Genomic DNA, 71,804 nt, shown 5'->3' with positions numbered 1-71,804 from the left:
GCTGGGGTGGCTGGGCTAACAGGGGACATGCAGGAAGCGAGCAGACTCCGGGCAGAGAGGCACCGCTGTGACCTCAGGACGAGTTGGGGTCCCCCAGGGAGACACGTCCAGGTACCTCCAGGTATCTGAGAGGCCTGAACTGTGGCGGGGACATGACGATGGGCAGTGAGGTCTGGAGGAGCCAGTGCCAGGGCAGAGGGACAGAGGGGGGAGAGAACTGTTTCAGAGGCTGCAGGCGCTGATCCTGGGAAGGATTGAAAGCCCAGGGCTGGGTCGGGGACGGGGCTCAGCACAAGGGAGGAGAGTTGATCCGTGGGGGTCTCTAGGTTCTATCCCAGACCCCAGCAAAAATTATAACAATAGAAACTCCAGGCTGGAGAGATGGTATGGTGGGCAGGGCACTTGCCTCACACATGACTGATGTTGGTTCGATTCCTGGCACTGCATCGGGTCCCCCCAGCTCTGCCAGGAGTGATTTCTGAGCACACAGCCAGGAGTCAATCCTGAGAACTGCTGACTCAAAAATAAATAAACAAAAGAGAAAATCCTTCTGGGGGCTGGGATATGGCACAAAGAGATGGAAAACGTGCCTGGCCGCGGATGTGGTGAGAAAGGGACACTCCTTCACTGCTGGTGGGAATGCCGACTGGTTCAGCCCTTCTGGAAAACAGTATGGACCATTCTCAAAAAATTAGAAATTGAGCTCCCATTTGACCCAGCAATACCACTCCTGGGAATATATCCCAGAGAGGCAAAAAAGTATAGTCGAAGTGACACCTGCAATTGTCTGTTTATTGCAGCACTCTTTACAATAGCCAGAATCTGGAAAAAACCCAAGTGCCCGAGAACAGATGACTGGTTAAAGAAACTTTGGTACATCTACACAATGGAGTACTATGTACCTGTTAGAAAAGATGAAGTCATGAAATTTACATACGAGTGGTACTACATGGAAAGTATGATGCTAACTGAAATGAGTCAGAAAGAGAGGGACAGACATAGAAAGATTGCATTCATCTGGGGAACATAAAGTAACAAAATAGGAGACTAACACCCAAGAATGGCCGAGATTAGTGCCAGGAGGATTACTCCATAGCTTAGAGGCCAGCCGGGCATTCTAGGTGAAAGGGCAGCTCAGATAGAGAAGGGAGCACCAAATAAAGGGTGTTTGGAGGATCGTCCCAGGAGGGGAGATGCATGTCGAAAGTAGACTATGGACTGAACATGTTTGCCACTCAAAGCCTCTTTTGCAGACCACAACACCCAAAAGGAGAGAGAGAACACAAGGGATTACCCTGCCACAGAGGCAGGGTGGGATGGGAGGGATGGGGGTGGGAGTGATATTATCCATAGTGGTGGAAAATGGGCACTGGTGGAGGGATGGGTATCTGATCATTGTATAATCGAAACCCAAGCACAAAAAATTGTAAATCTACAACGGTACCTCATGGTGTTTCACTAATAATAATAAAAAAAAAAAAGAAAAAGAAAACGTGCCTGGCTTATGAGGCCAGAAGCTCCATCTCTGCACCCCTCAGCCCCTGAGTTTCTTAGAGGGGAACCTGGTGGCTCCCAGAAGCATCAGGCCTGAGCAAAGAAATCTTGTACACATACAGCCGTGCTGAGTATCTTGAAGCGTGGCCCCAGGCCCCGAGAACTGCCGAGGGTGGGCGCTACCAGACAGACAGCCAACAGAGGGGCTACCTCTGCGCTCCAGACTCATCACTCAAGGGCACCTGAGTGGCCCGTGGTTCAGGGTCTCTCCGGCCCCAGACCCGCTCCTCAGCTCAACCCCTGCTGAGGCTGCCTTGGACGCCACCGGCTGTGGGGTCTCTGTGTCCCATGCGTGTGCCCAGGGCAGGAACCCCAGGGAGGCCCAGACCCATCTCCTCTTCGTGACGAAGAGCCTCTCTGAAGGATGGTCCCGTGCTCAGAGCTGGGAGCTGCTCCTGGGTCCACTTTTCCAGGCTTCTCCCCTTTCTGCCCCTGGCCCACCTGTCCTCACACCCCGTCCTGGCTGCAGCTCTGGGGGTCGGGGTTCTCTGTGAGTCCGGGTGCTGGGTCTGGTTGTGCTCCTTCCTGGGGTCCTTCCTCTTGCTCCCACAGGCTCCCCAAACTTAGCCACTGCCCCTGTCTGTCCCTTTTGGCTCCTTGAGGCCGCTCAAGCCTCAAGCACTCCAGGAGTCCTGGAAAATAAACACGCATCGAGGTTCTGTGGAGTGTCTGGGGGGCGTCTGGGGGTGGCCCACCATGAATTGCAGTGGCGCTGGGGCCGGAGGAGAAGGAGGAGGAGTAGCCATTAGCTACCACCACAGCAGTGACAGCCAGCCAGCGCTGCTCCGGGAACCCATTAGGGGCATTAGTGAAAAGGCAGGGTGGGGTCCCCACGGCAGATAAAGCACCGCCCTCCCACGGGACCCTGGAGGCTGAAGCCCCGGGGAGGTCAACCTGAGACTTAGCAGGGAGCTGCCTCCCCAAGGGGAGAGCTGTTTTAAAAGGAGGGAGTGCCGTTTCCTGCAGCGGAAGCCCTGGAGTGAAGTGGGGTGCCCATCTGGTCCCTGGGAGTCCACTTGTAGAGTGACACCCAGGCAGCAGATAATGGCCTTAATGGGGCCTTCCAGGAGCACTTAACACGCCTGCCCAGAGCCATCCCGGCCATTAGCTCATTAGTTCCAGCCCTTCTCAGGTGGGGCAGTGGGGACAGATGAAATGACAAGTTAAAGGTTAAATACGGGGTCCTTATCCCAAATCAAGCTCATTCATGTCACCCCAGGGGACTCATTTCCCTTGCAGCCTGGCTTGGGATTTCTTCATCTCTCCTCTCCAGGAAGTGCTCAGAGGCAGGGACAGCAGCCCGACTAGCCGCCTTTGAGGGGGTTATTGAGGACGAGGCTGAGCCCGGCCACCACTGCGCCCAGTGGAGGGTGGAGATGGGCCTGTCCCTTGCTGTGTGGCCGGGATCAGAGTAACCACCTAGAGCCTCCGTTTCCTTGTGTAGGAAATGAGGTTAATGACAGGATTGAGGGGCCGGGGGAGGGCTGAGCACTTAGCACGGAAGTGTGCTGGGAGCCTGGGGGTGGCCCTGAGCTGGCGTCATTACCCACCTACACTGCGGTGGCACTTGGGGCACTCGGCCCCACGTGGGGTGGTGGCTTCCAGACGCGACCATGGGTGGGCTCGCAGAAGCAGCCGGAGACGGGCAGGGAGAGGCCTGAGGGAATGACCACGCCAGCTCCAGGGCTCCTCTCTGAGCCTGGGGCTTCTCTTCCAGGGCACCCTATAACCCATGTGGGCACCATGTGTGGCAAAGATGGGGCAGAAGTGGGGTGCAGGGGGTGCAAACCCTGGAAAGTAGGTTGTTGGTGGATACCTACCCTCTGACAGCCCCGTGGTCCGACTCACCGGCCCGTCCATTACTCAGTGGGGCAGCGGGAGTTCGAGGAGCATGGCACCCTGTGCAGAGAGGGGTCCTGCCCTGTTCTCGGCTGTGCTGCCCACGGTATGCGGGTGTGTTTGTCCTTGGGATGCCAGGAGAGCTCGGAGCCCACGCAGCTCTGGGGCAGGTCGGGAGGGCTCTGAGCTGAGAATGGGCCTCTCAACCTTCCTCCCCTCCAACCTCCCCTCTGCGCCCAGCACTGAGTACTGGCTGTGTCTGGAGAACTAGAGATGGGGATCAGGTGGGGAAACTGAGGCTGCATCCAGCAGGGCTTTCCTGCAGTTAGGTGGGAAGCTGGGAAGGCAGGGCCTGCGGGTGGAGGAGAGAGGCCTCCAGGGTGGAGGTGAGGAGTGGGCAGCCCACTCCCTCCACACTAGTTGGCTCCACAAATCTCTCCTGTCCCTCCTTCAGCAAACCGGGGGAGAGGCAGGAAGGGGCTATGGGCCGAGCCCACTTCACACTCCGACCGTGCTCAGCTCAGGTGTCTGCTCGCTACCTGGAAGGTTTGGGACCCCCAAACACAAATTTTCCAACAGCGTGGGATGCCTCCGTGTCCCTGTGTCATGTTCTGCTTGCGGAATCTCCAACTGCTGATCATCAGCCTTATTCTCCATCACGGGGATCTGTGGCGACATTCTCTATTGTCATCGTCGGGGAGGGCGAACCCTGTGGATGACTCTCTGCGTTCTGGTGCCTCCTGCATGGCTGTTGCTGCTGCTGGCTCCTTTTCTGCTGCCCCTGGCACAGTATTGAAAGGAGGCCAAATGTTAAGCAGTGAAAGGAACAGTCAGTCTCTCCCTTTAAAGCAAAAGTTGTAAATGACGAGGCTTGGCAAGGGAGGCCAAGAGCTGGGCCTCCTGCTTCTGTCAGGGCAGTTATGAACACAAAGGGAAGGTTTCTGACAGAAATGAAAGGCACTGCTCAGGGCCCAAATCCATAGCAGACCACAGGGCATTGGCCTTGCCTCTGGCCGGCCCGCATTTCATCCCCAACACCCGAGTGGTTTCCTGAGCCCTGCCAAAAGTGGTTCCCAAATGGTTTAACACTCGGAAATCAATCAACATAATCCATCATATCAACAAAAGTAAAGATAAAAACCATATGATCCTATCAATAGATGCAGAGAAGGCATTTGACAAGATCCAACACCCGTTTGTGATGAAAACTCTCACCAAAATGGGCTTAGAAGGAACTTTCCTCAAGATAGTCAAAGTCATCTACGACAAACCTATGGCAAGCATTATCCTCACTGGGGAAAAACTAAGAGCCTTCCCTTCAAGATCAGGGACAAGACAAGGATGTCCACAAATCTCACCACTTCTGTTCAATATAGTACTGGAAGTGCTAGCAATAGTGGTTAGGCAAGAAAAAGATATTAAGGGCATTCAGACAGGAAAGGAAGAAATCAAGCTCTCACTATTCACAGATGATATGATACTATATCTAGAGAATCCTAAAGCTCCTACCAAGAAACTCCTAGGAATAATGGACTTGTACAGTAAAGTCACAGGCTATAAAATTGATACCCAAAAATCCATGGCCTTCCTGTACGCAAATAATGAGACAGAGGAAAGAGACATGGAAAAAGTAATCCCGTTCACAATCGTGCCCCAGAAAATCAAGTACCTCAGAATCAGCCTAACGAAGGAGGTAAAGGACCTCTACAAAGAAAACTACAAAATGCTACTCCACAAAATCAAAGAGGACACGAGGAAATGGAAACAAATTCCCTGCTCATGGATAGGAAGAATTAACATTGTCAAAATGGCAATACTCCCCAAGGGACTATACAGATTCAATGCGATCCCTATAAGGATACCCATGAAATTCTTCAAAGAAATGCATCAAGCACTCCTAAAATTCATTTGAAGCAACAAATGCCCATGAATAGCTAAAGCAATTCTTGGTAAAAAAAGATGACGGGAGGCATCACCCTCCCCAACCTCAAATTCTACTACAAAGTAGTAACAACTAAAACAACATGGTACTGGAACAAAAGCAGAGCCACAGACCAATGGAACAGGGTGGAATATCCCTACACACAACCCCAAATGTATGAACATCTAATCTTTGATAAGAGAGCAAGAAATGTGAAGTGGAGCAAGGAAAGCCTCTTTAACAAATGGTGCTGGCATAACTGGAAAACCACATGCAAAAAAATGGGCTTAGACTTTGGCTTAACACCATGCACAACAGTCAGATCAAAATGGATTAAAGACCTCAACATCAGACCAGAATCCGTAAGGTACATTAAAGACAAGGTCGGAAAAACCCTCTACAAAATTGAGGCTAACGGTATCTTCAAGGACGACATGCCACTGACCAACCAAGTGGAAACAGAGATAAACAAATGGGACTATATTTTTTTTTGACTTTTTTTTTCCATTTAAAAAAAAATTTTTTTTTACAGTTGTAGATTTACAATTTTTTGTGCTTGGGTTTCAATTATACAATGATCAGATACCCATCCCTCCACCAGTGCCCGTTTTTCACCACCATGGATAATATCCCTCCCACCCCCATCCCCCCATCCCCCCCTGCCTCTGTGGCAGGGCAATCCCCTGTGTTCTCTCTCTCCGTTTGGGTGTTGTGGTCTGCAAAAGAGGCATTGAGTGGCAAACATGTTCAGTCCATAGTCTACTTTCGACATGCATCTCCCCTCCTGGGAGGATCCTCCAAACATCCTTTATTTGGTGCTCCCTTCTCTATCTGAACTGCCCTTTCCTCTAGGATACCCGGCTGGCCTCTAAGTTATGGAGTAATCATCCTGGTGCTGATCTCAGCTATTCTTGGGTATTAATCTCATACTTTGTTACTTTATATCCCCCAGATGAATGCAATCTTTCTATGTCTATCCCTCTCTTTCTGACTCATTTCGCTTAGCATGATACTTTCCATATTGTACCACTTGTATGTAAATTTCATGACTTCATCTTTTCTAACAGGTACATAGTACTCCATTGTGTAGATGTACCAAAGTTTCTTTAACCAGTCATCTGTTGTTGGGCATTCAGGTTTCTTCCAGTTTCTGGCTATTGTAAAGAGTGCTGCAATGAACAAACAAGTGCAGATGTTCACTTCGACTGTACATTTTTGCCTCTCTGGGATATATTCCCAGGAGTGGTATTGCTGGGTCAAATGGGAGCTCAATTTCTAATTTTTTGAGAATCGTCCATACTGTTGTCCAGAAGGGCTGAACCAGTGGACATTCCCACCAACAGTGAAGGAGTGTCACAAATGGGACTATATTAAACTCAGAAGCTTCTGCACCACAAAAGATACAGTGACCAAAATTCAAAGACAATCTATAGAATGGGAAAGGATATTCACCCAATACCCATCTGATAAGGGGTTGATATCAAGGATATACAAAGCACTGGTTGAACTCCACAAGAAGAAAACTTCCAACCCTGTCAAAAAATGGGGTGATGAAATGAACAGAAACTTTGTCAAAGAAGAAATCTGAATGGCTAAAAGGCACGTGAGAAAATGCTCTACATCACTAATCATCAGGAAGATGCAGATCAAAACAACAATGAGATATCACCTCACACCACAGAGACTGGCCCACATCCAAAAGAACAAAAGCAACCGGTGTTGGCGCGGATGTGATGAGAAAGGGACCCTCCTTCACTGCTGGTGGGAATGCCGACTGGTTCAGCCCTTTTGGAAAACAGTATGGACGATTCTCAAAAAATTATAAATTGAGCTCCCATTTGACCTAGCAATACCACTCCTGGGAATATATCCCAGAGAGGCAAAAAAGTGTAGTAGAAATGACATCTGCACTTGTATGTTCATTGCTGCACTTTCACAATAGCCAAAATCTGGGAAAAACCCGAATGTCCAAGAACAGATGACTGGTTAAAGAAACTTTGGTACATCTACACAATGGAATACTATGCAGCTGTCAGGAGAGATGAAGTCATGAACTTTGCTTATAAATGGATAGACATGGAGAGTATCATGCTAAGTGAAATGAGTCAGAAAGAGAGGAACAGACATAGAAGGACTGCACTCATTTGGGGAATATAAAGTAATAGAATGGGAGATGAACACCCAAGAATAGCTGAGATAAGTACCAGGAGGTCTGCTCCATGGCTTGGAAGCTGGCAGCAGATGCTGGGGGGATAATCAGCTCAGATAGAGAAGGGAACACTAAGTAAAGGATGTTTGGAGGACTCACTCAGGATGCGAGATGCATGCTGAAAGTAGACTATAGACTGAACATGAGGGCCACTCAATAACTCTATTGCAAACCACAACACCCCAAAGGAAAGAGAGAGCAAAAGGGAATGCCCTGCCATAGAGGAGGGGCAGGGTGGGAGGGGATGAGGTGGGGGGGGTGGGGGGGAGAGCTACTGGGATCATCGGTGGTGGAGAATGGGCACTGGTGGAGGGATGGGTACTCGATCACTGTATAACTGAAACCCAAGCACGAAAGTTTGTAAGTCTACAACTGTACTTCATGGTGTTTTACTAACAAATTAAAAAAAAGTGGTCCCCGTGCAGAGCCAGAAGTAAGCCCTGAGCATTGCTGGGTGTTACCCCAAAACAAAACGAAAAGAAAAGAAAAGCACTGCCCTGGAAGACAGCAATGACAAGAAGACAAAGCAGCCCACTGCGGACATGGACAAAGTCAAACGGTCGGAACAGAAGATCAAACCAACCACCACACCCCCTTAAGCCAGAGCCTAAGCCAGAGCAAGGGCCCAGTTCTCTTCAACTCTGTGGAGACTGGGAGAGGTAAGGAAGCTGCAAAAGAAAAGTGTGAAGTTCAGAGGGGATTTAAGGAAACCGACTCTGTAACGTCAAAGGACGAGAAGAAGTGAGGGCTGATGGGGAAGCCACATCAAGTTTCCCAGATGATCCAAGGTCATTAACAGAGGAGGGACACAGATTTTTCAGTGCAGAGGGAACAGCCTCATAGAGGAAGAAGACATCAAGTAGGCCCTTTCTAGCTAGAGACGGGTAGGCTGTGCCTCGCTCCCAAGCTCCAAAGTCGAGCCACCCCCTTATTAAGAGCTAGAGGCTCTGACATATGGGCACTGGTGGAGGGACGGGTATTTGATTGTTGTGATAGCACAGCGGTAGGGCGTTTGCCTTACAAGCAGCCAACATGGCCGACCCGAGTTTGATTCCTCCACCCCTGTCGGAGACCCCGGCAAGCTACCGAGAGTATCTCGCCCGCACGGCAGAGCCTGGCAAGCTGCCCGTGATGTATTCAGTCTGCCAAACACAGTAACAACTAGTCTCATGATGGAGACGTTACTGGGCCCGCTTGAGCAAATCGATGAACAATGGGAGGACCATGGCCGTGATAATTGAAACCCGAGCACAAAAACTTGTAAGTCTACAACTGTACCTCATGGTGCCTCACTAATAAGTAAAGTAGTAAAGTAAAGTAAAGGCCCTCCCGTTGATCGTCGATTTGCTCGAGCGGGCCCAGTAACGTCTCCATTGGAGACTTTGTTGTTACTGTGTCTGGCATATCGAATACTCTCAGTAGCTTGCCAGGCTCTCCAAGAGGGGCGGAGGAATCGAACTCGGGTCGGCCATGTTGGCTGCGTGCAAGGCAGACGCCCTACCCGCTGTGCTATCGCTCCCCAACCAGAACTCACTAATAAAAATTTTTTAAAAATCTGACATATATAAAAGCAATCCTACCTCACTTACCATGCTGAAAATCCCAAGGCCTTAAAGAAGAACGCTAAACCCACTTTGTCTGTGCTCTGTAAACGGAACAAGAGTTGCACGGTAGCATATTGGTTTATTAATATGGTTATTGAGAATTTTAAAATCCACTGTTGAGACCTATTGCTCAGGGGAAAAAAGTCTCTCAAAATCTTCCTGCTTGTTGACAAGGCGCCTGGTTGCCTAAGAGACCGGATGGAGATGTACAGGGACACATCGTTTCCAGGTCTCTAAGAAGCATCCGCTCTGCAGGCCGTAGATCAAGGAGTCATTTCAACATTCAGGTCTCATTATTTCTTCCAGCCCTCCAATGGATCTAGTTAAAGTTGATTGAAAACCCTCTAGAAAGGATTTGCCATTAGGAATGCTTGTAATTCGCGGGAGGAGGCTCAAATAGCCACTTACCAGGAGATCAGAGGACGCTGAGTCCAGCCCTCACGGATGACTTAGAGGGTTCAAGACTTTTGTGGAGGAAGTAACTGCGGCTGTCGTGGAAACTGCAAGAGGTGCAGAATCAGACATGGGGCCTAGAGCTGTGTCTGAAGGGCAGGAGGCTCTGAGAAGTGGTCCCTCCAAGATGCGCCAAGGAAGTGTTTCCTCGAGATGGCATCTACTCCTGATAAAGCGGCAGGGAAGTGTGGCCATGCCTGAAGAGGATTTAGAACAGGATGGAACTTGGTGGATAGAGCGAGGCAGGGATGGAGAGGCCTGACTTCAATTTTGAAAGAAGCCCCGCTGTGGAGAAAAGGTTATCAAACAGCATCATCGCAAGGGGCGAGGAAACCTTTCATCAAGGAAGGACCAATCGATGCGGCAAACTTCATTGTCTGATTCTCAGGAGCTGCCGAAACAATAAAGCAAAAGTACCAACAAAATGAGAGAGAGAAAGAAAGAAAGAAAGAAAGAAAGAAAGAAAGAAAGAAAGAGAGAGAAAGAAAGAGAGAGAAAGAAAGAGAGAGAAAGAAAGAGAGGGGGAAGGAGGGAGGGAGGAAGAAAGAAAAGAAGGAAGGAAGGAAGGAAGGGAGGGAGGGAGGGAGGAGGGAGAGAGGAGGGAGGGACGGAAGGAGAGAGGAAGGAAGGAAGTCACCATAGCTGATCCAGCTCTTAGCAACCACCTCACTGACCAGCTATTTGTAATCAACTCTTGCAACTCATGGCAGACACAAATACTGTTTAGTCTCTTTATTTTTTCAAGCTACCCGCTGCGATAGCACAGCGGTAGGGCGTTTGCCTTGTGTGCAGCCAGCCCAGCCGAGCCGGGTTCGATTCCTCCACCCCTCTTGGAGAGCCTGGCAAGCTACTGAGAGTATCTCGCCCGCACGGCAAAGCCTGGCAAGCTCCCCGTGACGTATTCGATATGCCAGACACAGTAACAACAAGTCTCACGATGGAGACATTACTGGGCCCACTCGAGCAAATCAATGAACAAACGGGAGGACAGTGACAGTGACAATTTTTTCAAGCAATGAAGTATTAAGGCCGCACGTTGTTTTCTAAACAGAATGCTATTGCACACTCAGTAGGCAACAGCATAGTGAAATACAATTTTGATTTGTACTGGGAAACCAAAAACACAAGTTTTTTTTTTTTTTGTGGCAGCTTACAACCCAACCTACAGCCTCTCCAAGGTGGGTCTATAATGGGCCAGTTTGCAGGTGAGGACACAGAGGCCCGTGAAGGCACTGTCATGACTTGAAATAGTCTTTGTTGAGTACTGCTTATTTGTAATGACAAGCATGAATAGGAAGGCCCAAACTGAGCATCTCCAGGGCCCTGGAGCTATGGGGGGAGGCAGGGAAGGAGAGAGAAAGATGGAGAGAGAGCAGGGAGGAAGGGAGAGAGGGAAGAGGGAGAGAGAGGGAGAGGAGAGTAAGAGAGAGGGGGGATGGGGGTTGTTACTGCATTGGACCACTTACTTTCCAAGGCTGTTGTTTCCAGGTTGTCGGTGCACAGTGAGGCTCAGGGCTGTTCTCTGCGTCTGCTCTGTTCACACACACAGTTTAGGAGCCAAGAGCCAAGAGGCTAAGGGGTCTTGGCTGGGTTGGCTGCTCTGGACCCGCCATCCGGCTGACCCTGGAGGCCCGTGCTGGGCCTCCCTCTGCCATCCGCCCTGCGTGAGTCTCTCGGGCCTGCCAGCTGAGGTGGTCCTATGGGTCCCTCTAGGCTGGCAGAGCCTGTGAACGCCAAGGAGCCCTGCGGACGTGTGTGTGCCTGAGAGTAGCCTCCTGCCCGTGGACTTTCCCAGGACACACTGCTGGCCCTGGCCAGCCCTGGTCCCCACCTGGCCCAGCCCCTGGCTTGTCTGCCCAGCACGAGGACACTTCACTTTCCATCCAGGCCCATGAAGCAAATGAGATGCAAGAATATCAGGGTTGGAGGGTGTGTGCGTAATGCGTGGTTTCATGATGGGCCCCCAAGGAGGGGGTGTTGCAGGGGGAACCCACTCAGAAGCCCTCCCAGCACAGTGGGGTGTTGCTCGATGCCCCTTATTCTCACCCACCCGTGAGGTTGCTCCGGATTGCTCGCTCCCTCCCTGACGACGCCCATGAGCCCAGCCGGGTGGACTCGCAGCTGTTCCCAGCACACTGGCGCGAGCGTGGACGGAGGCCCTGGCGCCCGGCTCTCGTCCTCCTGCAGGTCCGGGCTGGGGGCGCTGCCCAGATGCTGGTACTCACCTGGCACGAGCTCTGCAGGAGAGGCCGCGTGTCTGCTTTGACGGGCACAGACATGAGCAAGCGAGTCACACGGCTGTCACTAGTCGGGCTCTAAGGGGAGGAAGGGCAGGGAAGGGGTGCAGGTTTCCGTGTGCGTCTCCCGGGGCTGCCCCCTCAGACAGAGGGCAGGGGTGCTATGCCCCTAGCCGCTGCTGCTCCTGCCAAGCCGAGGCCCAGACAGCCCTCGCGGCTAAGGGGGCTCGGGTCCGGGAGACGCGCACACCCCACAGGCTCTGCTCCAGGCCTCGCATCCCCTGGCACCAGGCTCTAAGGTGCCTGCTCTGACCCCCCTGCCCCCCACACCTACACTCCAGGCTCTGCCCGCCCCATCCCCCCAGGAGCAACCCTGGGCTGACCTTGTCTCTGCCGCCTCTCCACCTCAGGCTCTGGCCACCCCCGCCACGGTGGGAGCAAAGAGACTCCTTGACATCTGCTCCCCCCATGGCCCAGCACCCCACAAACCTCTCCTGAACCCCTGGTCCTGGGGGCCTCCTGTCAGTACTCCTCCGTCTCTCTCTCTCCCACTCTCTCTGTCTCTCCTTCTGTGTGTCTCTCTCTCTGTCTCTGCCCCTCTCTCTCTGTCTCTGTCTCTCCTTCTGTGTGTCTCTCTCTCTGTCTCTCTGTCTCTGCCCCTCTCTCTCTGTCTCCGTCTCTCCCTCTCCCTGTCTCTCACTCCTTCTCTCTCTCCCTTTTTGTCTGTCTCTGTCCCTCTCTCTCTGTTTCTGTCTTTCTCTCTGTGTGTCTCTGTCCCTGTCTTTGTCCCTGCCTCTGTCTCTGTCTCTGTCTGTCTCTGCCTCTTCCTCCCTGTGTGTGATTCTCTCTGTCTCTGTCCCTCTCTCTGTCTTTCTCTGTCTCTGTCTCTCCCTCTCCCTATATCTCTCTCTCCTTCTCTCTCTGTCCCTCTCTCTCTCTCCGTCTCTCTCTCTCTTTGTGTGTCTCTGTCCCTATCTCTGTCTCTGTCTGTCTGTCTGTCTGTCTGCCTCTGGTATTTGGGCCACACCCAGAGGTGCTCAGGGCTTACTCCTGGACCTGCACTCAGGAGTCACTCCTGCTGGGCGCGGGGACCCTCTGGGGTGTCGGGCACTGATCCAGGGTTGACTGCATACAAGGGCAGCTCCCCCTGGGCCAGCTCCCCACTCCTGCCTGCTCTGGCCCCCGGAGTCTCCCCTCTGTGACGTGGTCCCCACTCACTTCTGCCTGTGCCCTAGTTCTCCCCCCGGGTGGCAACCCTGTGGACATCGGGCGCCCCTTTGGCTACCTGAAGAGCAGAGAAGGCCCAGGACTGTGCGCCCAGCACGGCCGGCCGGAAGGTGGCTCCGGCCAGGCTCTGCGGGGCTCCCACCTGCAGCCTCATGCCAGCCTCTCTCCCTTGCTGTCCACGGGCGCTGCCCTGGGGAAGCTCTCCCTCCTCATTGACCCCTGCCCTGCTCCCTTCTGACCCCCTCGCACCTCCCAGGACTCCTCCCTGCCCTCTCCCACCCTACACCCCTATAACCCACCCTGGGATCTCAAGACAAAGCCCTTGCGGGTGGCCTCCATGTTTGTCATGGAGCCTGGGTCATGCCACTGTGTCCTGCACTCGTGTCTGTGACCCCTGCTTGGGAGCACTCAGGTGGCCGTGCAGGTGAGCGGGCACCTGGACCCCCACGGCCGACAGAAAGCTGCCCTCTGCCCCAGGGCTCCTCCTGAGCACCTGGGACCCTCACTGCCCCCCCAACCCTCTCCAGAACCCAGTCCCCTCCAGACTGTGACTCGGCTCTGGAAACAGCCCCACACTCTGCCTTTCTCCCCTCGGGACTGCCATCATCCCAGCCTCCCAGTGTCGGGGTAACCGCCGTCTCCTCCCCCCACCTGCCCCCGGGATCAGAGGAGTCTGGAAAACTTGAGTTCAGGCATGCCGGCCCCATCCGGACCCCTGCGTGGCTTCCCCTTGCTTCAGGAAAAAAGCCCCAACTCTTTGCTTATGCTCTGGGCCACTCCCGGCTGGACTCAGGGCTTACTCCTGGCTCTATGCCCAGGGTCACTTCTGGTGGTGGGGTTTGGGGGACCAGTGGAATTCCAGGGACTGGACCCAGGTGGGCTCTGTGCCATCTCTCCAGCCCCAAGTCCTCTAACTCTCTGCTGCCTCCGCAGGGCTCCCTGGATCTGGTATGGGGGTCCACCTTCTGCAACGTCCTGGTTGCTTCAGCCCTGGGCCCCTCAAAGACCCTGCGACCCTCAATGTGCTCGTTCCTCCTCACCCCTCTGCCACCAGTGCTCTGGCCCCTTCCTCGGGGCTGGGCCGGGGCCCCCACTTTCAGGAGCTGACCCCTCCTTATTGATGCATTTATTTTTGATCCGGGGCCCAGAGCCCGCAGTGCGCAGGGGACCCTCCCGACCCCTGGTGGTGTTCAGGGCACCCTACGTGGTACTGGGCACTCAGGGCAAGCACCTCCCACTGTGTTGTCCCTCCCCTGCCTCCTCTTTATCTGTTATAGATACACCCCAATCGTGCAGGGGGGTCACTGGGATCACACTGGTGGTGCTCGAAGACCAGGCTGTGTTCAGTACTGAGCTCAGAGCCTCCCACCTGCTGAGCGCAGGGGCCGCCTCCGCCCAGAGGACAGAGTCCACTTCCCACAGGCACCCCCGCCCACCCACACAGACCAAGATCTCAGCCCCCAAACAGCCGCGCCCACCTGTAATCCTTACAGAGGTGGTGCGGTCTCAGCCCTCAAAGGGGGACACTTCTCCGTGTCAGACACAGCTGGGGGCTGAGGGCTCACCTGGGTCCCCACATAGCCTGTCCTGTCTCCATATGACCCAAAGAGGCGGGATGCTGATGGCCAAGGAGCTGCATGGTGGGGGTCCAGGGGGCAACCGCCCCCAGGGCCCTGCAATGCCCCTTGTTCTTCAGACTGTCTGCCCATGATGGATGCTCAGTGCAGAGAATCCTGCCTTGGTTCCTCGTTCTCTCCCTGCTGGGTCTTTTTAGGAGGTAATTACAGCCAAACTGGACAATCTGTCTTTTTATTTTTAGACTTGGACGCTCAGACTCCCGGCCCTGGACAGTGAGCGCGGTTTGGAAATAGGGACCCAATAAGGACGGGGTGTGGAGGGGTGCACCCCTACACTGGCCTGGGCCCCTCCCTCCCAGGGAGCTGGAAGAACTGGGGTCCGGCCACTTCTGCTCTGTGACCCTGGGCCACTCCACCACCCTCTCGGTGCCTCACCTTCCGGTTTTGGAAGTGAAGGGAGGTGCAGGGAACTCGGGGCCCGTGTTTCCAGAGCTGGTCCGACGGGGCTTTCCTGACGTCCCACGCTGAAAGACAGGAGGAAGGATGAGCAGCCCCAGAAGCACCTGGTCGACCCGTCCTGCCGCTGACTGATGGTCTGAGTGTGGCCAGCCCTTTCCTCTTCCTCCTCTCGTCCTCGCTTCCATTGTCCTGGGGTTATATCTGGCTCATCCTTCCTTCTCGAACTCCCTCCCTCTGTCCCTCTTCTCGCAGGGGAGCTTGGGGGCGTGAACCAGAGCCCACACGGGCTGACAAACAGGAGGTGCCCTCCCTGGGCTGGGGCGCCAGCAGGCCCAGCTGTTTCCTCGGGGCACCCGGCCTCAGGCCAGCTGGACTGGCTGTCCCCTCCAGGGGAGCACTGTGACCCCTCGAGCCTCCCAGCCACAGGAAAGCCACCGTGGGGTCCAGGTGCCAGATACGCGCAGTGAACCAAGGGGCAGCTTCCCCCTGGGCCGAGCAGACAGGGGGAGAACCAGAGAGAAGTTTCCGACGGGGACAAACGTGCCGAGGACAGAATTAAAAGGCCAGTGGCACAGAGAGGTGGGTGGGGGTGGCTGCCTCTGAGGGGGTCTCTGAGAAGGGGCGAGGGGCTGGACCCAGCAGGAGGGTGAGCTGGGCCAGGGCCCAGTGCCATCCTGGGGGAAACCAGCCTGTGGACAGACCTGGCTGCCTCCTGTCCTCCCAGGAGGCCACTGGGAGCTTCAGAAGGATGAACCTGAGTCCCAGGTCCCCAGAGCCGAGCCCCTGGAGGCAGCTGCCCACAGGTGCCCACTGCCCTGTTGCCCCTTGCTCAGCCCTTCCGTCCCTCTGTGCCGTGTTTGGAGCCCAGAGACTCTGCTAGATGGTTGAGACCAGCGACTGGGCAAGGGTGGCTGTGGCCTCAGTCCCAGGGGGTCTCTGGGTCCCACAGGCTCTTGGCCTTCTGCAGATGGAGCTTTGGGGAAACAGAACAAAAGGACTGTGAGTACGGCCTGGTGGCAGCTTTGCCCGCGGGGGGCTGGGAGCTGCTCTCCCAGCTGGGACCTTAGGGTCTCTGAGACCAGAGTGTTGAGGCCGGCTGGAGGTCAGTAGGGCTCAACCCCAGCTGGCTGGGCTGGCTTCATCCCAGGGACCATGACCGGTGGTCAAGGCATCAGCAGGAGGGAACGCTCATCAGGGAGGGCATGTGTTGTGGGCTGGCTGTCGCGGTGTCTGGCGAGTGCTGGGTGGAGAGCAGACGGAGCAGCCGCCACCGTGCTCCCATTTGACAGACGAGCAGACTGAGACAGTCGAGCCACCAGGCAACCTGCCCAGATCACAGGGTTCCGAAGAGCCGAGCCGGGACTTAATGCCCAGGCCGCCTCTCCAGGGTGCCTAAGTGCTCGCCCCTGCTCTTGTTGCCACCGAGGGTCCCGGGGCGAGAGCGGAGATGGTGCTGCCTGCGCCCTCATTCCCGCCCCTGCCCCCTCAGGGGCCTTCCGGCCTGTCAGCTGCCCGCTGGACGCCCGCTCTGCCTCCCCGTGCCCCAGCTTTGGGTCGGCTCCGTTCCAAGTCCTTTTTATTAATTCCCTCACTCTCCAGCAAGAGGACTTTAATTAGCCAGGACGATCTATCTACATAAATACAAACGGGTGATGCTCCGCGTGGGGCAGGGAGGCGGAGAGGAACCGGGCCGGCGGGTTGCCGGGGGCAGAGGAAGTGACAGCCCAGCCTTCCCAGCCGCCAAAAATATGACTTTAATATCGTGGCACGTGTGAGCGGGTGTGCCTGTGTGGGTAGGGGTGCGGCGCAGGGGACGGGGCCCTCGGGGGCCGGCTGACGGGCAGTCACAGGGCCGTGACCGCGGGGCTGCGTGCCCGACACACTCTCCAGCTGCTGCTTCTGCCTCCTCCCTCACCCGAGGGTGCCCCACGGGTTCCACTCGCTCTCTCCCTCCCTGGGGGCACCCCGACAGGTTTCACTCACCCCTTCCTCACCCAGGGGGACCCGTATGGGTTCCACTCGCTCTCCCTCACCTGGGGTCACCCTATGGGTTCCACAGACCCCGTAGACGGCCCTTCCTCCTCTCCTGCCCCAGGCAGAGCAGAAACCAGGACAGAAGGACGGGTGCTGTACTAGGGGACTCGCTTCAAAGATTTGGAAAGCGGGTGTAGGGATGAGGCGGGCAGGGCAGCGGGGCTCCCCGCCAGCCCTGGGTGCAGCAGGAGGGCAGCTCTGTCTCCATGGCACCTGCCCCCCACCCCAAGGCTGTGCCTGACACCCCAGCAGTGCCACCCCAATGACCCGCATGTCCGGTGAGATTCCTCTGCTCTTGGCATCCAACTTTTCCTTCCTGCAGCAAAGGCAGTGAAAAGGCAGAAAGGGGGCGATAGTCCAGGGGTGAAGGACCTGGTTTTGAACCCCAAAGGTCCATGTGGTCCCCTGAGCACTGTCCAGATGATCCCTAAGCACAGAGCTCAGAGTAAGCCCTGAACACTACTGGGTGTGGCCCCAAAACAAAACAAAGGGCAGGATGGCAGGGCCTGGGGACCAGAGGCCAGGGGTCATCAGAGGGGCACTGCCTTGGGAAGAAGGATGAATCCTCGGGCACCCTGGGCCCCGTGTCCAGCTGAGTCTGATGCTCCTGGCGTGGCTCAGACCCTCTCAGCCCTGCTCCAACGGTCTGAGCCACAGGCCTGGGGACAGAGCAGTTCTAGGCTTCTTCTTGGGCTTCAGAGAGGGACGGGCGACCCGGTCGGGTGGGACAGAGAGGGAGGTTCCCCCCCACTCCGGGTCCTGGGCTGGGGGCCCCGGGGCACTGCACACCCAGCAAGCCCTGGGTCACGGTGGCTCTCCCGAACAGAGCCAGCGGCCAACTCTATTCTTAGCCAGCGCCCCATCACGCGGAGAGAAGCCTGCGGTTAGTGGGGACGGAGGGAGGAGCTGCCAGTTAACCCTGAAAGGGCCGGGGAGTCCCTGAGATCTGCGGGGACACGCTGGGCAGCAGGGACAGGGGCCAGGAATTCACATCCGAATCAGAAGGGGCTCTTTGAAGGGGCAAGCGGGGTGTCCTAGTTCGGGGCATCACCAAAGAGAGACGTGGAAAGGGAGGGTGGCGGCTGTCCACACACCTCCACGCTTCCTGAGGCAAAGAGGCCCAGAAGGGACCAGGAGGCAGATGCAATCCCAGCCCTCCTGCAAAGGCGCCTTGAGGCTGGGGCCGCGTCACAGCCCGGCCCGGCCTGTCCAGTGGCTGGCAGCAGCTGAACTCGGCAGCTCCTGTGTCCAGGGCCTGAGCAGCGCTGCAGTGGGGAGCAGCCCCCTCCAACGTGGTCTCCCCTGCCCGTGAGGGGTTCAGGCTGTGAGGCATTCTGTTTTTCCTGCAGAACTCCACCTCCCACCCAAGTCCTTATCCTGCGCCTCTGCAGTAGGGCTAGGATTGCATATGCCTCCGGGTCCTTTCGGGTTTGGGGGCTTGGGGGCCACCTGTCCTCTGGCGGTGCTCAGGGACTCCCCGTGCTGAGTGCTCCAGTCTCCCCGGCCCAGGCCTCCTGCATGCACTCACAGGCTCCAGCTCCTCATCCCATGTCTCAGTTCATCCAGCCTCATTACTCCTTACCGCTGTCTCTCAGCAGATGCCGTCCTACGGGCCCAGGGCATGGTTTGAGGGCGCTGAATACCCCTGCAGTGGCTGTGGGGTGAACCCAGGACCCCTGGACAGGGCAGGAGCTACAGGAGGCTCGAGGGTCTGGGTGGGCAGCGAGGGGCACCAGAAGGGATGCTCAGGGGGCTGAGCAGGGCAGCCACATACCCGCCCCCCACCCCTCGGCCCCGGGCCCGCTCTGATCCCCATTCGTCCCCCAACTCTGTCCAGTTTGGGTCTCCCCACCCAGCAGAACCGGCCGTCTCTCTTCCCCTCCCCTCCTCTCCAGCCTCCTGCCCGTGCGCCAGTGCTCGCTGGGGCCCAGGCCCTGGCCCACCCTTGGCTGTGGGTTCCTGTGTGTCTGAGCGGGCCGGGCCCCTCATTTCCTTTCCAATTAATCACGGCTGGTCTCCAGCCGTCGCTCCCCACCCCCTCCCCAGCTCATTTGCCTAAAGAAATGAGTTGCTCTGTGGAGGAGAAACAAGACAAACGACTTCCCAGCTCATCTCCTCCCCCCTTCCCTGAACCCAGAGAGTGGGGTGCTCGGAGGAGACCCGGGCCTCGCAACAGCCCCTCGCCGGGGGGCCTGAGAGTAGCCACCTCGAGGTGGGGGGTCGAGTCCAGGCCTGTGTGCGGGGCAGGCCCCAGGCCCAGCAGGATGTGGCCACCGCGGTTTGTAAAGCGAAGGTGCTCTAGGGCTCCGGACAGAGACCCCGGCCTGTCCGCTGGCCTTTCCGGAGCAGACGAGGACACCCCACCACACAGGAAGTGACTCAGCGTGCGCTGGGGAGAGAGGCGGGTGGGTTCTTTCAGACAGACGGGGTGGGGGGGTTGTTTATTTGCTTGGAGGCCACACGCGGCAGTGCTTAGGGGTCACTCCTGGTGGAGCTTGAGGGACTGTGTGGGGTGCCAGGGATGGAACCCACGTGGCCACGTGCAAGGCAGGTGCCGCCCCCGCCCCACTGTCCTCCTGCCGCAGAAGACTGGTCGGGGGCCCCCAAGAGAGACGGGGGTGACAGGGAGGCCTGTCCTGAGAGCCACAGTGACAGTGACACCAGGTGTGGCCCGTTCCCTTCTGTCCAGACCCAGGGTTGGGGTTCAGGGGCAGTGTGACCCCTGGGGATGGGATCAGGAGCCATTCAGGCGGGCGGCCGGCAGGAGCCGCAGACTCAGTCCTCCCTGCTCTGGTTGGGTTCTGAGGGGCAGATAGAGGTGCCCGCTGCCACCCCTGCAGTTACCACCCTCGTCACAGTGCCCGGCAGGGAGCAATGCTGGGAATACAGAGATGGTTTATCACCGTGTGCGGGGGGAGTGCAACAGGGTGAGGCCCCACAGGGCGCCTGGATATACGTCCTGGATTAATTGTCCTTTGTAAATGCCAGTGAAGTGCAGAGGGCTCTCCCATGGGTGCTGGAACAGCCTACGGAGCCACGACCCCTCTCAGGGCTGAGGGACCCCTGCCTGGAGCCCCTGCCTCCTGAGGGAAGGTCTCTGCTACAGTGGCAGACCCTGTCCCTCAACTCTAGCTTCGGTCCTGGAAATGCAGCCCCTCCCGGAGACAACGCGCCCTCGGCTGGGATGGAGCGAGGCGCCCCCAGTTGTGAGTCTCTGAGAGAAGCCGGGGGTGAGCAGGGGAGCCTAGTCGGGCGGAGACCCACTCACTCCTCCCAGCCCTGCTGCTGCACCCTGACCTGCACCCAGGCTCTGCGAGGAAGGGCGGGACTAAGGGCCCCTGCAAGAGCTGGGACGTCCAGGCCACAGAGGCTGAGTGAGCAGGGGACGGAGACTGAGGTGGGGACTGACAGGGCTTGTCTCTCGCACCCGAGATGTGCTCCTGTCTCTGAGTGAGGGGGCTGGGGCGGGGGGACTGGGCTGGGACTCAGGAAGATGAAGTTGAGACCGCAGTGAGGTGTGGCCGGTACAGGGACAGGAGACAGGAGACGGGGGTCTGGCCCACTGAGCCTCTGAATCATCACCCTTGGCCTCCCTGTAGCACATCACAGACATGAGTCCAGCGCGTCCATCAGCCCTGGCGTCCCTCAGACGCTCCCAGACAAGGCCGTGAAGCCTGAATTGCTGTGCCACTCGCCTGGCTTTGTGGCGTCTCGCTTCACCACAGGCCTGTGAGTAAGACCTTGGCCGGGCTGGTCAGCCAGAGTCAGTGTCTGGGCTGCCGCGTGTGGCCAGGGCTGCTCCCCGCACACGGGGCCCTGCAGAGAGGCTGACTGGGGCTGGGGGGAGCTCACCGCACCCCACCCTCCAGCCCGGGCTGCAGCTGCCAGCACACAAAGGCACCATATCTGGGGCATCCCCGGGGCTCCCCAGGGCTGCTGCCAGCCTCAGTTTCCTGAATCTAAAGGCACAGGGTAATCCTCTTGCAGGCTCTGTTCCTCAGGGGAAGAGGAACCAATGAGGGGTTGAGAAAATCAATACGGTACAAGTGCTCTGAGCCCCTTGAAGATAAGCCGGTGACAGAGGGAAGTGATTAAAGGCGGCACTGATAGGCATCAGGAAGGGGTCGAGGTGTCTGGTGTGTGTGTGTGTGTGTGTGTGTGCGCATGTATGCGTGTGCATGTGTGTGTGCATGCGTGTGTGTGTGTGCATGTGGGTGTGCACGTGTGTGTATGCGTGTTTGTGTGTGCACGTGGGTGTGCACGTGTGTGGCGTGAGTTACATTACTGCTGCATTACAGCCCGCCCTCCTGCTGCTCCTCGGTTTCTGATGCCCGTTTGCCACGTTGGTTCTCACTGCTCTCATCGAATCCAGTCATCTGTCTGTTCCTCTCGTCCCTCCTCCCCTCTGCTCCCTGGACAGGTCATAGCACCCCGATCACACCCGGCATGACGCTGAACATCCAGAGAGCCGAGAACAGAGCCCGAAACTGCTGCCACTCAGCTGTGGTGACCTCCCCCCTCGGTCCCTTGGCCGACCCCGGGTTCCTGGCAGGCCATGTGAGGCGCTGGATCAGATGGCCGGCGGTGGGGCCCCTCCTCGCCGTGGAGTCCGTGTGCCTGCACAGAGCCCCTTTCGCCTCTGAAGGCAGCCCAGATAACACGGCCTAATCCGCGTGGGGAGCCAGCCTCTGGCCCGAGGGGCCGCGGGCACAAATTGGGCCGTCGTGTTTCATTACTTCCGCCAAGTTGGGTCCCGCTGCCTCACCTCCGTCCCCCCCACCCCACGGAGCAGGCGACGGGCAGACAGGGCCGTGGGGGGCAGGGCTCATGCCGCCAACAGACCCCCTGACTCCACCATCAAAGGGGCAGGGGAGGGAGGGGGGCTCAGGCAGGGAGGATTTTTAATGACCCCAAATCCAGGCAACTCATTATGTCTCTGATAAGGCACTGGGCGATGCCACTCGGAGCTGCAGACAGGAGGCTCCCTAGAGAAATTTTGCCGCCTTCTGTTAATCTTCTTATAAACATTGTTATTTATTTTTCCCTTATTTTATCCGACATGTGTCAAGCAGCCTCTGCTAAGCCCGGGGCATCTCCAGGGAGGCGGCTGAAGGATGCACGCCCCCCCCCCCCACCTTCCACCACCCGCCCCCAGCCCGGGCCCCTCTCTGGGCCCCGCAGGGCTGCTCTGAGTCTGCGGCCCCGGCTGGTGGCTTTGCCAGGCCCACAGGAGCTGGGGCTCGGGCCAGGAGATGCTGGGCATCCGGGAACTGGCCTCAGAGCCAGGCCAGTGGAGGCCATGCCAGCTGGAGCTGTTGCCACTGCTGGCATCTGGGGAGCACGCGCCCAGGGCCAGCTCCACAGCCCCGTTTCGAAAACTGAAGCCTAAGGAGGTCAGGCCACTGGCCCAGGTCACCCGGACGGTGGGGACAGACGAGAGCCAAGTGCTCAGAAGCAGAGCTAGCGTGCTATGCCCCCCGCCTGCCCACGGGTGGCCCCTTCGCTGCCTCCTGGATGACCAGGGACTCCAGGAGGGGCATCTTCTCCCCACGTTGGGATGAAGTGTGAGGCTCCGACTGGGGGCGTCGCCCACCTCGGCCAGGCTCTGGGCTTCGGGTTCAGCGTTCTTTCTAGATGGCCTTGAAGAGCTCCCAGACAGCCTCTCCAGAGATGGGGGACTAGCTCTCTGTTCCAAAGACTGGTACATTCTGGAATCTTCCAGAACCTCCATGGGGCTTAGGAAAGAGTCCTGGAGGAACTGTGGGTGGCCCCATCTAACTCTGATTCTCGGTATATGTTCGTGCTGAATTTAAGGATTTTTTGATGAATTATTACTAATAAAGTGGCTATCGAATAGTGAATACACCCCTTTAGTGATTATCTAGTTATTTGTGAGTTATACAAATGCTGTCTGTCTATTGCAAAGGTTGCAAGGTGTTGGAGAACACTGGTTTGTCCTTGCTCCTCCCACAGGGAGCTTAGGTTTATTGAGTTGCTCCCATGACAGTGCTCCTGAGGCACACCCAATTCCATCACACACTAATAATTCTATGTTACTTTTCTCTTTCCTTTATGTCATTTGTAGGATTGATTTAGCAATGCCTTTTTGTGTAGACACAGGAAGACAATTGATGCTACGCTTTTGTTACATGGGAGTTAATTGATTCCAACTAATACTCCTGAGCATCTGTCATATTTACCTAACTTAAACCTCACTTACCTTTACTTCCTAACATCCCCAAAAGGAGAGTCCCAGTGAGGGACAAGAATGGACCCAGGGCAAGCTGTAAGCTACCCTGGCATGGAAGAAGGACAAGCTCAATGCCATAAGAAGTACAATAAGATAAGAGCATGGTCATGGACAAACTCTGTCATGACCCAAAAAGAAGTAACTGAATAAGGACCCTGCTGGGGTTAGGAAAGACTAACCTGGCCTGAGGACTGTGGTCCGGGATACATAGTGAGATGTCCCCAGGAAGAGCCGATCTTTAAGCTTAATGTATCTCTTACTGTGTGTATACAAAATGACTACCAATATTAGTAAAAAGTAAATTTACTGTGATTGATTAAATGGATGAGACCCATCATTGTTACTGGTATTTGGCATATTTGGAAAGCCAGGGGGAGTTTGCCAGACTCTGTCCTGTGGGCAGGCTACATTCGATAGCCTGCAAGTTTGTCCAAAGTAGGAATGAGATAATAAGATGTCATAAAGAAAAGTTCTGATAAGATGTCGCGCGGCCGCGAATGCGGCTGCGCGGTTCCGGGATCTGGATTTTATAGTCTCTGAGTCTTGGCCGCTGATGGGATTACACGGCGCCAGGGGGCCAGGTGGTGGGTGTGACCCCCGCTTACTGGAATTTGGAGGATCTGGGTGGAGGATGCCCGGCCCCAATCCGAGTAGGCTTGGAGGTCTCGGCCCTGGAACCCGCGTGGCTTTGTCCCTCTGCCAGTACCTTCATGTGTGCGGAGAGTGGTCTCAGCATGGTGGTGGCTGGTCCTGGAGGTCTTCGGCTGCCGGAGCCCCGGTCGGGGCGGGGAGGAAAGCTCGACCCGCTCCCCTCCAAGGGGTCCCGGCGAGGGACACTGAGGCGCGGGGGCAAAAGACTGCACTGATCTCTTCCGGGATCTGGATTTTATAGTCTCTGAGTCTTGGCCGCTGATGGGATTGCACAGCGCCAGGGGGCCAGGTGGATGATGGGTCTCATTCTCCTAAAGAGCCGTGAATATAATCTCAGGGCTAGGATGAAAGAGACGTTACTGGGGCCTGCTCGAGGCAATCAACGATTAACAGGATGATGAAATGAAATGAATGAATGATGATTAAATGGATGACTAGCTGAGGAAAGGAGAAAGCAACATACCCTCGCTGAAATCCCGCCCTTGAGTGGATCTCCTAAGATTCTAGAGTTCTGATCCCTCAGATGAGACTTTTGACCTTGAGTTAATCTCCTAGAACGTCCCCCCCCCCAAGGAGGGGCTCTACCTCTGTTTGTTGTTATGACAATGTTCAACCCCACCTACGTGTATCTCCACCCTTTATGGTTTCTAAATAACTATGCTGTAAGGGGAGAGATCGAACTAGGCTAGGGAAAAGGGAAGAGAACAAACTGCACTGGGGAAGAGAGAGAAATATACTGATACCAACCAACCTGGGGCCCTGTTCCTCTGTTTCCCGGTTCCCAGGTTCCCTGTTCCTTCATCCATCTGTTGCCGTTGACCGTCCTGGAGAGGCGGCTCTCAGCCACGGAATGATCGAGTCCTTCCTGTCCATACTTTTTTGAAACTCAGATCAAGGAATTGAACTTGAAACTTTTAAAATAATCTAATTTAGGATCATAAAAATAGTATGGGGATACGGTGCTTGCCTGGCACAAGGTCAACCCCAGTTCAATCCCCGCCCCCCCAGGTGGTCCCAAGCCTGCCAGAAGTGAGTGCTGGGCACGGAACCAGGAGTACACCTTGAATACCACCAGGTATAGCCCAACAACCCCCAAAAGTAAATTTTAATAAATATATAATTAAGGAAATTGATCTAATTTCATCTAATTTAAGGTTATTAAGTTTATGTTCTTCATTTAGGGAGATTCTAAATCAAGAGTACAATTTGTTGTTTGTTTGCTTTTCTGTTTGTTTGGGGGGCCCTATCCAGCAGTGCTCAGGGCTTATTCCTGCCTCTATACTCAGGGGTCATTCCTGGTGCGGCTTGGGGACATTTGGGGTCCTGGCTCTGGAAACTATATGGGTCACATATAAGGTAAGTGCCTTAGCCCCTGTACTGTCTCTCCAGCCTCAAGAATACACTCTTAAATTTTTTTTCTTTTTGACTTTGAAGTAGTTTTAGGTTTATAGAAGAGTTCCAGGGTAAAAGAGTGGCAATATTCCCTTTCCCCAGCTCCTTCCTGCTCCCAGGTCAACAATGCTTTTTTTTGGTGGGGAGACTTTTTGGGTCACACCTGGCGATGCACGGGATTACTCCTGGTTCTGCACTCAGGAATGACCCCTGGTGGTGCTCGGGGGACCATATGGGATGCTGGGGATTGAACCTGGGTCAACTGTGTGCAAGGCAAATGACCTACCCACCGTCTTGTCACTCCAGCCCTCAACAATGTTTTAATTTCACTAAAACTGGATACTCCTCACAGCCTGTGGGGGGTCTTTTCCACAGTCGCACCACTCATGGATGACGCTACCCCCACCGTGCAGGTGAAGGGGGTCCCCAGGCTCTTCCCCCCACAGGACTATCCCTCCAGCTCCCGGCCCTAGAGGACAGTGGCTGAGTCCAGCCCGTGCTCAAGAACAGTGAACACGAGGCCCATGAGGCCACGTCTCGGACACATGAACTTGTGAAGGGGGGGCCGGAAGTTGAGTCATTTGTGAATGGGGGGTACAGGGAGGAAGACACTTTCAGATTCTGCAAGTGTTGCGTTTCCCCTTGATGTTCTCTCCTGCTAGTGGATCAGCCGGCAGGGGACCCCGTCCACCGCAAGACCTGTGCTGGCATTGCCTGGCCACTGTCTCTCCTTGCGCACACCATGCTGCTCACACATTCAGTATCTTACTGTTTATTGTGTTTCTCCAGCAGTCTCTGTTTTAGACATTGGAAGCCCTTGCAGGTCCACTCCTGTTCTTTTGACATGGACTCAGCTTTGGGGACAGGGAAGCCCAGTGTGTAGCTTTTTGTTGTTTGTCTTTTAGCACCTTCAGCCTCTAAAAACTGCTCCTGGATAGCCCTGTGTCTTCTCCACTCAGCCTGAGGGTCAACCAGCCAATTCTCCAAGGACCGCTCATCCTTTTTCTTTGGAAACCGAGACCTGGGTGCGGAGAGTGAGAGATGTTCGGGCCACACCCAAGCGATGCTCAGGGGTTACTCCTGATGGTGCTTGGGGGACCGTATGGGATGCTGGGGATCGAACCCAGCTCAGATGCAGGCCAGGCAAGCACCCCACCACCACCGTACTCTCTCTGGCTCTGGAATGTATTTTTGAAGATCATTAGTTTGCACCAACATAACATCTGGAAGCGGAGTATGTGGAGGTGACTGGCGTCTGGCATCACGGGGGGTCTCCACACAGCTTCAGTTGTGTGGGTCTAGGGAACCTGCCCAGGCCTCCCATTCCAGCGCCACCTGCAGGGTGATCTTGGAAAGGTGAGGGTGAGGGGTGTGTCTGTGGGTTCAGCTCTGGCTGCCGGTACTTTGGCGCCTCGGGGGCTGCTCTTCCGTCTGTTTCCAGTACATCCAACTTTTCACATACACGATCAGGATGTACAAAGAGTTTGACACATTTTCAAAATGTCGATGAACCATTGGGGAAATATGGAATCACGATTTAACGATTCTCCTCAGATTTTGCGCAATTATAAATTTAATATTCTTGACATTTTCCTTCACTCCTAAGGAGGCTCTGAGGCTCTGGGGACTGAGGAAGAAGCCCCAAGAATTGGACTGCTTGCCCAGGAACTAAGATGGGCAGGGACCACCCCTCTCCGATGAGCTTCCCAAGTAATATGGGGAGAAATAAATGAAAGGAGCGTGAGCAAATGCCACGGGAACTGTTGCAGACGGTTATCGCTCCATTTGCACGACATGAAGGACTCAGACTTAGGAGCCGGGAGGACGCTGGTTCGAAGTCTGCTTCTGGGACCAGTCACCTGCGTGCCGGGGGCAAGTGGACATACCGCTCTGGGCCTCAGTGTTACTGCCTCTAAAATGGGATGCCAGTTCTTACCTCAGGGAGGGGGCTGTTATGGAGTTAGATAAGATCATCACATCCATACTTAGTCCAGTGCCTAGCAGACACTGAGAAACTGTCAGTGACAATAACAACATGTGACACTGCTGAAGAGTGTTCAGTGGTGGTGAGAACACTGTGCTGGCCTTTGGTCAGAACCAGAGTCAGGGGCCGGAGAGATGCTCCAGGGGTCAGGCCCTGCCTTTCCCCCACGGACCCAGCAATAGCTCTGATCACCACCACTCCTGAGCGCAGAGCCGAGAATAGCCCCTGAGCACGGTAGGTCAAGGTCGCCAAAGAAACAAACAAACAAAAGCCCAAAAAGCAGAAATCCAGTTTTCCCTTTTTGTTCTTTTCACTGCTAGACATGAACCCAGGGTCTCGGACGTGTGTGTGTGTGTGTGTTTGTGTGTGTGTGTGTGTGTGTGTATGTCGGGGGTGGGGGGGAATGTGACCTTCAACCCGGCCCTGTCCCCGCATTCCCCTTGGGAGTCAGGCTGAAGTATTTCAGTATTGATAAGATTTTTTTTTAAATAGTCTTCATAGGGCTGGAGCCATAGCACAGCGGGTAGGGCGTTTGCCTTGCACGCGGCCCACCTAGCCGACCCCAGTTCGATTCCTCCGCCCCTCTCGGAGAGCCCGGCAAGCTACCGAGAGTATCTCGCCTGCACGGCAGAGCCTGGCAAGCCACCCGTGATGTATTCGATATGCCAAACACAGTAACAACAAAGTCTCACAATGGAGACGTTACTGGGCCCACTCGAGCAAATCGATGAACGACGGGAGGACAGTGCTATATAGTGCTACAGTCTTCCTAGAGCGGTTTTCATTCCATAGCAAAATGTAGCAGCAGGCTTGGAGCTTTCTTAAATGCCCCGCCCCCACCCAGGGGCACACTTGTTACAGCTGACAAACCTGCATGGACACATCTTTCTCTGCCCCCCCCCCCCCACACACACACACACAGTCGTTGGCTTTGTCAGTGTGACACGGTCTCTGGGTTTGGACAGATGTGTCCTGACAGGTGCCCGTTATTGTGGTGTCATTGGGTATTGTCTCACTGCCCTGAGAATCCGCGCGATCTACCTGCCCACCCCTCTTGCCCTCCTTGTCCCCACAGCGCCCTGCGTCCATTGCAGGGTTGCCCACGGCCCTGATGGCGTGTGTGTTTTCTCTTCCTTTGCAACTTTCTTTTATGGGACTCTCTGCTTCCTGTCTTTCCTCTCATATTTCCTAAAAAAAAAAAGAAAAAGAAAATACTTAAAGAAATGAAGTCACACCATAGCCAAAATCATCTAAGTTGGTTTCTTTTTCCACTTCTGGAAGTTTCATGACCTTGTATTTGACTAGAGTCTTGCATCTAAATTGAGAGGGCTGGTGAGGCAATGGGGGGTGTGTGATGCTTTTTTCTGCGTCCAGACTCATGGTTCTGCCTGTGGAAGTGCCTGTTCCAGCTCCTTGTGGAAAAGTCTCTTTTTGCCCTACTCACCCGGAGGTTTCTGTAGGCTGTCACTGAACAGAGCCCCCTGTGCTGCCCTGATGGGACGGGCAGGAGCTGGGGAGAGGCCTGGGGCCTGGCTGTGAGAGGCCTGGCTGGGGAAGACCCTTGAGTCTGGCGTCCACTTCAGTCACCGCCTGCAGGGCAGGAGATGGGGTGGTCTTTGGGGCTACTGAGGGGTGACTGGCCCCTGGCCTGGCAGGAGAAGCCTGTCCCAGGGGCCTTGAGGTGGGGAGAAAGAAGTTGTTTTTGAGCAGATACTTAGGCTGGGCAACATCCCCCCATAGCACCCCCCACTCACACATACTCACCTTCACACATTCACACACACTCACATGCACGCACCTTCACAACTCACACACACTCACCTTAACATACAACCATTCACACATTCAATAAACCTTCGTGCACTCACATGCATTCTCACACGTCTTCACACACATTCGCCTTCACACACACATACACACACACACACACACATTCTCACACTCTCACATACACTCACACACACTCATCTTCACACACTCTCACTCACCTTCCCTGGAGAGCTACTCCTTGGGTCTCAGACTGGCTAATCAATGTCGTTCCAATGTGTTGCTCGTGGGGCTTGACTTGGGGTGACCCATACCTCAGGGGACTGAGGAGGTGCAGATTTCTGCCCAGTAGCAGGGTCAGGAGGGTGTCCAGGACATGGCACAAGACCTGGGAACATGGTACTGTGTCCTGCCCCTGGCCAGTCGAGGGGTGGAACCTGCTAGAAACTGTTCTGTCACAGTGGGATCGGCAGTGAGAACACCCTCCTCCCTGGCCACAGTCTTTTCAGCAAATGGGGTCCCTGGAGACTTGGCTGAAGAGAGGGCAGTCAGCGGAGATCTGAGGCGTCCAGGCCTCCTTTCTCCCACACAGGGCCTGTGTCCCTGACTGCGGCCTTCTCAGGCGTTTCCTGTCCTAAGCCAGGTGTGCACTGACCCTTCAGCCAGAGTCTTTTGTTCCTTTCCATGAGAAACCATGACCTGGTGCTTGTCTCCTACAGACATGAGGCCCAGGCAGGCAGCTGCCAGCCCCAGGCCCTGAGCCTCAGTGTCCTCATGAGACTGTGTAGGATGGCCAGAAGGGTGCAGTCTGTCCTGGAGCCAGCGGAGCCCTGGCCACTCCCACAGGGCCAGACAGTAGCATCCAGCTCTGAAGCACATGCTTCCTCTTCTCCTGCTGTGCCTGCCCCCAGCACACTGCTAGGTCCTCCAGAGAGGGTCCCCAGGCCGGGCTCCCCTGAGACACACAGGTCCCTCCTGCTCTCTAGTCCTTGCCCACACCCTTCTGTCACTTGGGCGTGAACCAAACCCAGAGATGGGCTGGGACTGGGAGCAGGTCACACAGAGGCTCCTAGGCCCAGCCAGAGTAGCCCAGATCTTCACCACTACTCAGCCACCGCTGACTACGTGGAGCACAAGTCCCTCTGCTTGGACACAGTGTCCCCGGGGCGTGAACTTAATTTTCTTTATGTCTGTTGGAGGATTGAGGGCTCGGCTAGAACCGCACAAATCATAGTGATTGCAAAGCCCAGCTCTGCCCTTGCCCTGGCTGAGTGTGCGGCCATACCCCCACACAGACACAGACACAGACACAGACACACACACACACACACACACACACACACACACATCTGCACACACGTCCCCAGCTCAGACTCCACACAGCCTCTCCCACTCACTCCCACTCACTCCCACACACGGCCTTCCCTGGGCACCTGTCCCCTCAGATAGCTGTAGTCTCACACATGTTCCTGCAGGAGCACAGAGGCCCACAGACCTCTGCACGCACATGCTCTCGGTCGCCTGCTCCAAGTACAGCCACATTCAAGAGGAAGTTCCTTCCCGCCACAGCAAACCTCAACACTTAGCTCAGCTCTCTCCAGACTGCTCCCCAGAAAGATTCCCCAACTTCCTGCCTTCCTGGCAAGACCCCTTCAAATTAACGGCAGCACTGCCCCTGCTCTGGGCCAGTGGTCAGTGTTTGCTGAGCACCCACTGGGTACTGAGCTCTGAGAGCCCTTGAGTGCACCCCAGCATGGAAGGGAGCCCTGATCTTTCCTGTATGATCCACTGCCCACTGCCCCTTTGTTCTAGCAGGCCGTCCTTCCATGGCCCTCTTTCCCCCCATCTCTGACCCCTGCCACCTCCAGCACAGTCCCGCAGATCCAGCTCCAACACCATGGAGGGCTGCCCCTCAGAGACCGTCAGGGGATAGGGGGCTGGACCTTGTTTGTCTTTCATGCGTCCATGGGCACCTACTGGGCAGGGCTGAATATCTTGTGAATAGGCTTTGTGCCGGCAGAGGCTCACATGGAGTGCCTTTGGAAGGTTTGAGTTGGGTGTGAGTTCAAGAGCGGGTACACTGACAGCTGCCCCCGCAGCAGAGAACAAGGGGGGGGGGCAGCTGGAGCGATAGCACAGCGGGTAGGGCATTTGTCTTGTATGCAGCCGACCTGGGTTTGATCCTCGGCATCCCATATGGTCCCCCGAGCACCGCCAGGAGTAATTCCTGAGTGCATGAGCCAGGAGTAACCACTGTGCGTTGTCGGGTGTGACCCAAAAAGCAAAAAAAAAAAAAAAAAAAGAAAGAAAAAAGAGAGATGGGGGACTCCCAGATAGATGATTTAATGCAGAGCTGGCCTACTTAATGCAGAGCTGGTAGCATACTTATAGGACATCTGAGGGGGGTTGAGGTATAGGACTGCATGTGGGTGTGATTGATCATTTGCAGAGGTAAAGCATTTTTACAGCGGCAAGTCTCTTGGGGGGATTAACTCAAGGAGACTCTGTGTCTCCCATGGACTCTACAGAGAGATTTGCCCAGGGGTGACAAGCATTATATTGCTTTTCTCTTTCCCTAGCTACTAGTAAGTATTAAACAATTGTGTTTACTTCTTATTAATACTTTCAGTTATTTGGATAAACACAGTAACAGATATAGATTCCAAACTCAGTTCTCTGGGCTCTGAGGACAAGCAAGTCTTTTACCGTAAATTCCAGACTAAGCCCTCAGGATGATTCAGTTTCTCCATCCCCATGGGAGTCCTGTCTCTTCAATCATAATGGTTTACGTCAGACCGTGCTTTCATGCTTCCGACTGTCCCACTTCAATACCTGAGTAGCTTTACCACTCGCCCTGGGTCCATCCAAGGCCCACAGTGAGGAACTACGGCAGCCTAAGTCTGTGTCAAGTAATTATGATGGATACCCCGGATGCTCAGGAGTAAATATATTTCATCCAACCGACTCCCAAATATTAGAAGCATAGCATTAGTGGTCTTTCGGAGAGCCCGGCAAGCTACCGAGAGTATTCGATATGCCAGACACAGTAACAACAAAGTCTCCAATGGAGACGTTACTGGGCCCGCTCGAGCAAATCGACGATCAACGGGAGGGCCTTTACCTTTACCTTTTACCTGTGTTTAAGCAAAAAACATTGATCTGTAGTAAAATATGGAAAGGTCATAAGGGAAATAGGAAAGCAAGTAATTCACTATAAATTCAAAGTCCAGAGTAACCAGGTATGACTTAGTAACTGACATAAAGGAACAGTTAAAGATAAACTCGGGGGGTTGGGGGTGGTTGTACGGGCATTGTAAACTTCTCTGGGGGGAGGGAAAGGGGCAGGTCACCGATGAAGCCTGAAACACTAAGGGTTAACCTTCATCTCCAGCACAGTCCTGCAGACCCAGCTCCAACACCATGAGGGGCGCCCCCCCAGAGACAGTCAGGGGGTGGCTGGCCCTTGCCTGTCTCCCATGGGCCCAATGGCACCTACTGGACAGGGCTGAGTACCTTGTGAGCAGAGCCCCCTGGCCCCCACATCCCACACTGGACCATCACCGGGCTGTGTTTGACTCCTTCAGTGACTGCCCGCTCTGAGGGGAGAGTCTGGGCCTCTGTGAACCCGGTCAAGCAAACGAAGGCAGAGCAAGTCTCTCGGGATGGCAGGGCCACCATCGGGGAGGACATTGGGTGCTGTCCTCAGTATGGGCCCTCAGTGGCTCCAAAGGCCAGGATCAGTGCCCCCTTGGTGGCAGCTGTCTGAAGGGGCAGAGCCAGGTCCCCCTCCCCCCCAGCCCCCTCCTGGCTGGAGTTCTCTGCAGTTGGCTCTTGAGGAGTGAAGGCCCCGGAGATGATGCTCCCACAGCCAACAAGGCAGAGGAAGTGGGAGATGTGCTGGGCCCTCTTCCTGGGTGCATCTGGAGCACACAGGAGTGGGCAGCCTCGGGTGACCGCCAGCCCCCACCCTGCTCTCTCCACGCAGGGCTATTGATCACCCCACCTGCTCACATGGAATTTTTCTCTTTTCTCTGTCGGCTCTTTTAATTGAAAATATAAAGAAAATCCGATCGATTGATCCCATGTAATTGATAAAGGGCCTTTGACATCAGGAGCCTGTACCTGCCCGGATACCCAAAGGAAGAGAAGGGGCTGGAGGGGAGGCTCGTGACACAGACTCAGGGGGGTGACCCCCCTTCCCCCAACACGAATTCTGGGCCTTCAGGACTAGGGGTAAAAGAACCATTTAGACACCTCCCCCTGCTAAGGCAGTGGGATGCTTCTCCTTTCTGAAGGATATAATTACCCCTAACATTTATGAAACACTCTGTTTACAGAGCAAGTTGCATTTGCCAAAGCCCTTCCTGTTTACTGCTTCCTTTGATCAAGCTACTTACCACAGGGCCCACTGTCCCCTGTTCCTCCCCCTGTCACTGGGCTGTGCTCCAGGGTAAGGCACGCCAGCTCCAACAGTCCCCGGAAGAGATCTGGGCAGGTGACACTGCCCCATTTCGCAGATAAGGCCCTGGAGGTTCCTAGCACTGGAAGTGGACTAGGGTCACGCAGCCGGCGGGTTGTGGGGTATTGGTCAGCATGAGCCTGTGAGCACCTTCCTCTACTCCCTGCCTTAGAAATGAGGCCTTGGGGGGCCAGGAGGCCTCAACAGGCTTCGCATGTCCCAGGCCAGAGTCTGGTTCCAGGTACCATGTGCCACCCCCACCCAGCACTGTAAGGTGGGACCCTGGTAGCTCCCAGCCCCTTCGGGCCCACTCAGCATCGCATCCTCCAACCCAATCACTGTACCACTTGGGCCTCTTGGCCAAGAATCTCCAGGAGTGTCCCTCAGATCCCAGAGCAAATGCTTGGTAGACTCAACCCAAAGAAATCAGGTTCTGGCCTCATACGGCTGTGAAGACAAGGAGTGCATCTCTTGGCCCCTATTCCTGTGGAATCTCATCAGATCAGAAGAACTTCTGAAGTGGAAGAGGAAGTTGATCCCTGGCATGTGCCAATCAGAGATTGTCCCTTCCACCAAGACTTATCTCAGGAGGGGCCAACACGGGTCTGGGCCCGCTAACTGTTGGAAGCCCCCTGTTCACGAGTGCAAGAGAAAGGCTCCCCCTGGCCTCCAGGGAAGCACCTTTGGCCACTCTCATGTTCCCTTGGCACAGAACCACGGCAGGAGCTAGAGAAAGAGGGAAATTTATTGCAATGTCAATATTTCATATGTCTGGGTAGTGGCATCAGCTAAATTGCCTGGTCTGGCAGAGCCATCTAGATGGTCAGCAGGCAGGGCCTTCAACTCCTAGACAACCCCTGGGGAACAGGTGAGATCTTCGAGCCCCAGAAGAGGCACTGTCGAGCTCGGGACAGCCTCTGCTGGCTGCGGGCCTGGAGACCTGGGTCTCAAGGCACATCCGGGATGCAGCAGCAGCAGGGGACCTGCGACTGTCCCAGGGCCGCAACACCGGGTCTTCTGCTGTTCTGAAGATGATGTCACCCAAGACAGCAGAAGACCCGGTGAGTGTGAGCTAACCCAGAGTGCCACTGATGCCCCGGGCCAGGGCTCCAGGGTCACAGGGCAGTGAGTCACGTGCTCAGAAGATGATGTCACCCAAGACAGCCCCAGCTCACAAGAAACTCAGGATCTACAGGAAGATGTAAATAAAGGTGAGGGGCTCATTTAATGCATGGTCCATTCATTTTTCTGCCGCAAGCTGCCGGGCTCTGGATTAAGTCCTTTTGCCTCTGGAGCCATGGCTGTGCTGGAGAGCCGCTCATGGGGGGCAACTTGTGACCTCAGTAGGGCACGAAGGATGAGCCAGTACCGTCCCCTTTCCCATGAGACTGCAGTTGCCCTGTCACTGCCGGCTCATACCTGGCTTTCCAATAAGCTCTGAGTCGGCGGTGGCCACCTTGCTGCCGGGGGAAGAAAGGCGGAAGGAAGGGAGCAACACCTTTTCCCTCCCGGGGAGGCATGGTGCCGTAGTTTAACGCATGGTCCATTCACTTTTCTGCCGCAAACTGCCGGGCTCTGGATTAAGTCCTTTTGCCTCTGGAGCCATGGCCGTGTATGCAGTCCAGATGCCTTTCTGCCAAAAGCCACTGGGTTTCAAGATTTGTTTCTGAGTTTCTGGGATCATGGCCATTAAACAGCTTGATCAGAATCCAGAGAGGCCGTTTGTAGGTGGTGACTCGAGGTCTCACTAGGATGGGGAGGAAAAGGCTGGTTCCACCCCCATCTGGTGAGACTCCACGTGTCTCATCACTGCAGGCCCAAATCTGACTGTCCTGTGGCCTCTGGAGGATGATGGTCACCAGGCTGCCAAGGGAACAGGCCAAGGCACGAAACCTATTCCCACCTGGAGTGGCCCAGCCCCAGTAACTTACTGCAGGAACAGGATGCATTTCTGCCAAAAACTTTTGAGTTCCGAGATTCATTTCTGAGCCTCTGGGATCATGACCGTTAAGCAGTTCAATCAGGAACCAGAGAGGCCATGCCTCCAATTATATAGCTAAGCCGGAGGCAGTTTGTGGGTGTGTCTCCCACAAACCTAACATTTGGCCGTTTACTTTCTTGGTAAACTTTGCCCCAAGTTTTTGGGGTCTGGCCAAAGACACAGCAGCAATTTTGGGGTATCTGAAGGCCTGACAGTGCCATCAGGCTGCTGATGCACTTGCCTCACAGGTACAGACTGACCTGCTGGCAGCACCATACCACCTTCACTCCCTTTTTTTAATTGAATACAGCAATATTTAACACCTAAAGTGAACACAGTCCTGAATCCTAACCCCTAGTAGCCCTCAACTTATCCTAACCCTAGCACTTAGTAAGCCTGATCATGACTGATATCCCAAACTACCAATTTTTCTAAATTTAATGACCTTTCTGTACCTAATGTGGATTTTTAAAGGAATGAACACTGAAAAAACTAACACCTCCACAACACTAACCCTAACCCTTGCCCAAGGTTAATCATGTCAACCTAAGCATGACCCAAGCATTGGCTATAAAGCTGTAACGTGCTCAAATTTAACAATCACCCTATGCTTCATTTCCCTTATTATCTTTGAACAGCACAGAGTCTCCTGCCTCCGCATCTGGCTGTCCTCACTGGGGACCCTTAGAGGAGAGTGGGTTGAGTTTCCCTCCCCACCCTGAGCAGAGCCCCAGCAGCTGAAGACCTCCGGTTCCAGCCACATCCATGCTTAAGACCACTCTCCACACATTCGGACGAGCCTCACACATGAAGGCAGAGGAACCCAGGTGTGCGGGACCCAGGGCGTAGATCTCCAGGCCTGCTTGGATTGGGACTGGACCTCCTCCACCCAGATCCCCCATCTTCCAGTATGTAGGTGTTACACCCACCAACTGTCCCTGGCGCCGTGTACCGCAAATGTGGCCACACAACATCTTATTATCTAGTTCTTACTCTGGAGAACCTGGCAGGCTACCAAAAGTATCCTGCCCACACGGCAGAGTCTGGCAAACTCCCCATGGCATATTCAATATGCCAAAACCCAGTAACAATGATGGGTCTCATTCTCCTGACCTTGAATGAGCCTCGAATGTGGCACTTTCTAAAATCTCAGGGCTAGAACGGGGACATTACTGGTGCCTGCTTAAGGAAATCAATGAACAACAGGATGACAGTGTGATACAGTGATCTTTGAACAAAGTAATATTTAATGCCTAAAACCTACACTATCCCTAACTCTAGCCAAACTCCTAATCCTAACTTTAATCCATCGGAAGTCTGACCTTTATGGAAGCAAAAACTATCTGTTTTCCTAAATTCAATTTTCTTTCTATCATTCTTGTTCATTTTCAAAATAAAGAACACAGGAAAAGCTAACATCTAAAGACACTAAAAATCTAGCCTTAACCATAGCCTGATGTTAGCACTGTAGCACTGTCCTCCCATTGTTCATCGATTTGCTCGAGTGGGCACCAGTAACGTCTTCATTGTGAGACTTATTGTTACTGTTTTTGGCATACCGAATATGCCATGAGGAGCTTGCCAGGCCCTGTCATGTGGTCGAGATACTCTTGGTAATTTGCCAGGCTCTCCGAGAGGGATGGAGGAATCGAACCTGGGTCAGCCGCGTGCAAGGCAAACACCCTACCCGCTGTGCTACCCCTCCAGCCCAGCCTGATGGTAATCCTATTAATAAACTCAGCCTGACCCAAGCATAGGTATAAACCTACCAATGTGGCCAAATTTACCAATTGCTCAATACTTCACTTTTTGTTTTATCTTGGAAAACAGCAATACTTAACACCTAAACCTACATAATCCCTAGGCCTACCCCTAGCCATAACCCTAATCCTAACATAACCCATAGTAAACCTGACCTTTACTGATGCCAAGAGATACCAACATTACTAAATTTAATGTTCTTTCTATACTTAGCTTTCATTTTTGAGAATGAATACAGAAAAGGCTTTCACCTAAATTGCCCATGAACCTAATTCCTATGCTAGCCAGAGGATAATCCATCATTATATTAAGCCTGATCCAAGCATAGGCCTTTACTTCCAAATTATTGCCCAAATTTAATAATTTCTCAATTCTTCATTTCCCTTCTTTTTTGGAGCACATCAATACTTAACACCTAAACCCCACACAATTTCTAACCCTAACTCTAATCCTGAACCAAATCCTAACGGGAACATAATAAAACCATAAACCTGACCTTTACAAGTGCTAGAAACTAACAATTTTCCTAAATTTAGTCATCTTTCTGTACTTATCTTCCATTTTTAAGAATTAGCACAGGAAAAAAACTAACATCTAAAACCTCCACAAATGTAATCTTTATTTAGCCCAACACTAATCCTATCTTTATACTTAATTGACCAAAGCATATGCCTAAAATATCAATTAGCTCAAATTCAACAATGACCCAATATTTCACTTCCCTTCTTATCTTGAAACATAGCATCACTTAATACTTAAACCCTACAAAAATCCCTAACCGTAACCAGAGCTGTAATCTTTAACCCTACCCAAAGTAAGACTGACCTTTATTAAAGTCCAAAAGTAAAAATTTTCCTGAATGTAAAGATCTTCCTATACTTAACTTTCATTTTGAAGTATAAACACAGAGAAAGCTAACACTTAACACCTCAGAACCTAACCTGAACCCTGTGCCTAATATAACCCTCATGATTATCCTATCAATGAACTAACCCTAACCCAAGCATAGACAAAAAATTACAAATTATCCCCAATGTAACAATTGGCCAGCACTTTGCATTTTTTTTAATTTTTGAAGACAGCAATACTTTACACCTACACAATCCCTAATAACTTTAACCCAACCCATAGTAAGCCTGACCTTTACTGATTTCAAAAATCTACCAATTTTCCTAAAATGAAAGATCACCCTATACTTAACTTCCCTTTTTAAGTATGAGAACATAAAATGATGCAACCTAGCACCTCAACAACCCTAACCTAAACCCTACCAATAGGCTATACTAATCCTATCCATATATGACCCTTGACCCTAGCATAGGCATAATCCTACCAATAAACCCAAACTTAACAGTGGTCAACACTTCATTTTTCTTTTTATATTTAATGATATTAATACTTAAGACCCAAGACCTATAAAATCCCTGACCATAACCCTAGCCCTCTTCCTAATGCTTGGCCTTTACTGATGCCTAAAACTACCTATCCCCCTAAATTTAAAAATTTCCTTATACTTAACATTAGTTTCAAGTATGAGTACAGAAAACAGCTAACACATAACATTTCAAAAATGTTTTTTTCTGAAGACAGCAATATTTCACACCTACACCCTACATAATCCCTAGCTGTAATCCTAACTATAACCCTACCCATAGTTAGCCTGACCTTTATATACGCCCCAAGTGACCAATTTTCCTAAATTTAAAGAGCCCCATATACTTTCATTTATAAAAGTTAAGTATGAACACAGAACAAGCTACACCTAACCCATAAATAATACTAATCCTAGGGGCTGGAGCGATAGTACAGCTGGTAGGGTGTTTGCCTTGTATGCGGCCAACCCGGGTTCTATTCCCAGCATCCCATATGGTCCCCCAGCACCGCCAGGAGTAATTCCTGAGTGCAAAGCCAGGATTAACCCCTGTGCATTGCCAGGTATGACCCAAAAAGAAAAAAAAAAAAGAAAAGAAAAAAAACACCCAATAGTCTTAACCCTAGCCCTTGGTTAAGCTTAATGCTAATCCTATGATTATAGGAAACCTGAGGAAATATTGTCATAAAACTACTACTTAGCCAAAATTTAACTATCAGTCAATACTTCTCTTTTTAACTTTGAACCCAGAAATATTTAACACATAAACACTTCATAATCTCTATTTTTACTTTTTTTAATTCAGAATGTTCATTTAATTTTAATTTTATTTATTTTTTATTGAATCACCATGAAATACGGTTATAAAACTGTCCTGTTTGAGTTTCAGTCACACAATGATCGAACACCCAACCCTCCACCAGTGAACATTTTCCACCACCAATGTCCCCAGTATCCACCCCCATCCCACCCCTCCCCCTGCCTCTATGGCAGACAATCTCCCCCATACTCTCTTTTGTATTGATTGTTATGAATACTATAAGATGTGTTCCTGCAACTCTAAAATTTTAGATAATTAGCATCTGTAGACCTATCCCCTATCCCTTGAGGCCTGGAGTTTGCCGTTGCTGAACTCATGTACCTGCACTTCTCATTGGGTTCTGGAAGTTGCTGGGCATCAGGGCTTCTAGGGGGCAGGTGGAGGGATGACGCCTGTCCCCCTCTGAGGCACCCCAATGAAGTTGGCCTGGCTTAAAGTCTGGAGGCATCTCTGCAGTGAGCTGCTTGGTTTGGAGATCTTGTGTGTCTCTGGATCATGTCCGTTAAGAGCTAAAGTAGCAGCCAGAGGCAGTTTGTGGGTGTGACCTCCAGGGTCCCATGGGAGGGGCTGGGGATGAGAAGGACCGGCCCATCCCCTATGCCTTGAGGCCTGGAGTTTGTTGTCACTGAACACACTTCACAATCTCTAACTCCAGCCCTAGCCCTAATCCTATCCCTAAGACATACTCAGCTGACCTTTACTGATACTCAGACTACCGGTTTTCTTAAAGATCTCCTCATACTTAACTCAGTAATTTTTAAGTATTAACATAGAAGAAATTAACTCCTAAAACCTCCACAAACCTAACCAGAACCCTAGACTATCAGAATGTTAATCTATTCATATTAACCCTTCACAGACCCAAGCACGGGACTGTGAGTTGCAAGTGGAAAATGGGGTTGTACAGGTGTACAGTTGTTGTACAGGTGTAAACCTACCAATTAGCCCAAATTTATCTATTGCCCAATCCTTTGCCTTTCTTTTTATTTTTGAACAAGGCAATACTTGACATTATAACCTACACAATATCTTAACCCTAACCCTAATCCTATTCTTCACTCTAAAGTTTACCAAGCCTGACCTTACTGATGCAATAAGCTACCAATTTTTCTTAAAATTTAAAGATCTCCCTATACTTAAAATTCATGCTTAAGTAGAAAAAGTTAGTCCCTCATCCCTCAACAAACCTAACGCTGACCATAGCCTTTGGCTAATCCTATTACCACCCCATCATTAGACTAACACTGACCCAACAAGGGCATCTACCTACCAGTTAGTCCTAATTGAAAGTATCCCTCACTGCGTGCCTGGCTGGGAGCTGGTCTGGCAGGGGCCCAGCAATTCCAGTCCCCTTCAGTCCTTGCCAGAGGAGCGGGAGGACCCAATTATGGCAGAGCAGATGGGAACTAGGGTGTGAGTTGCAGGAACAATGAGGAACTGAGTGTCAGCCTGTAGGTGAGCCCACTCTGGTGTTTCTCATTCAACCCACCTCACACAGCTTGGGAAACCAAGGTCAGAGCCAAGAATCGGGCCCTATTGACTGTTCACCTTCTTTTTGTGTCCTTAAACCGCTCTAGGTGGAAGTGGGGAGACGGAGGCAGGAGTCATTTCTCACCGCCACCATCACCACGAAGCTGGTCTTGGGGAGCATCTCACTGTCTCTCTGTGTCACGAAGGACCCCTCTGCCCACCAGCCTCGTGCCTGCTAGCCTGACTGGCCCACCACGGCGCTCCCTCACCAGAAACTGTAGCACTGTAGCACTGTCCTCCCATTGTTCATGGATTTGCTCAAGCGGGCCCAGTAACGTCTCCATTGTGAGACTTGTTACTGTGTTTGGCATATCGAATACGTCACGGGTGGCTTTGCCATGTGGGCGAGATACTCTTGATAGCTTGCCGGGCTCTCTGAGAGGGGCAGAGGAATCGAACTCTGGTCGGCCGGGTTGGCCACTTGCAAGGCAAACACCCTACCCACTGTGCTATCGCTCCAGCTCACCAGAAACAGAGATGAGAAATGCAGTGCAGTCTGAGTAGCGGGAGAAGTGGCTCCTTTGTTGCCTGGGGGTGACCAAAAGGACTCCTGGCTGGCCATGTGACTGGCGGTGAGTTGCTTCTTTCTCTGGGCCTCAGTTTCCCCATCGCTACATAGGACTGGGTTGAATTGTCCCAGTGGCGTCATCTGTGCCCACAAGAACTCAGCACACTCTCTGCCAGCCAGAAATCCCCTCCGGTGAAGGTGACTAATGGTGCTCATGTGTCCAGCCTGTAGGGCTAGGGGAGCCCCCAAAGGAAGGGCTCCCTCTAGAAAGAGATAGAGTTGGGGAGCGTGTTGGGGAGACAGGGAAGCCCAGGGGCAGAGAACTTCCTGGGCTGGAAGCTCAGGGTCTGGCCCCACACAGTCCCGTCCAGGTGCAGTGGCAAGTGGACTCATGGTTGGGTCCTGCGAATCCACTCTGGAGCCAGGGTCACACATGAGACCAGGAGGGACCCTGGTGGGTAGGGCGGGTACCCTCCAGCTATGCAAAAGCACATCCCCACACAGCATCAAAGATCTGGATCCTTCTCACAGATCCCAGAGCTCACCCCCCGGAAGGTCTGGGGGACCCCCTCCTCTCCTCTCCTAGTCAGGGATAGCCCACACCCTGTGGGTCACTCCTTAATGGTACTTGTCTTTGCTCAGCTCCTGGGCACATGTTTTCTACGCAATCTTGAAGCCAGCACAACCACACTTAGCCAAGAGTGTTGGCCAAGTCTCTCCTTTCCATCCAAGGTCGCCCACATAGATAGAATTTTCTAGGGGACATGATCCCAGTCATCTAGGGTTTGTGGCAGACAAACTCCTGCAGAACATCCCCAATGGGGCCAGCCAGGCATCAGTCTCTCTCGAGGGCTCTGTGGAGCCTTGGAGCCCACTTTTATTTTTTTTTAAATTTTTATTAGTGGAACACCATGAGGTACAGTTGTAGATTTGCAAATTTTTGTGCTTGGGTTTCGATTATACAATGATCAAGTACCCATCCCTCCACCAGTGCCCATTTTCCACCGCCATGGATCCCAGTATCCCTCCCACCTATCCCCCCATCCCACCCTGCCTCTGTGGCAGGGCAATCCCTTGTGTTCTCTCTCTCCTTTTGAGTGTTGTGGTCTGCAAAAGAGGCATTGAGTGGCAATCATGTTCAGTCCATAGTCTACTTTCAACATGTATCTCCTCTCCTGGGAGGATCCTCCAAACACCCTTTATTTGGTGCTCCCTTCTCTATCTGAGCTGCCCTTTCCCCTAGAATGCCCGGCTGGCCTCTAAGCCATGGAGTAATCCTCCTGGTGCTGATTGTGGCTATTCTTGTGCATTAATCTCCTATTTTGTCACTTTGTGTCCCCCAGATGAATGCAATCTTTCTATGTCTGTCCCTCTCTTTCTGACTCATTTCGCTTAGCATGATACTTTCCATGTGGTACCACTTGCATGTAAAATTCATGACTTCATCTTTTCTAACAGCTACATAGTACTCCATTGTGTAGATGTACCAAAGTTTCTCTAACCAGTCATCTGTTCTCGGGCACTCAGGTTTTTTCCCCGATTCTGGCTATTGTAAAGAGTGCTGCAATGAACAAACAAGTGCAGATGTCACTTCGACCATACATCTTAGCCTCTCTGGGATATATTCCCAGGAGTGGTATTGCTGGGTCAAATGGGAGTGGAGCCCACTTTTAGAGGGAGTTCGCCCCTCAGCTCGGCTGTTGCAGAGCAGAGGGAAGTTGAGTCATGGGCCACCTGGTAGAGCAGCACAAGGCAGATTCCAAACCAGGAGCTCAATTCTGACTCTCATCCTGACATCTCTGCATGGACTATCCCCCTCTGTGCCTCACCTTTCCCTATAAAAAGCTATACATAGGGAATATAAAGCGATAGATAGCTAGATAGCTCGATAGATCGATAGATCGATCGATAGATCGATCGATTGATCGATAGATAGATAGATAGACAGACAGACAGGCAGTTGTTTGTTTTTGTGAAAGGAACACTGCATTGTTTTTTGCGAGATGGAGCACACCTGGTGGGGCTTAAGGATCATTCTTGGCTCTGCTCGAGGAACAGTACAGGTTGCCAGGGGTGTAGCCAGGCTCAGCGGCACGCAAGGCAGATTCTTTCCCCCATATTCTCTCAGGCCTCGTCTTTCTGCATTTTTAAGGACTCAGTTTCAGGCGCATGTTACTGAAAGTCAATACCTGCACAAATGACCTGCCATTCATGGTTAGAAATCCAATGTCATCTGGAAATGTGTCATTCAAAGCTATAGTCCCCGGGATCAAGGCATCAGCCCGAGGGGTGCTGGGGACGCCCCTGAGCCTGTCCCTAGAGAGAAGCATGAATTCTGGAAATGCTGACCCTCATCAAGAGCCTGAAGGGCCTCCTATGCCCTCAGCACCCCGCAAAGCTCATTATTTCATTTTTTGAGAGAAATTAGGGCACCTGGAGCTGTCGAGTGATGTAGAGAGGGCTGAGGCGGAGGCCACATGGGCAGGGGCGGAAGTGGCGCTTCTCCTAGCAACACTGGCTTTGTAGCTCCAGGCAGGGCTGTGTGGGAGACGCTTTCTCCTGACAGTGAGGAGTGCCCAGGGACACCCACACTCAGTTCTCCCAGGAGGCTGGAGTAGCCCTGCCCTCCTGACCATCCGCTCTAGCTTCCGCTTTGATGTGGCCACTCCAGCCGGTGTCCAGCAACCATGGATGGGTGTTGGGGTCACTGCGGGACCTGGCCAGTTGATCAGATCCCTCAAGCTTGAAGCTACTTGATTCTGAGTTCATACACACACACACACACACACACACACACACACACACGCATGTACACACACACACACACCTCTTCTCTCACCGGTCTCCCCAGCTTTGAAGCAGACCAGATACACTCCACTCCCAACCACCTATCCACCCCACCCAGGACAGAACCTTCATTGCTGGAGAGAGATCAGTGTGGACGTGGGTCCATGCCCAGGACCGAGATGGCCTCAGGGCTCTCAATGCAGGTGAGGTCTGGGCGACGGCCCATGTTCCAGTTTGCTCAGGAAAAAGAGCCGCTGGTTTCTGCCTCTCCCCTCCCCTCAGCTGGGTCAGGCTGACCCTCAGGATGCTCCCATTCCCATGTGGCCACCCGTCTGAAAGTTGTGCTCATCCCAGCAGCCCCGAGACAGGTGCTCGGTAAGGTGGCTCATGTGGCTGGTGGTCCCAGGAGTGGGAGAGGGGCTCCCTCCTGCTCAGAGTCTTCTGGGACTGAGTAGCTCCCACCTCAGAACTGCTCCCCTCAAGGTCAAGGATGGCAGGATGCTGCCCCTGAGTTGCCCTTCCTTGTTCCTTGAGGTCTTCCGTCCTGGACATCCATTCTCCAGGGTGAGACGTTTCTCCGTGTGCAGGGTTGGGGCCATGGCTCTGTGGGAAAGTGCCAACCTCACACGTGTGAGGCCTCAGGCTCCATCCCCCAGTACCGCAATGAAGATGAGTAAATGCCCCGCAGGCCTGAGAGGCTAGTTGAGCAGGGAAGGTGCTTGCCCTGCACATGGTTGGCCCTGATTATTGGTCTCTTGAGCCCTGCCAGGAGTGACCGCCTAAGCACAGCACCAGGAGTAAGTGTGCCCCCCCCCCAAAGAAAATACTATACATAAACAAGCAGGCAAATACATAAGCAAATCCCACCCCAAAGCAATGCAAGGCAGGAGCACCGTCCCCCAGGCCTGTGGCGAGGGATAAGGCAGCCAAAGGCGTCGGTCTCTGCCCGCACTCCCTGCCCTAGAAACACCTCCTGCCAGGCACCCACACTCTGCACACCCACTCGTACTGCTCACAGCCCTGCTCAGCCATCGTGTCCTCTCTGCCCTAAACTCTGGGGCCCAGGGTTGGAGGGAAGCACCTCTGCTCACTCGCTTTTCTGCTAGGAGGAGAACTTTGCCTCCCCCAAGTTCTCCGAAGCCCCTCCTGAGCCCGTCCCCAGCACCACCCTCCACTTGAGCTCCGGTTTCGGCGCTGGCTTCAGCCCAATCTATCAGCCGCAATCTCGGGCTTTGAAGCTGGAGACTCCACAGACAAAGGGGCGATGGCAGGGCGGGGGGGACCTGGGGTGCCAGCCCAGGTGTGCAGCGATTATCTTGGGGGCTTAATCAAGGTGCCTTGTCCCCAGCGCAGCTCCTGAATGACGGCCACCCCGCCCCACAGACACTCCCCACGCTGGCTGCCAGGACTGTGGAAGGCACCTGCTCGGCCCCAGACCCCTTCCCTCCCCAGCCCTGCTCCCTTTGTACCAGCACAAAGCAGGACAAAGCCAGGCCCACCTGCTGGAGTGCGTGCGTGCGTGTGTGTGTGCATGTGTGTGTGTGTATGTGTGTGTGGTGGGGGGGGGGGGGGCGATGCTGATGTGTCTACTTCTCAGCTGTGGCCACGCTCCACTCCAGAGCTGCCCTCTGAGCAGGGGGTGCCCCAGAGACAGACAGATGGAGAGCGCCAGGACCTCACCAGGATAGAGGGCCCATCTCTGCCCTGGGAGGTGCTTCTGGGGTGTGCCAAGACTGTGGTTGTGCTGGGTGCTGTGCTCGGTGCCTTCTGCCCTCCCCCAGGGCCTTGATAAGATCTCCTTTGTCCTGGGAGCCCAGGTGGGGGCCGGGGCCCGACCAGCGCCTCTTTGACAGAAGGCACTGGGGAGGAATCCAGCTGGTGAACGTGCCGGGAGTCAGCCATACGCCAGACCCCAGCACTGGGTCCCGCAAACTGCCTGGTGACAGCTGCCTTCGTGCCTGAGGTGGTTGCCCTTGGCAGGGTGGACTCGTGACTGTCACCAGGGCAGGCTAAGCAGCAGCCTCCTGTCCTGGCTGGTCACTTCCTCCCCTGGCAGACAGGGGTGGCCAGGACTCTCCTCCCCTGCCTGAGCCTGCTACACGGTGGTGCCCCCAACCTGCTGAATGTGCGTGCATGCCAGTGTTTGAGTGCGTGTGCATTGTATATGTGTACACATATGGGCATATGTGTGTATGTGTGTATGTACGTATGTATAGGCCTTGTTTACATGTGTGTGCATCATAGGAGTGCGTGCACATGTGCGTGTGTATGTGTATATTGTGTGCTTGTGTGTAGATGAATATTTGCACTGTGCATGTGTGTATATGTGCATATGTGCACATTGTGTTTGCATAGTGCTATGTGCACATGTGTTTGCATGATGTATATTGTGCATGCATGTACATGTATTTACACAAATATATTGTATGCACATATATGCCGCCCCACCCCACAGTCACTCCCCACACTGGCTTCCAGGACTATAGAAGGCACATGCTCGGTACCAGACCCCTTCCTCCCCAGCCCCACTCCCTTTGTACCAGCACGAAGCAGGACAAAGCCAGGCCCACCCACCTGCTGGGGTGTGTGTGTGGGGGGGGGAACATTGCTGACATGCCTACTACACGTACACTTGCATAAAGTGCATGTGTGTGTGTGTGCATGCCGGTGTGTACATGTGTCTTTGCGTAGTATGTGTATTTGTGTTGCTTTGTGTATATAGGTGTTTGCATATTGTGTCTTTGTGTACATGTGTGTTTATTATGCAGGTGTCTGTGGGTGCATGTGTGTGTGTGACATGCTGGAGTTCGGGCTCACTTCTCTGTCAGCTGGGGCAGAGACGGAGAGCAGCACAGGGCCAGCAAGACAGACCCCGCATGCCCCCTGTACTCAGATGCCCAGGAGCAGGGTAAGAGGCCACAAGCAGACAGAAGCGGAGAGAAGCCGGAGCAGGAGGTGCTGGTGGCTGGAGAGAGGCCAGTCAGGCAGTCTCCTTGGCACCCGGGCCATTAAGATGAGCCATGGGCTTTCCCGGGACCATCCTTCAGAGTCAGGGTGGGGGGACGGCAGGAGGGAGCACATTATTCACCGCTAAAGAAAGACTCATTATTTTGCACCAACCTTTGGCTGGTATTGAATATACCCTCGCTCCCTTCTTAACAAATGGCATCTTGAGGGCTTAATTAACTTCTTAGCACCCTCGGGCAGACAGCGTGGCCCCCACCTACGGGTGAAGCCAGAGTCAGCCACAGTGAAGTACAGCCGTGGCCTTCGGGAGAGGCGGAAACCGTTGCTGTGGAGGGGCGCCCACGAGAGCCGGCCCCGAGGGGGAGGCCCTGGGCAGCTTCTCAAGGCGATGCGGTAAGTAGGGCGTGTCCCCAGCCAGGAGTCGGCTCTGGGTGCAGAGGTTGGTTCCAAGAGCTGCACTCTGTGCATAGTCCTGGGCTGATTTGATGGGGACTCACACGAAGGCAGTCCAGGCCATCTCTCAGCTCATCCCTAACACAGTCCCAGACTCTCTGGGTGTTCATTGGACCCTGAGCCAACCCATGGAGGACATACTTCCTTTGTCCTCCCGTGGGCCCCTGTGGCTGGCATCGTTACTATCCCCATTTTTCACAGATGAGGAAACTGGGGCTCCGGCTGCCCAAACATGCCCTTACTTGAGTGCCTGCCCATCCTGCTTCTCTGCCAAGTCACCTTTGGCATCTTTTTTTTTTTTCAGGCAGGAAACTGAGTGTCCGCCCAGGGTCTGGTACGCGAGTTCACAGGTAGGCTTGGCTGCTGAGCCCTCGCACTGTGGAGCCCTTTTAAGCACATCCAGATGTTAGGGGGCACGCCTCACGTGTGTCCTCTCTAGGTTTGATTCCTGGAACCATGTGGTGACCCCAGAGCCTCTCCAGGGGCAGCACCGAAAGCCAGGCCCCAGCTCCGCCAGCGGGATCCCCATGTTCCGACTGCAAAGCCCAATCAGCATTGCTGCCTCCAGTCCTGGCTGCTAACCACTTTCCTGGTGGGTTAAGAATCGCCAGTAGGGCCCCAGGACTCCTGAGCACTGTTGGGAGGGTCAGGCCCAGCCTGCGTTCCTGCCCAACAGCTTTGCATTGGGGCTGCAGGGGACAGGGGTGTCCTGGGCAGGTCTCCCCCTCCTCACCCCAGCAGAACCTCCGTTCCTCCAGCTGGCAAGTTAAAACACATTTCCCGGGACATTTGCGAGGGTTAACTACACGCTGAGACCGCTTGGTCCAGCTCTGCCTCACAGTGTGTGTGCGGGGGCGGTGGGGGGGTGGCCAGCAAGCCCCACCTCCTGCCACCATCCAGCCACTGCAGGGGGTCCCTAAGTTCCTTTAGAATTGGGGCAAGGGAACCCTGGAGGAGGTCGATGCCAGAACACAGCCCTCCCTGCCCAGGGGGCTGGGTTAATGAATTGCACCCGCCTGCCTGGCTAACAGAGGGCTGTGCCTTCACGAGCAATGATGGAGTAATGGGCTCTAATGCACTGCTCTTCTCCGGGGACCTGTCTTTCATCCCCAACAAAACTAATTAATGACAGCAATAAATAAACCAATCCAGCCTGCACCTCCCCGAGCAGCAGGCAGAGAAAAGCCTGTTGCTGTTCAGGTCAGGGAGAACTCTGGCCGGGGGGTTCTGTGTGCAGGCGGCTGGGGTTCTCACCCGTGAAGTCATGTGGGCTGTGTTGCTGGAGACCAGCCCTGGGTGGACAGGCTTGAGGCACGGATGTCACAAGGATTAAGAAAAGAGGCAGAAATAAGATGAAAAGGCCTGGGGTCAGGGGACTCACAGCCTGGGACTCGGAGCTCCAAGTGTCCTTCATGTCGAGTATTTATTGCTTGGAACCAGTCATCACAAACAGAAGAGCAGTAACATTCTTTGGTCAGATGCCTAACTATCTTAGACTCTTAGATACGTATCTTGAGTCACGGTAATTATTATCATCTTTGTAAAGGACTTACACAACAGGAAGTTCTTACCAGGAAGGAGACAGCAGAATTCCAGCTCCGGATGCCAGCAGTCTGGATTTGAAGGTTCCAGAACTGTCCTTCCTTTAACTCTCTATCTTTCTAGTTCCCAACTGTGCACGGGCCTGGGGAGGACAGGCCCAGACGATTCTCAGGACTCCAGGCTGGACCATAGAGCTGTGAGTTCTCATCTCAAACCAGCCACAGCCATGGCCGCAGACGGCCAGATCCTTGCCTGGGACATTGGACGCATTTGGATGAGAGACAAAGAAGCACAAAGGCAGGAGGTTCGCACTCTCCTTCCCATGGCTAAAAAATGGGGGAGTGGCCAGGCATGTTATAGGAAGGGGGTCCACTGGTGGGCTCAGGTCAGCTAAAGCTGTGGCCAAGAGGACTCTCATTTCAGTGGGTTTCCACTGGGGGTATGTATCAGAGTGCCCAGGACCTATGACCACTAGTTTTGGAGTCAGCAATGCCAAACTTGGGGTGACACGTTTTCTGGGGATGCTGAGGCTGTGTCTAGGGCACCCCTTGCAGAACCACTGTCCCTGATTGAGTGCCAAAGACTGGCTTCCTCAGGTTCCCCATCTGTAGTGAGGGGGCAGGACATCATAGACCTGGGGACTCTGTTCTATTTCTCAAGGCAGTTTAAGACCCTCCATGTGGCAAGTGACCACCGGGCCCTCCCATCTGCCTCAGCCCCCCTGAGTGAACTGGATCAGAACTGATAGATCAGGCTGGAGAGATGGCACATTGGTAAGGCGTTTGCCTTGCAAGTGGCTAGGGTCCATCCCTGGCATCCCATAGGGTCCCCCAAACACCAGCAGGAGTGACTCCTGAGTGCAGTCATGATTAACCACTAGGCATTGTCAAGTGTGGCCCAAACACAAACAAACAAACCAAATAAGAGAGACAACAGGGTCGAAAAGATAGTACAGCAGGGAAGGTGCTTGCCTGGCATGTGACTGACCCTGGATCACTTTCTGGTATCCCGTATGGTCCTCTGAGCCCTGTCGGAGTGAGCCCTGAGCACAGAGCCAGGAGTCAGCCCTGAGCACTGCTGAAACAAAACACCTGATGGACAACAGAGACAGCTCCTCCCAGGAGCTCCGCCCTGTTCTGAGAGAAGCACCCCTGCAGATGGCTCCCTGGGCTCAGCGTGGGACTCCTGCCCCGCAGTCCCCTCCCTACCCAGCACCCACGTCTTCTGGCATACTCCCACCAATGGGCTCATCCTCGCCAGGGCCAGGTCCCAGCTCAGGGTTAAAAGAAGATCTCAAGCCATGGAGTAAACCTCCTGGTGCTTATCTCAGCTATTCTTGGGTGTTAGTCTCCTATTTTGCTACTTTATGTTCCCCAGATGAATGCAATCTTTCTATGTCTGTCCCTCTCTTTCTGACTCATTTCGCTTAGCATGATACTTTCACTTTCCATGTAGCACCACTTGTATGTAAATTTCATGACTTCATCTTTTCTAACAGCTATGTAGTACTCCATTGTGTAGATGTACCAAAGTTTCTTTAACCAGTCATCTTTTGTTGGGCACTCAGGTTCTTTCCAGATTCTGGCTATTGTAAACAGTGCTGCAATGAACAAACAAGTGCAGATGTCACTTCGACTATATTTTTTTGCCTCTCCAGGATATATTCCCAGGAGTGGTATTGCTGGAACCCAAGCACAAAAATTTGTAAGTCTACAACTGTACCTCATGGTGTTTCACCAATAAAAATTTTTTAAAAAGAAAAATAAAACAAAGGAAGTTCTCAGAACAAATTCAAATCATCCCTCCCCAAGACCAATTCCTGCTCCGTGGCCTCCGTTGCTTTGTGCTTTCCTGCTTATAAAGCCTGGACTGAAGTCTTAACTCTACTCCTCCGGGCCGGAGGTCCCTGGGAGAGCAGGTGGGAGCCTGAAGCCTCTACTTCCTCCTGGACAGGAGGGGCAGGAATGAGGAAAAGGGGAGAGCATGGAGCTCGTGGTAAGTGAGAGGCTCCAGAGTGCTCCAGGGGTTGCCCTGACAGACCCACTACTTCCCACGGCCTCTCTGCTTGCGAGACTGGACACAGTACCCTCCCTGGAGAGAGGACATGGGTATTTCTTTATTTCAATTTGGGAACCACATTCAGCAGTGCTCGCGGCTGACTCCTGGCTCCGTGCTCAGAGATCACTCTTGGCAGGGCTGAGGGGACAGAAGTGGTGCCAGGGATCCAACCTGGGGTCCGCTGTGAGCCAGGCCAGTGCCCTCCCCACTGTGCTATTGCTCTGTCCTCTGGAGGGCACTTTTAAACCTGAAGCATGTCCTCTGTCCAAAGCTTGCCCCCGACTGCCTCCTCGGAGCTTGCGGCCCGTGCCCTGTGGCCAGTGGTCGCCCACTGAGCTCTTCGAGGAAGTGCTGGAAGCTGGGTTTGTGGCCAGAGGCACTGGGGCCCTGGGTCTGGCTCCCCCATGCAGCACTCGAAACAGTGGAGCCTGATCTGGAATCTTGCGGAGAAACCAACCTCCTTCACACACACCCCAAGGGCCCTTGCTACGGGCCCCTGAATTCACAGAAATCGGATCACAGGACAGACACCAGATACCACAGCATCACTGACAGACACAGTCCAGATTATCCCACCCACCCTGCTTCAGCAGGCCCTGGCCACTGGGCACTGGAGACCACCTGTTTCTCTGCCTCGGGGACCCGGGTCGTTGCATCGCTGCCCTGCCCCGTGGCTGAATGCCAGCCCCCTCGCCCCGCTCTGCCCGGCACCGTGTTCCTGGGGCCCGGCTGATGTGAGTCACAGCTGCCCGCATGGCAGACCTTGGCGAATGGGTGAGCTGCTGGCTACTTCACAGAGGGATTGCCGCCTCCCTGCCAGTGAGGTGGCTCCGTCTGCCAGTGGGAAACGGGAAGTTCTCCAGATTCAGAAAGAGGGTTCAGCTCCAGGGCAGGAAATCAAGCCTCTGGCTACCTCTGTTCAACGCAGCCTGCCTTTGGCAAGCCTGGATGTGCAGAGCGCCCAGGGGCAGGCTGCAGATAAAAATAACAGCTCCCCTTTGCCGAGGGCCAGCCAGGCTGCTGAGGGGCTTGGCACGGATCACCTCCTCTGGGCCTCTCCAGGTCCTTCGGAGGGAGGCACTTTAATTATCACAACCATGCCCTGTCTCACCAAGGACAGAGCTGAAACCCAGAGGGGCTTCCTGGGAGAAGCAGACACAGGCATCCTCCACCCTCTACCCATCTGCGCAAGAGAGACGCAGCGAGCCGTCCCAGGGAGCATGAGAACAGAAGCTAGAGGGTCAAATCAGGTAGACAGTGCTTAGGACAGGGCCTGGGTGGAGGGGGTTACCCAAGAGAGAGGGACGCCGCTGGAAAGTACCCTACCTGAGTTCATCCTGAGCTTCCCCAGCCTGGGATCCAGCCTGACCTCAGAGCACTGGTCACCACCAAGACGGAGGCAGTAGCTGCAGACGCAGGCAGTGGTGGGTGACTTCTTGTGAGGCCACCATGAGGCCAGGTGGAGCTGGCTCGGCTTCAACGATGCCAAGTGTTCCTGGGAACCAGAGAAGTGCTTCTGGGGTCCCCTGTGTGCTGAAAGGCTTGACAAGGGGTCCGAACTAGGCGCTGAATCAGGTTCAATGGCCCCTGGCCCATGGCCTCTCCTGGACAGATCTGCGCCTGGGCCCTGTTTACAGGGTCGAGAACGCAGAGAATGAAAGGGCTGGGCTGACATAGACCCGGAATCAGCAGGGACTCCTCCTCCTCCTGGGACCCTGATGGGGAGCAGGGTGTTGAGCCCCTGCCCCCGGGCATCTGAACTCCTCCAGGCCCAGTGTGCATGGGGGTCACTGGCTCTGCTCAGCCCACTGTCCCACTTCTGAGGTCCCTGGGGGGCAGCTCCCAGACCTCGGGATCCCAGTAGGATTTAGAATGGAGTGTGGGGGAAGACCAGCCTCACGGGAAACAACCCAGGCACTGAGTCTGTCAGGGAGACAGACAGACAGACAGACAGACAAATGAACAGAGACAGACAGACAGACAGACAGACAGACAGACAAACAGATGGACAGAGACAGACAGTCAGGCAGGCAGGCAGGCAGGAGACAGGCAGGCAGACCCAGGGTCCCAGCAGGGCCACAGCTCCCGAGAGGGTCATCCCAGTCAGGGAATTCTGGTTCCCAAGTAGTGGGGATTGGCTGCTCTGTTTCCTTCCAACCCCGACAGGCTGGCTGCTTTGCAGAGAGGTCAGCTCTCGTCAGATGCATCCTGACCCCAAGCCGATGGCCATCTTGTTGCCCTCAGGATAGAGCACCATTGCTGTGGCCTGGCCTTCCAGACCTCCCTGCAAACCACCCCTGCCGGTCCCACCCTCCCCTTCACCAAGGGCCAAGCACCTCTCTGGGGTGCTGTGCAAGTTAAGTGACATGGATGATGCAAAAGCCTCACCCAAGGGTGGCACCCAGAAAGTCTTTACAAAAGCATCAGCAACCTTAACACTGGCATCACCACCATCTTCACCCACACCCACCACTACCACCATCACCACCATTTTCACCCACACAACCACATCATTACCACCATCTCTGCCTACACCACAATGCCGATGCCTCCGTTGATCACGGTCCTTCCTCCTGACTGCCTTTACTTCTGCCCCCACCTGCAGGGTGGGAGCAGGCCTAGATCCTAACGCACTTGCAGGGCCATCGCCTGTCCCCAAAAAGCTTCCCTGAGGCCCACAGCCAAGGATCCTGGTGGCCACCAGCCTGTTCCCCCTGCCATGGGTCTCCTCTTCTCTCTCAACCCAAAGTGCCAGCGTGTCCTGTCATAGCCCTGCTCCCCCTCAAGGGCTCCCGGCTCCCCTTCACCTGCCCCCACCTTCTCCCAGCGGCTTCCCAGCCCACATGCTAGAAGATCAGTGGGAGCCCTGGGAAACTGAGGGGCGTCTGCTTCATCCCCGGGCCCCTGCTTATGCCCTCAGAATCCATGGAACCCCAACATACCCTCCCGGCCTGCGTCCCCATGCTGCTTTCCCCAGCACCTCAGCTGCTGGCACAGACCTGGGGTCCATTGTGGACCTGTCCCTCTCAGGACATGTGTCCTTGACTGGGTGAGTCTGACTCTGGGGTCTGAGCGGCCTCATGGAGGGGGTTGCCGAGACAGGAGGGCATCTCAGTCCCTCTCGACATGCCCCGGGCACCAGCTTCACATGTTCTGTGTTCAGGATGCCTTCCTTATATAGTACCTACAGGTTGGGGGACCCTCCTCCATGGTAGCCTGTGTCTCTGCTCAGTGACCGACCAGCTGGAGGGAGATAGGCCCCAGGCGAGGCCCGGGAAGCTAAGGCGCTCCCGGCTCTGTTGCCCTCGGCTGAGAGGCTCTGGGCGCTTGGCCTGAGAGCCTGAGGGGAGGGATATTTACAGTTTAATAACTGGCCTATTGATTCTCATTTATTTGCCGCCAACGGGGCTTACCGAGGAAGTGAAGGCAAGAGGGCTGTGTTTGTAAATAAGTCTCCAGTTGGCTCCATCACTCAGCCCGCCAGCCTGGCTTCTGCATGGGGCGTAAGGAGATCTGAGTTAATCTACTGGTGCCCTCCACTGAGTCATGCACTCGCCTGCCACCACAGGGGCCTTCGTCACCCAAACCCAGACCCTTGCGTGTTCTGGCAGGGAGCAGTGAACTTGGTTCTCTGGGCTGGTGCCAGTGTCCTTTATTTGGGGGGAGGGACTTTTTGGGTCATACCCAATGATGCACAGGGGTTACTCCTGGCTCTGCACTCTGGAATCACTCCTGGCAGTGCTTGGGGGACCATATGGGATGTTGGGAATCGAACCCAGGTTGGCCGGGTGCAAGGCAAACACCCTACCCGCTGTACTATCACTCCAACCCCATTGTCCATGTTCTTTAAGGGAGCAAGAGCCGCAGCTTAGCCCAAAAGGCCACTGAGAGCGACAGAGACTCTTTGTTGGACTTGGAGATGCCCACCTTGGGAAGGGCGTCTCCAATGGGGACCATCCGGAGATGTTGACTTTGATAGTCGTTGTTGTGGACAAGCCAACCTCACATTTAGTGGCTTCAAATAAAACTGAGTCTAGGGGTCAGTTGGCCACTAGGGGTTTATCCTCAACAGGGAAGAGGCCATAGCAAGCTGCGGTGCCCGTCGGGGCCAGCTGATGTGCAGTGACTCCTGTTGGGCAAGGGGCTCTGCTCCTAATTCCCCATGCAAGGCTGTGCTCCTGCTCCCCAAGCAGGCAGAAGAGGAAGCACCTTCACAGCCGCAAGGGAACACAAGACTCCGAGGTGCTGAAGGCACGAGGCGTGGCACAGGGAGGCCATCCGGGCCCTCAGTCCCCTCACTCGCCTGAGCACACGCAATGCCTGCTTTTCCTCCTGCATTCTTCCCTGTCCCCCCAAGGGAGTGAGGCCCTGGGTCTGAGAGATAGTGAAGCAGGTAGGGTGTTGGCCTTCCCTCCCACACCACACAGGGTCCCCTAAGTCCCACCAGGAGTGATCCCTGAGCACTGCCGAGTCTGAAGCGAAGCCTTGAGCAAAGAGAGAATTGTGTGCTCAGCCTTCACAGCTGGGCAGTGGGGTCAGTGCTCTGGAGAAGCCCGAGGCTCGATCCGGGCAGCACCGCCATGCAGACGTGAGAGGAAAGGGTTTGGGAGAGAGCTCAGGGTGCCCTACAATAGCCAAAGGGCTCTTTGGACAGGTCTGAGCTCCTCATTCCTGGGACAGAGTGGGCACTGAGACATGTGGGCTGTTTGGCCGTGGACAGATTCCCCCTTCAATGGCACAGCATGGCTGAGCAGGGAAGTTCAAGGTCCCTTGCAGCCCCATACGTCTTGAAGCTTATGAAAGCAAAGTCCATGAGTACAGATCCAAGAGTCAGGAGAGCCGCTTGGCTGTCCCCACCCCCTCCCAGAGGACAGCTGACTACCGAGCAAGAGCCTCAGGAATCTCCCTCCCCGCGCTGTGGACATACAGGTGCCAGTGCGACTTCGAGCAGCGTGCCCGGCAGGCAGCCAGGCTATTGGACACGTGTGTGCACTGGAGCCAGACACGGGGCTGGGACTGACCTCGGGCTGTTGCTCCCGCCCCACTGCGTGCCCTCGTCTCTAAAGAGTTTAACGCTGCCATGCTCGGTGGTTGCAAAGGTTAAATGAGATCATGTAAATGGAACTTCCTCGAAATGAAAGGTAGCCTTGGCAAACATCTCCTCTTTCCCATTCCTCTTGAAATCACAGCGGATAAAAATAAGAGCTGACATAAAATCCATGTTCCCCCAGCCCTGCTGGAGCTCCCGGCTCCTGACCCTTCTCCCTCTCGCCAGGGAGGACAGAATGGACTTCCAGTCTGGCTCGGGGAGGGACAGGGACGGGGCAGGGGCTCTGCTGAGAAATAGGGTCTCAGTGAGGGCACGTCTTGTCCACGCCTCCCTGGGGTGGGGGGAGGGGGCGACCCTCCAGGCAGGCCCAGGACTGAACTGACTGGAATAGTTTACCAGCTACTGGCAGCACCCACCCGCCCCCACTTCTGGCCTCCTCCGGGAAGCACCCTCTGTCTGTGGCAGGAACCTCATTAACAAAGAGGGAGGTTGGGGTGAGGGGAGGCTGTCTGTTGACAGCCTTTCTTTCCAGAGCAGGAGACTCAGGAGGCTGCTCAGATAAGAATAGTAACGGAACTTCTTCACCTCAGAGTCCTCCCCCCAGGTTGACACAACTTTTAGAGCAGGAACTGACCCCCCAGGCCCCACCACTCACCCCTGACTGGCAGACTCAGTGAGCACGGAATGGGCCGTGTGTGGACAGCAGCTGACTCCTGGCTGTCTCTCTCTCTCTCTTACTCAGCAACCGACTGGCCAATAGACGTGGTGAGAGTCTGCCGGCCGACTGGCGCTCGGCGGTCACAGTCCAAGAATGAGGCCCTCGCAGTCCGCCTGGCTGAAGATGGTCTCACCCACCATCTCACAGAAATGCTGACTTGGAGCCAAACCTATTATGATCTGACTGACTGATACAGCATCTATGTGTGACAGGCTTCCGAGTTTCTGACTGATGGTCTCACTGATTCTGACAAAGAAAACCTCTAACAAGGCTGACAGACTCCTGGGCTTCTCCACCACTGGACTGACAGCGTCTGTGTGACAGACACATCTGACTGTTCCATCTCCAATGGCTTCATGATCACGTGACTGGCACCCTCACTCAGGACCTGAGGATGGATGGACAGGATGATTTATCGATCAGCGAGCTGATGACTGACCACTGCATGCTCTGACAGGTTTTCACACTAACCCTCACAGCAGTTGACTGACAGTCGGTTGACCTTGCAATAACTACGTGTCCGCCTGACAGCAGTGACTGAGATACTGACCTGGCTGGGTGATGGGCCACCGAACTCACAGCTCCGTTCAACCACTCACTGAAAGCAAGCAGGCCTGCTTGGAGACAGCTGGACAGGCTCGCTGGTCAACGTCCTGCCCACCACTTAACAACAGAGCCACTGCCTGACTGACCCCGGCTTTGACAGATGGCTGACCGCCTGACCACCAACACAGCGCTGGCCTGCTGTGCGGGCTGACAGGCCCCAGAGACCCACAGCCTTCCTGGCTGACAGGAAAGCAATTTTAAGAATCATTTTTTTAGTTCCTTACTCTTTCTCTTCCCTGGCCTACTCCCAGTCTAACCACACGCTTTTTTTTTCCCCCAAATATTCATTCGTGTATGTCCCATGCAAAGGAATTTAGATGGCGTACATGAAAATAGACTTAGCAGCTCCGTACCACTTAGAGCTAAAGCTGCCATTCACAGGACGAACGGGAAGATCCTGACAATAAATCGCCACACCTGGGGTAGTCTCCAGAGATGCGCAACTCTGCGTGCTGGGTGGGGTGCACGCCACTGAGCTCTTTCCCCTGCTCTTATTGAGGTCTAATTAGCCCAAACTGCATCGAGTTAAGGCTTCCTGATGTGATGTTTTGATATCCATATACATTGTAAAAGGATTAGCACAATCAAGCTAATTAACACACCTCTCACCTCGAGGAGTTGCCAAGTGTCTTTGTGTGTGTGTGTGTGGAACACTTGAAATCTCCTCTCTAAGCAGAATTAAGTCCACCAGCGAGGGCTGCTCACTCACGTCCCCAGGCTGCCCATGCTCCCATGACTTCCTGAAGCTGCGGCCTGAGACTCGGCCATGCTCAGTGGCTTCCCAGCCTCCGGCCACCTCCTTCCTCTCACGCGTGCTATGAGTTCCACATATTTCGCTTCCGCACAGAATAAACTCATCCATCCATGTCTTCGCAAATGGCAGGATTTCCTTCCTTCGTGGAGCTGAATTATAGCCCATAGGCCATAGCCACATCTCGGTGTTTGTTGTTGTTGTTTGGGGGGGAGGGTTGTGTGTGTGTGTGTGTGTGTGTGTGTTTATGGTGGGAGGCCCACAGCTGCAGTCCTTAGGAGACCATATGGGATGCTGGGGGTCAACCCCAGGTCAGCCACGTGCAAGGCAAATGTACTGTCTTGTATGATCTAGGCCCCCGTCATTAATTCTTTATCCATCATCCCTCATCTCTCCATGGAAGCTCATGTTGTGTCCATATTTTCGTGTTGCTATCATTTCTCCCCCTGAATGTAGGGGTGCAGGGGTCTCTTCAAGATCCTAGCCTCAGTCACTTGGGTTTTTCTCCCCAGAAGTATCTCTGAGGAGCGTCCTGTTTTCCACACATCTGCATCCATTTTCACTGTGGCCTCAGAGTTTTGCAGATGCCCTCTCCCTCCCCTCCCCGCCCGTGTGCCTCTGACATGGAACAGAGGCACATGTCCTGGACTAGACCATCAGAGTCCCTTGACCCGATCTCACAACCAAGTGAGTCCATACTAGAGCATGGAAGAGAAGCCACTGGGAGCAGGGGTTGTGGGGGTCGGGGGCCTGTGCAAGACCCACTGATAGGGAGTCTGCTCCTGGGGTGGGTCCTGTGCACTTGAGCATTTGCAAAGCCCCCCAGCCAGAGATGGACCCTAAATGCCCCTCCCAGACTCCCCATCCTGACCTCTCTCTCCTGTCTGTCTCCTCATGCCTTCGTCTTCTTTTACAATTTCACCAAAACCTTTGTGTTTCATTTGCTTATCTTGTTTCTTATCAGTGGACTCTGCAAATATTTTTCTGTGATTTTTTTTTTGGGGGGGAAGGATGTTTTGATGTTCTGTATCTTTGTGGTGCATAGCTATGTCACCTTTTTCGCTACTGTATAATGCTCCCAGGTGTGAGCTGTTGATTTATACATTCATTTAATTTTGTTTGGGACTTATTCCAGGCTCTGCATTCAGAAATAACTCTTGGCAGGCTCGGGTATATGGAGTGCCAGGGATCAAAACCGGTGGGCCACACGTAAGGCAAGCACGCTACCCACAGTACTATTGCTCCAGCCCCAATTTATACAACTATTTCTCCAACTACAACCTATTTGTTCAAATGAAAAGTGGACACTTCAAATATTCCTGCTTGTTGTTATGCGGGCTGGCTCCATGGCTCAGCGCAGGTGGTGACGTTCCTTCTTACATAGAGATTCTCTGGGGTGACGGCAGCAGGAGGGGACACATGTCCGGGGGCTTGGCAATGTCTGGACTTCTCAGGACTTCCAAAGTGTACCTCCCCACCCCTCAGCAGAACATTCCACTAATCCTCTCCAGGTCCACACACTCCTCCCTCCTCCATACAGGTCTGCTGTGTCCTCTTCTTTAGCTGGAGCTGGGCTCTTCCCACACAGGGACCCCATTTCCGAGGAGGGGTAAGCCAGGGATGGTTGGAGTTTGTCTCTGGCCCACAGCTTCTTCCCTTCTGTTTGGGCGGCTCGGGCCACTTAGAAGAGGTCGGTCAGGATGATCCTGACTCCAGCCTGGCCTCAGACAGAGACGCTTTCAGGGTGCCAGGGACTCCTGGGGTACCGAGAAGGTGAAAAGATAGTATAAGTCAGGGTTCTCCAGAGCGACAGAGCTAGTAGGATATACAGCAATATGTAGTATTGTAGTACTGTCCTCCCATTGTTCATCCATTTGCTCGAGCAGGCCCACTAACATCATAGTGAAACTTGTTGTTGCTGTTTTTGTCACGGGTAGCTTGCCAGGCTCTGCTGTGCGGGCAGGCTCTGCTGTGCGGGCAAGATACTCTTGGTAGCTTGCCGAGCTCTCCGAGAGGGGCGGAGGAATTGAACCCGGGTCAGCCAGGCTGGTCACGTGCAAGGCAAACGCCCTACCCGCTGTGCTATCGCTCCAGCCCATAGATTTAAAAAAAAAAAAGAAGAGGGGATTGTAGGAGTCAGTCATGCAGCTGCGGAGACCAAGAAACCCGATGATCTGCCTTATAAGCCACAGAGCCAGGGAAGTCACTGGCATCATTCAGTCCACCAGAGAACCTGAAATGCTGACCTTCATGGGCAGGGAAGGTGGATGTCCCAGGTGTGTGAGCAAGGGTGGGGAGGAGGGGGCGGGGCAAGAGTCAGAATTTGCACTTTCCCCATCCTTTTTTTTTTTTGAGAGGAGAACACCCTGGGGATGCTAAGGGCTTGCTCCTGCTCCGTGCTCAGGGATCACTCCTGCCATGCTGGGGAGACGTATGGAGTGCCCAGGATCAAACCCAAATTGGCCGTGTGCAAGGAGAATGCCCTCCCTGCTGTGGTACCGCTCCAGCCCATCTTCACCTTTTTGTTCCTCTTGGGCTCTCCAACCAATGAAGTCCATTCACCTGGGTGAGGGTGACTCTTGTTATTCTTTCATTTTTGACCTCCAACGCATCTTAGAGGCCCAGGGACCACTCTCAGCGTTACCTGGCTAAGGCCAGCTGAGGCAAAGAGCTCAAGGGCAGGCCCTGTGGTGCTTAGGGGTCTCCAGGGTCACACCTGGAAATGCCTGGGGGCCTTCGGGGTCACTCCCAGTGATCCTGGGCGGGGGGGGGGGGCAGGGTATGAGTACAGGGGATCAAACAGAGGTCAACCACATGCAAGTCACCATCCTAAACCCATCCCATCTCCTCTGCTCACAGTCATCTTCCTAACTCTGTGCACTGATTCAAGTCTACTCCCTTGAGGAAGTACCTCACAGATCACCCCCAAACGCTGCCTTGACAGCTTTCTAGGCATCCCTGAGACAAGCAGTCCACAATAAGCCTGTGTGTGTGTGTGTGTGTGTGTGTGTGTGTGTGTGTTGGGGGGGAGAGAACAGTAGGGCTGCATAGGAGGGAAGTCCTTCATCTCAAGGGAACGTTCTGCAGGCATGGGGGGCCACCATCTGAGGGTAGAGGTTGAGAGACTCTGGGGAGAACGAGGGACGAGAGGAGGTGGATGTGTCCAAATGACACCACTCTGCAGGGGGGTAGAGACTAAAGCAGCTTGGGGGGTCTCACGATCCTGGGCTATGTCTCCTGCACCAGCTGCAGATGTGGGGCGAGATTTGGGGAAAGGCGGGGAAAGGAGGCAGAGCGTTTTCGGCAGACCCTACATGGTTAAGGACGACATCTGTGTGCTATTTTGGAGGGTGACAATTTGACTTCGGTGCCGACGGGCTTCTGAACTAGTAGGTCTCAGCCTGCACTTCAAAAATAAATCACCTGGGGGTGGGGGCACCCACGAGGCCAGCTTTCATTCGTTTGTGTAGTGAACAAAACCCAGAGAGCCTCTTTTAATCTGGAAGCCGCCAGCCTAATGGCTTCTGAAGTGTCACAAGCAGACCCTCCTCCACTGGCTGTAAGAATTCTTGAGAATGGCAGTGAACACCCAGCCCTGGCCGCAGCTACGAGGCCTCCCACGCACCAGCTTCAGTGCTGGTCACTTCACCAAAGGGCCATAGGTAGAGCCCCAGGGAGTTCTCCCAGCCTAGTCCCCGCAGCCCCTGCCCTCCACCACAGCTGCCCCCACTGAGACCTGTACTAGCCTCTTGCCTCTGACAACCAGGGTATTCTCAGTGTCACCAGGGAAAATGCCAGCGAGGCATCAGGGAGGAAGAGGAGCACAGGAGCCGGAAGCTGAGGGAGAGCGAAGGCTCCTACTGAATGAGGTGTGGGCGTCCACCTACAGGACATAGGTACATCCGTACTCTACATAAACATGGAGACCTATGCAAGAAGGCTGTGTGTGTGTATGTGTGTGTGTTCACAAAAGCTGGGATGATGAGTGCCATTCTGCTCCAGACTCTTTCTTCGGCCCCACGCACCTTGTTGATGATTCCATTTCACATAGCGCAATCCAGGAGATAGTGTAGTATCACTTGAAAAACAAAAACAAAAACAAAACATATATATATATATATATATATATATATACAGCCATATGACCCCACAGATTCAACAGAACTGAAAACATGAGATCTAAGCGGCATCCACTGGAACTTTGTAACGTGCCTGTCAAGTTGACAGGTGGGGGTGGAGTGGGGATTGGGGTGGGGAGGGAAGCTGGGAACACTGGTGGGGGGAAGTTGGCACTGGTAGAGGAAATCGGGGTTGAATGATTGGATGCCTAAAACTCAACCCTCAGTAACGTTGTAAATCATGGCTCTTTAATAAAAATTGAAAAGAAATAAAAAGAAGAAAACCAGCCTTTCTGGATGGGCATTTAGAGTTTTTCTAATATTTCTTCTTGCTAAGTTCGTGCTGGGAGAAAATTTTTCTACTAGTTGATTCTACTATCGCTTTAAGTAACTCAAGGAATCGGAGCCTTGGGGGTACAATTTAAGTGGAGAGGAGCCCTAGTGCTTTATTCATTCGGGGAGGAAGGGAGGAGACGGGGGGGGGGAGGGCAGGGGAGGCAGAAGAGGGGTCTCCATTCTGGAGCGGCCAGGAGATCGGGTCCCCTCGGCTGTGCAGGTGTGGGTCTGGGGAGAACGGTGTGGAAGGTGGTGGCAGTCAGAGGGACGCAGAGGAAGACATCAGTATTCTGAACGCAGCCTTCCCAAAGTCTGTCCAGAACTGCTACATTCCACCTCTTCACTACCTTCTCCCTGCACACCTCCCCACCATCCCTGCCTCCCCAGCCTGGGAAAATGCAGTCAGAGTTAATAAAAGCAGCAGCTTGCTTTGAGACAGAGGGCTTGAGATGGAGACAGTTTGGGGGCCTGGTATTTCCCTCATGTGCAATAATCTGGTGTTGAGATCTGGAATTAAAATCCCTTTCCTGGAGCCTTTATTAATATTAGCTCCTAATGCCTAATTACCTGGCAAGCTCAGGGCGCTGGTGCTGGGTCCCCCAATCCCCACACCCCTCGCCCGGCCCCCCTGCTCCTCGGGTTTAGGAGACAGAGGCACTGGTGGAAGAGGGGGCTGGGGTACCGACTTCTCACTCGGGTGGAGCCATCCGATGGCCTGGGCCCCCGAGATAAGTGCTTCACTGTGGCATGGCCTTGTACACCCCACTGTCCTCTGTGACCCCGGAAGGTTCTGGCCCATGGGAAGCCATGGGGTCCAGCCTGGAGAAGGCAGAAGCTCACCCCAGAGGGTGACCCACCCTTCCAGTCCTCTCAAGAGTCGCTGTGTGCTCTGGGTTGTGATCAGTGTCACTGCAAGACTGTGGGCTCTGGCTGGCCCACCTCCCCTCACCCCAGGGCTGCTGACTCTTGGTCATCCCAAAAAGTCTAGGAAGAGACAGGGAGGCACTGGACAGCTGTCCTGTCCCTCTGAGGGAGGGCCTCAGCCTGGCAGTAGGTGTTCTCCGGCATGAACTGGGCTGCCTTTGGCATGTGGCTAGCGTTCTCTGATCTCAGTCTCCCTCACAGGAGAGTGAAGGTGCCCCGGGACACCTCCTCTGTCATTCTGATTCTGCATCGGATGCGAGGCTTGAAAGTCCCTGAGTCTGAGCTGCACAGGACCAACGAGGGGACATGCTGAGACCCAACTCCCCCGCCGCCCACAGTCATCACTGGGGGCTGCACGTGGTTGGATCAGGCCCCTCAAGAGTTTCTGCCTCCCACCATGCTTGCTCCTGATGAGGATGAAACGAGACCAAGGAACCACGGCAAGGCCCCTAGAGAGACGGGAACTGTGTCGCTCCATGTCCCTGCTCCTGCCCGGAGGGGGCCTGGCCCCATGAAACCTAGTAGCTGTGCCTCGGGGTAGTCGGGTCCCGGCTCACATGTGTGGAGTCCTGATACTGGAGCGAGCCTCATGACTCTCTTCTGCTGGTGTAGGTCAGCTCTGATGGGGGCAGTGAGTGTCCAGAGCAGGTGGCTGGTCCTCAGTGCGACAGAGAACCTGGGACCTGAGAGGGCCTGGCCTGCAATGTGGCCTCTTGACTCCTGCTTGCTCAGAGAGGGGGAGTCCAGAGCAGGATTGTGAGATAATTGTCCGGAAGCTCCGGAGGGAGCCTGTGCGACACCCCACTCCTGAGGAACCCACCTAGGGGCTCTGACCAGGCTTTGCTGAGGCCTCTGTCCTTGTCACTCTCACCGGGCACTTAGCAATGCTCTTGGGGCCTCCATCAGGGCAGTTTCCTCCTGTGCACCTTCCTTCCACCGGGTTAGAAGTTTGGAGTCCAAGCCCAAGCCAGGTGTGAAACTCCAGGCTCTGAGTATCCTGACTGTCCCCTAGTCCTTCTGAGTTTCTGGTTCATTTATTGCACAATGGATATTTAAAAAATAAAATTCTTCCAAGAGTGTTGGAGGCCTGGGTTGCTTCATCCCAGATTCTGTTCTCTGATGGCAAGTGTACTCCCAGCCCAGAGTTTTATTAGTCACTTAATTCCAGTGAGTTTTAGTTTTCACTCTCCATCCTTCCCTCCCTCCATCCATTAATCCACCCATTCATATGTCCATCCATCCGCACAAGCATACATACATATACTCACCATTCGTTCCACCCTTCCATCATCCACCCATCTGTCCATCCGTCCACCCCTTATTAATCCACTAATCCACCCATCCACACACCTATCTACTCACTCCCCAAACTGCTCATCCACCATCCACCCATCCATCATCCACCCACCTCTACATCTACTTACCAATCCACTCACCCACCCACCCATTTATCCATCCATCCATCTACCCGTCTACCTATACATTCACCTATCTATCCGTCTATCCATCAACCCATCCATCATCCATCCCATCAATCTACTACCCATCAATCTACCCATCCATTCATCCATCCACCTACCCATACATACGTGCATCCACCCATCCACATACCCATCCAGTCATCCATCATCCCTCCACATATTCATCCACCCATTCATCATCCATCCATCCCTTCGTCCATTCATCCACCCACCCATCCATCAACCAATCCATCCTTTTACCCATTCATCCATCCATTCATCAACCCATTCATCCCTTCACCCATTCATCCATCTATCCCTTCATCCATTCACCCATCCACCCCTCCACCCATCCATCATCCATCCTTCCATCCATCTACCTATCCAACCCTTTACGCATTCAGCCACCCATCCATCCACCCATCCATCCATCCATCCATCTATCCATCTCTTTATCCATTCATCCATCCATCCACACACAGCTTCTCTCCACACGTCCTGTCCACCACCTATCATCTCTCTGATTAAAAGGAATTATTGGTCTCAAGAGGTTGTTAAGGACCTCAAGCAGAAGTCCAGACACTCACTGTAATCTGCCCTTTACCTGTAAATGAAATTAGTATTATCATTGTGTATTTTTTCCAGAGACAGTCCCAGATAGCCAGCACTTCAGTGAGGTGAATCCCTTCCCTCCTTTACATCTCAGTGTCCCTGCACAGGTGCCTTCTCAGGCTTGTCCAGCTCTAAAAATGCCCAGCGGTGGATTCCTGCATGGAAAATGGACGTACTGACAGGCTTTCTGTCTGCAATGTGATCTCCTCTCTCCGGAGACCCCGGCTCCCCGCCAGCGTGGCTGGTGATTAATATGCCCTGAGTGGGGCTGCTGACCCGCTGTCAGGGACATCAAGGTAAGTGCCCATCCCCAGGCTGAGGGCTCCGTCGATGAATAAATAATAACAGTAGTGAAGTAATGTGATCCGGGGAGGCCGTTTAGGATAATGGAGCGACAGACAGGCCTGGAGCCCCAGGGACCAGAGCAGCGAGCGCCCTGCCGGGCGGGGGAGACACAGGCACGAGTGCAGCGATTCAGGTTACAGCCATGAACTCAGGCCACGCTGCCTAGTGGAGCCTCAGTTTCCACCTTTGCACACAGACTATGATAATGGAAGAGAAAATGATGGCCAGTGATGAAGTGTCTACATGCACCAGCTGGTCATGAGCCTCTTGGATTATGCTAATGCTGGTATCTCCAAGGTGACATCCCTAAGGTCAGTGGATGCCTGTCCTAAGCCCCACTGCTGGTGGGGGGGGTGGGCTGGAGCAATTCCACAGCGGATTGGGCATTTGCCTTGCACACAGCCGACCCAGGTTCGATTCCCAGCATCCCATATGGTCCCCCGAGCACCTCCAGGAGTAATTCCTGAGTGCATGAACCAGGAGTAACTCCTGTGCATGGATAGGTTTGATCCAAAAAGCGAAAAAACAAAAACAAAAACAATAATAACAACAAAAAAACCACAAGCAAGGCTAAAACATTAGCCACAACCCCACCCTTCATAATAATTTTTGAAAGGAGGAGGGTTTGGTTCCACACCCAACAGCACTTAGGACTTACCCCTGGCTTTACTCTCAAGGGATCACTCCTGTCAGTGCTCACTGGAGCCTATGTAATGCCTGGGATGGAACTGAGATCAGCCATGTGAATGCAAGAGCCTTAATCCCTGTACTATTCCTCTGCCTCCCATCCCCACCCCACCCCCACACTGAATTCTTAACTCCAAACTTCCCTGTGGACCATGCAGGTCAGGAATGGTGCCCTCCTGCCAGATGAGGAAGCTGAGACTGACTGTGTCTCTCCAGAAAATTCCTGGTTCTGTCCTCAGCCCTGTTTACACAATAATGGGTGAGGTCTTGTGGAGAGAAGCTGTGTATGGGAGGCCTCTCAGAAGACATTCGTGGGGACACTGGGTTCCCCGAGGATCACAAGGACAAAAGGGGGGGCCAAAAAGGCACATGAAAAAATGCTCCCCATCGCTAGCCTTCAGGGAGACGCAAATCAAACAACAATGAGATATCATCTCACACCACAGAGACTGGCACACGTTCAAAAGAACAAAAGCAACCAGTGCTGGCGTGGATGTGGGGGAAAAGGGATGCTCACTGTTGATGGGAATACCCACTAGTCCAGCCTTTCTGGAAAACAATATGGACAGTCCTTCAAAAACTAGAAACTGAGCTTCCATATGACCCCGCAATACCTCTTCTGGGGATATATCCCGAGGATGCAAAAAAGCACAGTAGAAATGACATCTGTACCTTCATGTTCATTGCAGCACTGTTCACAATAGCCAAAATCTGGAAACAACCCAAGTGCCCTAGAACAGATAACTGGTTAAAGAAACTTTCATACATCTACACAATGGAATACTATGCGGCTGTCAGGTGAGATGAAGTCATGAACTTTGCCTATAAATGGATAGACATGGAGAGTATCATGCTAGTCAGAAATGAGTCAGAAAGAGAGGGACAGACATAGAAGGATTGCACTCATTTGTGGAATATAAAACAACATAACATGAGGCTGACACCTAAGGATAGTAGATACACGGGACAGGTAGATTGCTCCATAGCTGGAAGCCTGCCTTATGAGCAAAAGGGAGAAGGCAGCTGGAATAGAGAAGAGATCACTAAGAAAAAGATGGCTGGAGGAATCAGTCGAGATGGGAGATGTGTGCAGAAAGTAGGACCAAGCATGATAACCTCTCAGGGTCTGTATTGCAACCCGTAATGCCCAAAAGTAGAGAGAGAGTATGGGGAATCATGTCTGCCATGGAGGCAGGGGGAGGGTGGGAAAGGGGGGGTATACCGGGGATATTGGTGGTGGGGAATGTGCACTGGTGGAGGGATGGGTGTTTGATCATTGTGTGATTGTAACCCAAACATGAAAGTTTGTAACTATCTCACGGTGATTCAATAATTTTTTTTAAAAAGGGGAGGGCCAGGTGAGGCTAGGTGGGTGTTCCAGATATTCTCCAAATGAAAACACACACACACACACACACACACACACACACACACACAGTAAGCCAGATAGCACCTGCCTGAGAATGGGCTGGTGGAAAGGTTGGCAGTCTGATTGGAGAGGAAGTGGGCCAACAGAACTCTCACACATTGCCAGAGAAGTGTAAAATGCTATGAGCACCTCTCCAAAGGTGTGACAACTTCCTCTAAGTCCAAGCGTTTAATGTCCTTTACCCAACAATTCCACTCCTTAAGTGCTAGCCAAGAGAGGTGAAGACAGATGTGCCTACAAAGACTGGTACCGAAACAAACAAAACGGCTATTTCTCTGACCAGGGCCTACAATCAAGCCCAATCCTGAAATCACTGTCCACTAAGAGGTGACAGGATCAGTGCACGGGAGTGTGTCTGGTGGTGTGGTGTCTGTACTACAGTGATTCATCTGTGCCTATCAGTGTGTCTGTAGAGCACATAGGAACCTGCCGGAGTTCCTGCAAAAGGTAACACTTCCTGTAAGAAGCATAAAATAATACAGATAATTCCTAAAATTGTATGCTATGAGGACAGGGATGTTGCTCAGTGGTAAAAATTATGTCCCGCATGTATAAGGTCCTGGGTTCCATCCCTGACAACATGCACACACACACACACACACACACACACACACACACACACACTCACACATGAATACATGTTAGGTTGAGTAAAAGAATCTAGACCCCAAAAGTTACATATCATATTATTTTTATGAGATCCTAGAAAAGAACATCTAATCACTAGTGACGGGAAATATATCAGAGGTGGCTGGGGGGTGGGGGTGCACAGGTTGGAGTGTGAGGGGGTGATTGCCAAGGGCAGGAAGGGAATTTCTGAAGTCATATATATGTTGACTGGTGGTTATATGGATTTACACATTTGTCAAAAACTCACGGAACTCTGCATTTTTATGGTTGCATTTTTAGTGTGTGTAAATTTTGCTTTCAAAAAGTTGATTGAAAGACAAATCAGAGTGCAGGCACGTGGGAACGTACCCCTGACACCTGTACTATGTTATAATGCCATGTTGCTTTCAAAACAAAAGGCAAAGAACAAACACCCCAAAATAAAGTTGCTTAACCAGAGCAATCCAATCAATTGCGACCCCCAGAGAGAATAAGACCAAGCGAGGCTGGGGGCCCCATTTGGTGCCAACAATGGGGAGACTTGCTATCCCTCTAGGGGGTGGCTAAGCCCTGAGTCAAGGATGAGGGCCACATGCCTGAGCTCTAGGGGACCCGGGACCTCCCTAAGCCCAATCTCTATCCCTTCCTCTCTGGGCTGCATCCTCACCTGAGGATGGGTGAGTTCTGAACTACCACCAAGTATGCACAACCACCTCTGCATGAGAATATAAAGCTGCTTCTCCACTGAGGTCTGAGCCTGGCAAGGTGCCTGTGCTCTGTACAAAGTGTTGGCACCCCTTCTTCCAAGCAGATGCAGTTCTTCCTCTCTGGATAAATACAATGCAGGCAGGGTTTCAGCTTCCACTTACCCCCTTTATCCAGGCCGTTGTGTTTGATCTCCACCTGGAGGCTTTATCTGAGCTTCTGTGCTGGAAATTGCTCTGCGCTTCTGCTGGGAGCAAGTCCCCGCCCCCATCTGGGCCTACATTTCCCCAGTTATCAGATGGGAACAAAAGGATTTAATGATCTCATGAAATAGGGGAAAGAAAGTTGGTACCAGACGATAATACACTCCTATACTCTAGGGCCTAGCACGTGGCCAACCCAGATCCAATCTCTGGCACCCCATATGGTCCCCCGAGCCCAGGAGAACGGATCCCTGAGTGCAGAGCCAGGAGTAAATCCTAAGCAATGCTGGGTGTGCTGCCCCCAACCCCAAGGAAAATAAAGTTGCTTTGAAAATCATGCTATTCTTTTCCCCATATCTTATTTTATTAGCGCAACGTGAGTTACAAAGTCTTTCATAGTTGGGTTTTTGACATACAATGTTCCATCACCAATCTCGCCACCAGTGTCAACTTGCCCTCACCAGTGTCCTGAGATTCCCTCCCCTACACCAAGCCCTCTTCCCTAGCCTGCCATATTGATAAGCACCTCGTCAGTTTGGTTATTAAAATTTTGGGGTCTCATGACTGTGATTCTTAGCTTTATCATTCCTTAACATGACTCATATACCTGAATCCCCTTGACCCTAACCTGATCCTTCTCATCTCTCTCTTCTCCCCTTCCCCTTGAGATTATTTCTTTCTTCTCCTATGCTCTGGGGCCAAGAGTGATCTAGACATCCCCCCTCTAAACCATCGCACATCCTCGTCCAGTTACTCAATATACCACCTATCATGTTACATATCCTATAACTTCTTCTCCTGGCTTCATTAAACATGATGTCTCCCAGTTCCATCACATTGCAGCAAACTGCATGATTTCATCATTCCTTACATCTGTGTCATGTTCCACTGTGTGTATAGCACATCTTCATACTGATGTGTTGTTGGACATCTAGGTTGATTTCAAATCTTTGCTATTGTACTGAGTGCTACAGTGGTATTCTTGGCATGTGTTGGTTGGGGGGCAGAAGATGATACAGAGGGTGGGTGATACAGAGCCTTGCTCATGGCTGACCCCAGTTGAATCCCAGTACTGCACCCAGTTTCCCCTAAGCCCTGCCAAGAGTGTCCCCTGAGTACAGAGCCAGGAGTAAGACCTGAACATAGCTGGATGGGCCTCAATCACCTCCACCCCAAATTTGATTTCTGTTGGATAATGGGCCAGAGTGGATGAATCAAAATAGATGGATGGGTTGATAGATGGATGGATGAATGGATAAAGATGGATGGACAATGGACGGATGAACTGTTAAATGGGTCTAGACAGGTTAGTGGATGGATTGACGACAGGATAGTCCCTACATTCTAGTTCTATCTTCTCTGCACTCCCTAGTGCAGGAGATGGTGGAGAGTGTTTGGGGCTCACCCACCAGCAGTCTCTGGCCCCCTTTCACCCTCCCCCTGCCTCCCACAGCCATTCCCAAGGTGTCAGTGCTGTGAGCACTCTTGGCCCCAGGCTGGGGGGTGAGTTGGGCGTGTGGATCTTGGGTGTTAGAGAAACTTGCCTGCTTCTCCTCCGGCTGGTTTCTCCTGCAGGGCGTGGCGGGACCTGGTTGAGGAATTCCCTTTCCTAGGCTCTGATCTGTAAAGAGATCACAGATTGTTCTTGCCCCTTTCTGCATAAAAGGCTGGAGAGAGAAGAGACAATGACAGGCTCCCCGCCACCCCGAAGAGATCCGGTGAATAATAACAGACTCCAGCTGCAGTCTGGCGAGGGTCCTGGGGACAGCCGGCTCCAAACACAGCTTTTCAGGCCCAGCAGAACAACTTAATTTTCTCAAGAAGCACAGCCAGGCTGGAGCAGAAGGCCAGCTGT

Source organism: Sorex fumeus, unplaced genomic scaffold (assembly GCF_029834395.1).
Source record: "Sorex fumeus unplaced genomic scaffold, SorFum_2.1 ptg000020l, whole genome shotgun sequence".
NCBI classification, from domain to species: Eukaryota; Metazoa; Chordata; class Mammalia; order Eulipotyphla; family Soricidae; genus Sorex; species Sorex fumeus.
Note: the sequence above shows the minus strand (reverse complement) of the source record.